Genomic DNA, 72,089 nt, shown 5'->3' on the forward strand with positions numbered 1-72,089 from the left:
GGACGTCGATTTTTTCGTCCCGAGTCAGTGTACACCTCATTTGTATGGCATGTGGCGCCGCATTCATACCATTACCGCACATCGCATTGCATTTTGACTTGTTTCCGAGATGCCGCGATGATTGATTGTGATGATCACGTTGTGATGATCGTATTGTGATGACTTTATCGTGGTGATTGGTTGACCGCATATACCTCCGTACTTATCCTATTTGGGTTTGGATGTTGTATAGGTGATGACGGATACTTGGTTGCGATTATATTGTCTCATGCTTAGTTGGTTTATTTTCTTATCTGCGTTATTTTATGAATTGTGTTAACTATGCTTAGTCGGTCTATGATGCTCACCAGCACTGTTGTTTGTACTGACCTGCACTTGCTGCATTCTTTTATGAATGGAGAGTACTAGGTTGGATCTACTTCTGTGACTCGTGGATGATCAACATTTCAGCTTCCTCTCGAGTTTCCAGGGTGAGCATGGCATCCGCTGACCTTGAAGACTCTCCTATTACTTATGTCTTACCTTCCATTCTGAGACATGATTTGATATTTCTTATGTATTATTACTCAGACTTTTAGTATTCGGATTTAGATACTCTTGTATGACTAGACCAGATACTGGGGTGGATTTCATTTACTTCCGCACTTATTTATATTGCATCATATTGTGAGACTTACATTATTTTACTTCCTTTGCTATCTTCTATTAATTGTAAATGTTGAGTTAAAGGTTCGGCTACCGAGGTGGGAAGGATAGGTGCCCGCACGGCTTAGTAAAATGGGCGTGACATAAATATACCATCATGATCCAAAAGTATAGTTAACAATATTTTCATTTGGAAAAAGAATGTGGTCGACATGGTTGTCCATAAGAGTGGGATAATCATAACAAAGATACAATGGAACATTGGTTTTTTACTTGGTCTCTTGTTAATGATTTTGTTGATTGCTTTTAGGAGAGAACCTATCTTAGATTTTGACGTAAATACGTGATATATTTGAGTAATATATACTTTTTGTAGTGCCCTACAACAGACTTATTTTCCAAGGACCCTTTCGTTTACATGTATACATTCATATGCGAGTCACATATATATACTAGAATACTATCAATATTCAAAAAAATAAAATTGACATCCGAGAGAGGCCTATGATATTTACACTATACGCCCTATGAATTAGGAGTGTCAATTAATTCAGTTTAACCGATTATTTTTGAAAATTTGCATAGTACAAATAATATAGTATTTGTTTTCTGTAAAATAAAAATGAATTTTCGCTATTCAGAAATTTGGATGATTCTCAATGTAAAATCAGGAAACTTAGCTAGTATGTGATATGAGTATTAACAACAAATAGAATGAATGAGTGGAACTAACACTTGAAGGACAACAATTCTTTAGATATTGTTGAGTTTTGATTTGATGATTAACAGACATTATTATTATATCGAGTTGATTGGTTGGTTACTAGCTGAAGGACCTAGTCCTACATGGGGTTCTTTTACTCCTGATAAATTATTCTAGTTAAATAGGAGCCACTTTCGTGTGTTATGATATTATTAGGTAATTTGTGATCTAAAAGTTGCCAAAATAAATGAGAATCTAGGAAAATATTGTTTCTTATAAGGGGTTCAATTGTGACAAGAAAGTTGAATTGTGCATTTGTGCTGAGAGCTTTAAGGTAAATTTATAAGTCGCAAAACTTTAATTTGTCATACTTCTTTTATTATCAAGGGTTACAAGGTATGATTTGATTCATGTTCATTCCCTAACCCTAACTACTAACGTTAATTTATATATTATATCATTTTTTTTTTTTTTTTTTTTTTTTTTTTTTTGCAGATTACACCTAGATTGAGAGATTTGCGAGAGCAAAAGGCAATCCTGATTGTTGAGAGATCAAACTGAAAAATCAAGTCTAAGATTAAAGTCCTTTCATTCAACTCTATAGTTGGTCTAGAATTAGTAGTAGGTGTTTTGAGTTATAACCTAATTTGCTTATTCAAGAAGCTTTTGTTAGGTAAAATGTACTCCTAGGATAGAGTTAGCTTGAAAGTGTTGCTATAGTCGAGTGATTGTAGGCATAGAAGTGAGTAGAATTAGTTACTTAGATTATAGAGTTGTAACCTGAAACTGCTCATTGCCTCAGTGACGTTTTTTATTAAATCCTACAAGAATGAATCATCGTTTTTACTCGGTTAAGCAATTAGTTTTTCTATATAAAAATCAATGTCTTATTTATCTTTTCATTTTGTTTACTAAAGAAGTTAGTTGAATCAGTACTAAGGACCAGTTCACACTTAACAATTTCTTACTCAAACCTAAACAAATTTTTAAGAAGTGGAAAATTTGCCAAGACACTATTCACACACTCGGTGTCTAAGTGGTGCACTAAAATAATAGTTGATAACATAGAAAGTTCTTCTAACACCTTGAGAAAGATCCAAAAATGAGTACATTAGTAGGAATTTGTGACAGACAATCCATCACACGTCCTCCATTGTTAATGATCATTGCTATATTGGCGGTGAAAGATTTTCTGACAGCAGAAGACTACGAGTTGTAGGATATAGTTGATGAAGACCCATTAGTTCCACCACGAAAAATAAACAACAACAAGAAGATGTTTATAAGGAAATAAATGATTTCACTACAACAGACTACAAAATTTTGGAGAAGAACACCAAGTCAAAAAAAAAATCATCATTTATAGAGTTGGTGCTAATGAATACAATAGGATATATACATGCTCCAGTGCCAAAAACTATCTAAGATGCTCTTTTAACAGCTTATGAGGGAAAGAATAAAGTGAAACCATTCAAAATTCTACCGCCTTATGAGAATCTATGGATTGTTTTCTACACAGGACCGTCCTAACCAATCCAAGACATGCAAACAAGGCTCACCATTATTATTAATGAACTAAATTTTCTTGGAAAAATCTTTTCATCTGAGGATCTGGTGAAAAAACTGCTAAGAATTCTACCACCTGTGTGGGAGAGCAAAATTAAAGCAATTTAGAAGGCTAACGAGTTGAATAAAGTTACTCTAGATGAGCCAATTAAAAATTTAATGAATTGAGCAAAATTTCTTATAGTAGTAGTGCATCCACCAAACTGTAAATAGAGAGACCTAGTTGTCTACCGCCTTCTCTCGGACAATGCAGTAGGTAAATAACACAAGATTTTACAGTGAAAAACTCCTTGCTCAAGGGATAAAAAATGGCGACCTACCACATAGGATTTTACTTTACTACACTGAGCAACTTTAGATTACAACCTCTTGCAATCTAGGAATTTAACTCCATAAATCCCTCACCCTTACAATAAACCTATTGTAAGCTACAACTCTTTACTACCCTTAGCCAAGAACACAACCACGTTTGACTAACTCTAGCCAAACCAACGAATACACTTGACTAACTCTAGCCAAGGGTACCACTCAATAGATTGAATAGGTAAACTATCTAATAACTACTGAGAATTTAAGCTACCTAAAATAGCTTCTTCAAAGAAGAGTAGGTTTAGAGTTTAAAGAATAAATGAACAAAGACTCACAACAACCTAAAGAACATAGACATAATTTTGTGTCCGGATCAAAGTTCTTCAATTTGTAAGTGACTTTGTTTTTTAGAAAGCACTTGAGAACTTCGTGGTGGCAAGGATTTGCACAAGATTGTTTAGGTTTTCACGTGATGCATAATATGTTGGAACAAACGTATATATATATATATATATATATATATATATATATATATATATATATATATATATATATATATATATATATATATATATATATATATATATATATATAACATGTGGGCGAGATCGAGACCACTCATCCCATGTTTGACATAGGCTACAAGATCCAACGTACAATTGGATAGCCTCATAGCCTTACAATAATTCTTTGATGGCCCATCGTATTTGATGAGACAGAGAGCAGATCGCCAACCAGATCTCTCTTTATTTCTCTAGCAGTTTGACAATCATAAAAAAGTAGATTGCATTTTGTCTTATCAATTTCTCCTTTTTTGATAATGACAAACTTTGAAACAATGTTCCCCTGAGAATCAAGTCCCACTTGTTCCCCTTGCAACATAGAACAGTTTTAAGCATAATATCATCTTAGCAACAGGATTCAAGCACAGACTGGAGAACCAGATCACTCATCAGTGGTAGTGCACAAACCAACCCCCTTAATTTTTCAGTCCTTCCCCCTTAATCATAGCTTCTTCCCTCTTTTGGCATCATCAAAAAGTAATTAAGGTACAGCCAGTAAGAAGTTCAACTATATTAACTCACAAAAACTGGGGAAACACATCATGAACAGAGCAGAGAAGAGTAGACTAGCAATAAAGCACAAAGACAAAGAGATTGCCTAATAAAGATTAGCAAGAACACACAAATAGTATTCAATTTAGTGTAGAAATATGATAGTTTAAACTACAATTTTGTCACAAGTCAGGGAAGACCCCAAAAAGATTTATTAACAACAAGATTTAAGAGAGGGGATGACAGGTTTGGAAGGACAAGGACTAGGAAAGATCACTCAGTCAGTTTAGTGCTTAAAGGAGCTTGTCAATTCTCTCATAGTTGGCGCTTTGATCCTTCATTATCTGATCTTTGAGCGCATCTATTGTGTCCCTCAATTGATCCCTTTCAGTTAGCATATTTTTGATTTCATCTTGTGAATCAGAGTTCCTCATTTGTTCAATCAATTGAGCTTTCAGAAGGGTGTTTTCTGCCCTGAGCTGTTGGATTTCTGCATTTGCGGCTTCTTGGGCTTCAATTAAGAGCGAGATGGTGGAAGGACTATCAAAACCTACTCCTTTAGGCACAAACTCGCAGTCTTCTAAGGTGGCCAGAGAGAACATGTGCTCCTTTGTCCCTATAGTGGCTTTTCCCGTTCTCACCTTAAAGTGCGCAAGTACCTTAGATAGAAAGAACCCATAAGGAAGACCAGACTTGCCTTGCATTGTGCTCGCCACCTTGATCATCCGCTCAAACATGATGGCTGGCAAGTTGATTAGTTCAAATGTTGTCAGAGCTTCCACAAGGACCAGGTCTGCCAGCGTCACAGTAGAGCATTCTTCAGTTCTTGGCAAGAGCACCTTGTTAACAAATTCAAAAACCAGTTGGTACTCAGGTTTGAGCTCTCTTTTGGAAAGACTTGCTTTGGTTGCAAACTTTACATTCTTAACTATCACATTCTTGAATCCGTTGGATCCCTTTCCTATTACAGCTTGTACCCCATTAGTTTTTACTCCCAAAATACTCGAAAGTGTTGACTCAGTCAATACAAAATCTTTTCCATTCACAGTTAGGGCCAGAGTACCATCATCAATCCTGTATAAGTTTTCATATAGCTCAATTACCTCAGCCTCATATACACTGGGTGCAGGTGGAGTAAAGAGATGCATCCAGTTTTAAAATTCCACCATTTTCTTCGATTTTTTTTCGTTACTGGTTCCTCAAGGAGGTTAGTATCAAAAACCCTTCCAAACAGGTCTCTTTCCTTTTTCGTACTTTCTCCCCCCCCCCCCCCCCCCCTCCCTGTATCAATGTCACTTCTTTGTCTCTTGGAGGGATCAGGTGTCTCATTGGTAGTCATCTTTCTCTTTTATTGTGGAGAAAACATTCCTCTCCTCTCATCTCTTTCTTGCTTTTATTTACAGATTTTTTACCTTGGTTGCTTTTAGTCATAGTGCTAAAATGACTTTCCCTTCCACTCTCTGTCATCTTTCTGGAGTAACTTCTCAGCAGTGGAGATTTCTCATTATCCTCAACTTCCTTATTACTCTGTCTGCCTGCAGTGGATGAATTGCTTGCTTAATCAGATTCATTTGTTTCACTTATTGATGACCCTGTTCTCACTTGTCTGGCTAGCATTTTCATTCTAGGAGGCTTCTAAACAATATGTTTTCTATCAGAGTACATTCTTCTTTCTTTTCCCTTCAATTTCTTTTTCTCATTCACCTTTTGCTCTGAGCTCCTGGAGGACTAATTTTGCATAGAGAATAGTAGGATGTCTCCGCCAAAGTCAGTATTCGAGAATAACTTTTCTTTTGAAGTACCTGGAAAGTGGGATTTTGGGTTAGATGCATTTACGTTTCGATCAGAGAAGGTTAGGTATTTTGAGAATGATAACTTGGAATCCAATTGCTCTGGTTTGAAAGAGTTTTGGTGATACTTAGCAAAATCTTGACACGAAAAGCGAATATAAAGTGGTTCAGACAAACTTGTGTAAGAAGGAGATGTAAAGAGGAAGACTAACAGTCTGAACGTATGAGAGAATAGAGAGAGAAACAAGAAGGGTGTTATAAAAGCTGATATGGCAATTTAGATTGGTACAGAAAATAAGAAGAGCTGAGTCACAGAGACCACGTCCCTGGATGGTGTTCTTAAAGCTATCAGGCAGTGACTCTGAAGTATACAGCATTGCTTATGCTTGAGTTATCTTGGTCCTGTCATGCATGTATACCTTTCTTACTATCGTAGCCATTCTTGTCAGATGCCTTTCAAGGATTTCAATTCTTCAAGCTGATGCTTTAGCAATTGAATTCATCAAGCCTAGGTGCTACCATTTCCTCCCTTTCTGTATGTTTGTCTCTCTAGTAATCTATATGAGCACATCATGCAAGGTCTAGGATTATCTCTTTGAAAAAAAAAAAAAAAAAAAAAAAGACCAGGTGTGCAGTTTCCTTTGTGGATTCTTTGGGTACTACTAGAAGACAGCTTATTAAAAAAAAAAAAAAACTCCTGTGAAGTCTTTTGAGAAGAGATTTCTTTAGCTAAGTTCATGAATCTTGAAGCTGTCACTGATCGTCAATCGCGTTGACTGCTTCCTCTCTCTCTCCCCAGCCTGTGAGTGACGTCACTGATTAGACTTGGGAACCCAAACCAGCTTGGGTCCCTTGTGGTTATGGAAAGGATGGATCAAACTCCTATTATCCCATACGGGCACCACAATTTTTTTCTTCTAAGGTCGTTTCTTTTCCGGACCCGCTCCCTCCATTCTTTTCTGAGGACCGACTCCTTCTAACCAACTCCCTGCTTGATGTAGTTCTCATTTCTGTGAAAAGCCTTACTTCTTGCCTTACAAGCCTCCTTGTAATAGCCTGCTTGTCCACAATGAGTGCACAACTAATTTTCTGTTGTGGAAACATATTTACCATGGGAGTTGTAGGGCATCTTCTCCTTCTCAAAACGAAGTCCTTCTCCACTCCTCCCTTATTCTTGTACATGAAGGTGATTGCGTCGGAGGACCAGGTCCATTTGAGAGCTTTGTCAAGATCGAACTCGACCCTTTTTAAATCTTCTTTAATTGCTCGTTCTACTCAATCTCAGTGGTGAGACACAGTTTTACTTTTTTCAGCTCATTTTCAAGCTCCAAGTGAGACTCACTTGTTTCACCTTTTCCGTTTGAGAGAAACTCCACACTTTCTTTTACTTGACTCTCTAATATGATGTTTCATTGGTTTGTCTCATAAATTTGTTCCTTTATTTCTCCAATGGACACACACAATTCATCCTTTTCTTGCTTTATCTCATCGATCACATGATTCAACTTACTTCTTTCAGCAATTAGATCATGATAGGCATCAATCAGCATACTTGATAATAATATCAGTTTATTCTGAGAGTAAGTTCTTAATTTTTTCTTAACCTCAAGAAAGTTTACCTTTTTGTCATCATCATCATTATCTGTATCTGATTCATCCATGAGTGCAAAGACTGAATCATACTTTGTTGCTTTATCTTCAATAGCCATCATTGATGTGATCCCTTGGTCCTCCTCACCTTGTGATTCACTAGGGGAATCTCCCTATGTGGCCAGTACTAGGGGAATCTCCCTATGTGGCTAGTGCTTGCTTCACCATTTCATTAGCAACTTCTTTTCTTCTTAATTTTCTATCGGGAACCTAGTTCCTCTGGCCAGTTCTGTCATAGTTTTCCTGCTTGTTTTGAAGACAATCTTTCATGAAATGACCAGGTTTCCCACACGTGTGACGATGCACAGTAGTCGTTTCCTTTGAAGTTTCTGCTAAAGCTTACTATCTTGGGAATTCCCCTATTTTTCCTAATCATCTTATGAAATCTGTGCGTGAGTTAGGCCATTTCAGATTCATCATCGCTCGAATCTCCTCTTGCAGCTTTGAGAACCAAATCCTTTTCTTTCTTCACTTCATTCTTTTCCACTTTCTTCCGAGTCATCTTCATCTCATAGGTCTTGAGATTTCCAATGAGTTTATTAATTGTCAGCTTGCTAAGATCTTTGGCTTCATAGATGGAATTTACCTCGCTGTCCTAAGAGCCTGGTAAAACACCAAGTAACTTCCTCACCAATTTGGTAGTTGTGATGACTTCTCCTAAAGAGTTGAGCTCATTGATTATGGAGGTAAACCTGGTGTGCATATCATGAATAGATTCACCTTCTTTCATTTTGAACAGCTCATACTCTGTGGTGAGCATGTCGATTTTGGAGTTCTTCACCTGCGTTGTCCCTTCGTGGGCAGTTTGGAGAGCTTCCCAGATCTCCTTAGCAGTTGTGCATGATGAGATTTGATTGTACTCATATGCTCCTATACCACATACGAGAATCGTCTTTGCTTTATAGTTCTTCTCCACAGCCTTCATGTCTGCCCCAGTGTATTCTTTCCTTATTTTTGGAGTGGTTGCCAAGACAGCTTCATCTTTGTTTAAAGGGGCATGAAGACCATCACAAATGACGTCCCACAACTGTAAGTCTTCAGCCATAATAAAGTCATGTATCCTAGCCTTCCATCACCCATAATATTTTTTGTTGAATCTGGGTGGTCTAGTGGATGATTGACCTTCTTCCAAGTTTGGTGGGGCTGCTATTTCACAGATTCTTTCTAGGTGTTAACCTTTGAGAAAGCACCCTTCTGATACCAATTGATAGTAGCAGTGCGTCCACCAAACAGTATATGGAGAGACCTGGTTGTCTACCAGTTCTCTCAGACAATGCAGTAGGTAAGTAACACAAGATTTTATCGTATAAAACTCCTTACTCAAAGGATTAAAAACCACGACCTACCACGTAGGATTTCACTTCACTACACTGAGCAAATTCATATTACAAACTCTTGCAATCTAGGAATTTAACTCACATAAATCCTTCACCCTTACAATACACCTATTGTAAGCTATAACTCTTTACTACACTTAGCCAAGCACACAATCACGTTTGACTAACTCTAGCCAAACCAACTAATACACTTGACTAACTCTAGCCAAAGGTACCACTCAATAGATTGAATAGGTAAACTATCTAATAACTACTTAGAATTTAAGCTACCTACAACAACTTTTTGAAAGAAGAGTGGGTTTACAGTTTAAAGAACAAATGAACAAAGACTCACAATAACCTAAAGAACATAGACATAATCTGTTGTCTGGATCAGGTCCTTCAGCTTGTAAGTGGCTTGGTTCTTGAGAGTACTTGAGAACTTGTGGCGGCAAGGATTTGCACAAGATTGTTTAGGTTTTCAAGTGATACGCAATATGTTGGAACAAGTTGTATATATATTGGGGAACATGTGGGTGAGATAGAGACCACTCATCCCATGTTTGACTTAAAGCATGGGTGGCAACACTGCTATACTGATTGTGCGCAAAATTTACATCAGCAGTTGTTGTTGACCGTACGACGTATTGCGAGAGAGCAGATTGCAAACCAGGTCTCTCTCTATTTCTCCAGCAGTTTGTCAATCATCAAAACGTAGAAGGCATTTTGTCTTATTAATATCTTTAGCCAAAAAGGAATCAAAGAAGGGCAAAAACTTAGTCCTGAAGGCTACTAATAATGATGACTTAGATATTGATAATTATTACATGAATCCCTTGACTAGAAAGTTCAAGAAAATTTATAAAAAGGGAAAAAAACCTTCCAAAGAAAGGCAACTTAAGCAAGCCTAAGGTGATTAACAAGTCTCAGTTTGATGAATATTTCTAATATGAAAAAATGGACATAATCAAAATACCGTCTAACGTAAAAAGCTGAATGGACAAAGCAAAGAGAAAATAAGAAGGAATAACACGGAGAATGAGTCTCAGAGCGTTCCAAGATCCAAAAACATCATATGAGAAAGCCTTGATCTGGCAATGTTAATAGCCTAAGAAGACCGTTTCAGTGAAAAATTTGAAGATTAAATCAATGAAGAGGACGACAATTAGTAAACCAAAAGTTGAAGAAGAATCTACTGAGGTAAATATTACTCCATTAAATTTAAAAAATTATTTCACGCATTTTTAAAGAAGAAACTGATCGTCTTGATGCTAATCTTGATTGATGAATTTCAAAGTTTAAATGCTCAAAAATAGAAAATGGTAATTGTTTTCGCAAGTTAGAAGTTTGACTATAAGTATTAAAATGAATAAGGTTGAACTTGAGAAAGCAAACAAAATCCGCAGAAATGAATTCTTGACTTGAAATCTGTTGAATTAACTCTAGAATTGAAAATTTAAAAACCAAAAGAAAGTTACATTCAAGGAAAAATGCATTGTTAGTGAGATTTAGATTACTCCTTAGGATGATCTAGAAAAGACAAAGGATGATCTATATAATCAATGTGAAAAGATCAAATGTCTTCAAGAGAATTTGAACAAAGAACTGGTTAGGTTTTATTTTCAATTGTTAGGTTCCAAATTGGATAGGAGAGATGATGTGAATATAGAACTGGTTAGACAGGGAGATGTGGTGCAGGATGTGTAGAGAAATGAACTTGAAATGCCAGTTACTGCAGAGGAGATCAAACAAGCACTGTGGGCAATCTGTGGGGACAAAGCACCTGGTCTTGATGGGTATAGTAGTCGATTTTGCTGGGATAGCTGGGAAGCGGTGGGTGCAGATGTGGCTGGTGCAGTGCAGGACTTCTTCAAGGCAGAGAGAATGATAAAAGCCTTGAACACAACTCTTATTACTGTGATACCTAAGGGGAAACATATGATAGGGGTGGGAGACTATAGACCTATTGCTTGTTGCAATACAGTCTATAACGTTATTTCTAAGGTCCTGTGCAATAGGTTGAGGAGGTCACAAAGCATCTATCATATCTGACAATCAAAGTGCATTCATAGAAGGAAGGACCATAGTTCAAAAAATTATTATTTTTTAGGACCTAGTGAGGTTATATAAGAGGAAGAACACTACTAAGAGCTTCCTACTTGAGATTGATCTTAAGAAGGCTTATAACTCCATAAAATGGGAGTTTGTTCAGGAAATGTTAGAAACCTTGAACTTCCTAAATAAATTTGTTTACTGGGTAATGCAATGTGTGAGTATTACTCACTATAGCATTGCAATGAATGGTGGAGTTGTAGGTTGTATTTAAGGCAAGAGAGGACTAAGACAAGGGGACTCCATTTCCCCCTTGCTCTTTGTTATTTGCATGGAGTATCTGTCTAGAATACTTAAGAGGGTGGGTGAGATGCCTAACTTTGGATATCATACCAAATGTAGGAGCATGAAGTTGAACCATATGTGTTTTGCAGATAGCATGTTACTATTTTGTAAAGGTGACTATCAATCTGTGATGCTACTGCCAAGGGTCTTAAGACATTTTCCAATGCTTCTAGGCTACAAGCTAATGCTGAAAAATCAAACATATTTAGTGCTAATATGGACCAAAGGGTGCTGGAGGACATATGCAATGTGACAGGGTATCAAAAAGGGACGTTGCCATTTCGATACTTGGGTGTACCAGTATCTGCTAACAAGATCAATGCTATAGACTGTGAAGTGCTTATTGTTAAGATGGGGGCAAGAATCAGAACTTGGAGCTCTAGACATTTATCTTACATAGGCAGAGTTCAACTAATAAACTCTGTATTGCAGCAGTTACATGTATAATGGGCCTCTATATTCATTTTACCAAAAAAAAAAAAGTCATGAAGAAACTGGTGGCAATGTGTAGAAATTTTCTTTGGGATGGCAAGAAAGTCAGTAATAAAGTTCCTCTAGTAGCATGAGATTTAGTATGTAGACCTAGAAGGATGGGAGGACTAGGGTACTGGATAGTATGGTATGGTATGAGGCTGCAATACCCAAATATGTATGGAATGTGGCACAAAAGGCAGATAACCTTTGGGTGAAGTGGATTGATCATGTGTACCTGAAGGGACAAAACTAGTGGGACTATAATCCTCCTAAGGATTGTTGTTGGTATTAGAGGAAGATATGCAGCATAAAGAGCAAATAGCAAATATCAATAGGGATACGTAGGAAATTATTGGTTAAAGCCTGGGGGGAAGTATTCCATTAAAAGTGGATACACTTGGAGAAAGGGCAACATGACAATGTGGAAAGGGAGCAGATGGGTTTGGAGTAGAGTCAATGTCCCTAAGCACTGTTTTATTAGTTGGTTAGTAGCACATGGTAGGCTACTAACAAGGGATAGATTGTGATAATAGGGGTTGATCAATGAGGACAAATGTGTGCTATGTGATAATGCAAGTGAGAACTTACAGCATCTCTACTTTGAATGTGTCTTCTCTAGACAGTGTGTAGACCAAATGATGGAGTGGCTTGGTTTAAGAATCACAAACTAGCCAGTGTAGGGGCTATGAAGAATCTTTGAACAGAGCAAGGAAAGGGAGTAACAATAGGGAGCTCATCACTGCCACAATAGTGCGACTGATTTACAATATCTGGAGAGCAAGAAATGATGTTGTGCGGAATTGCAAGGTTCCTATACCATGAGTGCTTTGTGAAAGATTGAAGACTAGGTAGGAAATGGATAGATAGTTTGTTTGGTATTTCATAGTGTTAGGTAAATAGCTATAGTATACTGAGAAGGAGTGAGAAGGAGGGATGCCTCTGTTCTCTTAATTTTTGCATTGATGGAAGTATACTACATTGTAAATGTTGTTCTGGTGATTAATAATACTCTTTCCTTTCACCAAAAAAAAGATGTGAACAAAGCTAATTTTGGACTTTCTAGAATGTTCAAATGAAATAGGTCCTATGAGGCACTAAACTTGTGGTATGAACATCATAATAGAAATAAAAATAGATTTGGATATGCGAACCCTTGTCTAAATGAGATTTCAAGAGTAAAGATGTAGATATGGCTAAGAATAAGTGTGCACACGTTGTGGTAACACTAGAAAGTATAAAATGAATGCATAGACATAGCTAAGACATTTGAGAAAATAGGAAGTATGTGATGCTACGCTATACTAAACGACATATATTTTATCTTTTTACTCAACGAAAGGGATCAAATCTGGTATGAGTTTCTAAGTCTAACCTCTAATTTTTTTGCAGGCTAAAGTGAGAGAAAGCAACCAACTCCGGTATCTAAATAGTGGTTACTCAAGATATATGACTGGAAACAAGAAATTTTTTCTCTCATTGACAGCTTTCTAGGGAGGGAGCGTGACTTTCGGTAATAACATAAAAGGTGAAATTATTGGCATAGGCAAGATCAGTAACTCTCTTTCTCGTGTTATATATCATGTTTATTTGATGATGGTCTTAAACACAATTTGTCGAGTGATAAGTTGGTAAATTACCGACTTATTCATACCTTTTTTTTTTTTATTCACACTTTCTTAAGGGTGATTTAATATCCTAAACAAACTTATTTTGTTGGAGTTCAGGTAAAACAAAGTGAAGACCTGATTATATGATAAAAAGGAGAAAATTGAGGTAGATCGGAGTTGATATTGAAGATTGAAATTTGAATGAAGACAAGAGAAGAAACCGTAAGAGTTAGTGGACGCGAACTGTGTTTGTGGCCGCAAACGGCGCAAACTTGAAAAGAAAATTGTTGAGAATTCATGGCCACAAACTTGAATAAGACAAAATGGCTGAGATGAGTTGCTGCCTCACTCCATGGTTTTTTTAGTGGGCACAAATTGCTCCACGATTACAATAATCGAACCATACATTCGTGGACATGAACTATGTTCGTCGACACGAAATACCAAGGCGAGACATTTTTATTCAAAATTATGACGGAATATATATTGAAGTTTAGGCTTTTTTTTTCTCATTCTTTCGGCGTTTGTCCAAGTGTAGAAGGCTCTGTTTTAATATTTTGGAAAGAAACAAGTGGAAGATAGTAAGAGTTTGCAAGTTTTTTTATTTAATATAATTATATTTATTCCCTTTTTAATTTCTCGTTCTTTTTCTATTATTATGAGTAGCTAACTTAGATTCTAGGGTTTCAAACTAGCCCTAGTGTGTGATTCCTGGGTAACTAATTAAATGCTTGATTATGATTGAAATAATAGGTATTTAGCTAATTACATGCTTAATCTGTGAGTCAGTGGTTACAATTATAGATCATGCCCTAATTGCCTAAGTTTCTTGCTTGAGAAAGAAGAACTAAGGATCAAGAGATTGATGTTTCTTAATTAACGGTTTGGGCTAGAGATAGCAATTACCCAACTTTGGTCACCAATCAGTTGGCCTAATTTCGATTCATTCAACTTGAGGACGTGAAATAGAGTTAGATCACACAGTATTTAGAAATATTGAGTGGGTGTTTATGATATTCATGACCATAATTATACCAATTCCATATATCAAGCCTAATTTAGGTTATCCAATTGAAATTACACATAGGTAAGTGAATTAATCCTAGAACTTAATTCATATCCTTCAGCTAATCACCCTGTTTTCTACTTGCTTAGTTAATTGTTGCTTTCAATTCTTAGTTTAAATATACAAAACAACTTTCAATTCGAGTAATAGTTAAGTTAGTCGATTAATCATACACGATTACATCTTTCTTACGACTTCCAAAATTTTCTACATGATTTGACCCTTACCTCGTTACGTTCTATATTTGACCACGATAATGTGAACCATTATTAAGGTGTAGTTTGGGGGTTATCATTGAGTACCGGTGGAGTTTGTGGATGAGAGTTTGTTGTAGTGTTGACTTTCGAGAGGTGAGCTACCAATCTTGTTCGCAGTGATTAGGATATTTAGGAACCGTTTGGACATGATTTCATCTCATGATATGAAATCATGTTTAGGCATCTGATTTTGATTCTTAAGTTAGGTTTTTTTATAAACATAAAGCACAAGTTGTGAAAATCGTATAAAAAATTTCATTAGCTTATACAATCATACCAAGAATGAGTAAATGCAGTTAATAATAAAATTAATGCATTCTTATGCCTTTCTAAAAATCAACATCAATTGATCAAACTTTAGTTGATAAAGCGGAAAATTTAACATGAATAGTAATGTAACTTCTTTAATATAATCTCTCACGTAAGTGCAAACGATATATCTACCAACTTATGGTTGGTAAACATGATTGATAAATATATACCAATTTATGATCTTTTTTTCAAAAAATATAAATATATGGTCAAATTTTATATTTATATTTTTGAAATCATGATTTAATCTCAAATTATGCCTTTTTTGATGATTTGAGATTTCATAAGATGAAATCGCATATCCAAACACCTACTTACTTTTGTTACTTTTTATTTTCAAACTGACGTTGTACAACGTTTGATACAATTGTACTTATTTTCATTCTTAATTGTTCATCACTAGTATCACCCGGAGGAGTTATTCGATATGTTTCCATACTGCACTATTTTTGAAAAAGGAAAAAACCTTTCTGTAAAACTTTTTTCTTTAACTTCTCACTACATGCTTTCAATAGATTTATTTTGGACTACCAGAGGTCCTACAATCTCCATCTCCAGACCCACCAAATTCACAACACAGTTAGTCAATGAGCAACCGACAACTAACCTACCAAATATAACGAGTACCACCTCCCCCACTATCCTCTGCCAATAAACTCACATACTTAGACCATATCAAAGCAACACTCCACTCCCCTTCATCAAAACTCGTTTGTCCTCGTCATGCAACTGGAAATGTGAACTATCATGGGGAGGTTCACACCTATAGCTAAGTTAATAACCTAAAAGGATTGGTCTTTAAAAAAAAAAAATCAAAATGATCATCTTCAAGTTCAGAAATACCAATCGTTAGCCCCATCAAAGAAAAATCTTTCCTTATCATCTCCATTTAAAAACTCATCTAATTTTGACCTTCCTTCACGCATTAACAGAGTTTCTAACGGCATGCGAAGCTCTCAGCCTATGTGTCATGCCTCAAATTTACATGACTGGCCTCCAAAGCTCTACGTGGTCTGAGAGAATCCGTTCATACAAGAAAATTCATCTATATGCTTAATGAATACACGCAGAAGTCTTTTCAAAACAAAATGTCATCGTTTGAATAATTTTAAACCAAAGTATGAATACAATTTTTAAATCAACTACTTTATTTTTCAAAAAAGCACAAGGTAAAGAGTTTCATTCATGCATGTCATATGTCTAGTCATAGAAATACAATCCAAAAATAATAACTACGTACAATGTCTATGAAATCTCTATGACAGAATAAAATAATCAACCGAGACATGTCCCGATGACTCAAAAGAATAGCAATAATAATACTGCACGAATCCAAAGCCTCACCAAAAATATCAAAAGTAGACGTGGAGCATTTATATCAATTAACAATTTAGACGGTGAAATAGTACAATGATGTAAAACATATTTCAAAGTTTTTCCATGGTCTGAAGACGAGTTCTTGAATTATTTTTTGTTAACTAATTAAATTTTTTTTTATACACTTCCACTAGAAAGAAGACATAACAATATTGAGGGATGACTGACTTGGCTGTGAATACGTAACTTTAATATTTATCAATGTAAAGTACGAATAGAACTTCTTGTAGCATAATCTATTTTCTGAGAGATCTTGCTACTTCCATCAGTGCAAACACCGAATAATTATACGAATTTAATAATTTATACAGTTGAAACTTGTTTATATGAGTTTAATCTTAATCCAGCATGTATATTTGTATTTGAGCATGCTCCTAATTGTATAATAAGTTTCTCTTAGAAAATACGATACATAACTATAAAATAAGAAACATAATTATAGTTAGAACTGTATTAATCGATAGGTTTCAAGAAAACCCTTAAACCCCCGATCATTTTATGTGTGCTTTTGAAGCGTATATGATTAGGCCGCAGACAAAAAAATGAAATTAAAGCATTTTCTTAAACTCAATCATATGGTCTGCCCCTGAATCCCCACATAACTTTAATCTTAATGCAATTCCAATGACGACGTGATTTATTATTTGGATAAAATATGCACATAATGGGATTGGGCTCCTCTCCATTTCCCTTCTCTCCATTTTCCCCAAGTTCTATCTTGGATTAGAGACACATGGCATGGGTTAGAATTAATGGCTAAGATTTAATTGACTAAAATAAGGCCCTAACCATGATTACATAATTAATAACTTTTCCATAATTATATTAGAATAATTTTTTCTCTCTTCCTATTTTAATATTCCATCTTTTTTTATAATCATGACAAATCTTTAATGGTGGTATTTTAGGAATATAGGCATTTCTTTCGAAAATATCGATTGCAAATTGAATAATGGGGTGGGTCTATATTATGTAAATTAGTAAGCATCATAATTGAAAAAATGGAAAATATCACCAATTGAATATTGGGTCTATTAGGGGAAAAAATTAAGTGTCAAAAAATAATCGGATAAATCAGAAAAGATATTTTATTGGGTAGGAAAATTAAATAGAAAGAGAGAGAAAATTATTCTAATATAATTATGGATAAGTTATTAATTATGTAATCATGGTTAGGGCCTTGTTTTAGTCAATTAAATCTTAATTAATTTTATCTTAGTGTGTCTGTCAGAGATAGAACTTGGGGAAAATGGAGAGAAGGGAAATGGAGAGGAGCCCAATCCCACATAATGAGTGTTAGTTTAATGTCCCCATACTCCCAATACTTTTAGATTTCACTTAGTGGGGACTATGACTGGTCCTCATCAGGCTGTGATGGGATGGGATCGTTGATTTGTCACTCTCAAATTGAGTTAGACATTAAAGGGCCAAAAGCCTAGTGGCCAATTCCTATTAATACAATTCTATCTAAACTATTTAGTATGATGTGAGAATATAGTACAAGTTGCCGCTAGTGTATTTCAACATCTCACACCCACCCACTCCCTACTAAAGAGGACTGAGGGCATCAAAATCAGATATTAAGTTACGTTTGTAAAGATCCAACAAATTCTTCTACGGACATACAATTTGATAGACGTTCTCGCGAAGAGAATAAGAAGCTAGCTGTTCATTCTTTCCCTTTCTTTTCTCCGCTTTGTTAGTCTTTAACCCTAATGCTGGTCAGACGACGACGGGCACCTTCTCGTTGGATGACTAAAGAAAAAATGAGAATCAAAAGAGAAGGAGAAAACAAAAAGAAGAAATTCAGGTTTGACATGTATCTTGTGAGGTTACTTCCCTTTCCAGAACTGCTTTTTGTATGGTATAAAGCAAAGTCCAATGTACATAAAAGCCATACATCCAAAATTTGTGCCCATTAAGAGTTGGCCCGCTCCAGCCTCCAATAATTTCACAACATAGTACATCGTCCACACACACAGAAAATTAAATACTTAAAAAATATCTACACATTCCTTCAATTATAAATTTGTTTTTATTTTTTATTATTTTTAAATTAGATCTTTATTTTTATACATAAAAAATCTGAAAATAACATACAATTTTTTTTTATAGGATCGTTTTCTTCTGTTCAAATTAAAGGTCCAATTAATCCATTTGCATGAATGGAGAACCAGTTGACATTTATGTGAGGGTACCCCAAGTGGCTCTACTCCAAATGCTTTGACCTTTAATTGGCCAAAAGTAATGGCATGCCTAGAGCTTGTAAGAAATCTATTCTTTTTGCTTGCATTTTAATTGTTATTTGCATATCCAATATGTATGACACTCCTTTTTATTTTCGTTATACAACGTAACTTTCACTAGTTTTTAAGAATTCTAAATACTTACTAACTTTAAGTTTTGATACATATTTTCTGTTTATTCTGATCTTTCAGCTATAAGTACGTAGTATCTTTCCTTAACTACTTATGCAATATACACATTAAAGTTATGTCATAAATTAAGTTTGTGACTAATGAGGCGGTGTCACATGAAATGGACGAAGACAGTACAAAAATCACTCTCCTAACCTCTTTCCCTACCCCAACAGACCTCCTCGGCCACCTCATATATTTGAAGGCAAAGGTAATTTGATATTGTTAATTAATTGAAACGTTTCATAATTTAAACAGAAGTAAGGAAAAGTCAGATATGTGAATTTGTCCTTACCTGAAAACTTAAGGAAGAAAAGTAATTCACTTTATTAGAGCTCTTATCCTTTAAAAACCCATGTACTAAAGAGCAACACTTGGAGTGATCCTGAGGATAAGATTGACATGATATTGATAGCTCTGCTCTGATTGTTAATAAAACAAAAATATTCGTCTCACTTAGAAACTGAAAACTTTTGATAGGGAAAGAGCCTTTTCCCAACTTAGTGAACCTAGCTAATTACTCGAAGCGAATTTAAGTTAATCGGGCCAGTAAATTGGCATGCTAAATTGAGTTCTTATTAGTATTATTGTTATTACTCTTCTATTATCTCATTCTTCGATTCTCTCATTTTATGTTGTTTTCTTTGCTTTGGTTATCTTATTATTTGTGGTTGTTACTGTTTTCTTCTCCATTATTCTCAGCGTGGCTTTTTCATTTCCATACTTGATTTGTCTATGTTTTTTCTGAGTCGAGGGTCTATCGATAACAATCCCTCTGTCGTCACAAGGCAGCGGTTAGGTTGTGTACACATCACCCTTCCCATACCGTACTTTTAGAATTAAAATGGGTATGTTGTTGGGCCCATAAATTTAGGATGGTGAATGAAAAAAAGGAAAAAGAAAGGAGATCAAGAATTTATTAATAGCAAGGTATCAAGAAGAGACTTTAGGTTGGTCCAAGGGTATGGGTATATATATAGCTCCATAAGCTTTAGGGTAATGTCATAATCACCTTTAAGAGAGAGGACATATACCCTATCCTTTGATGAATTGCTGGCATAATTTCCCTTTGAGTCTAGTGGACTACATTGGCCAATCATATTCATAAATAGAATAAAGCACCAATACTCAGTTGAAAGCAACTAATAATAATAAGAGAATTGTACCAGCACTCCCCATCAAATAATTACACACACTGCATAAGTATTTGGATTAGCTTGTTAGAGTCTTTCTTTTTTCTATTTCTTTTTGTTTTCTGGTGCCGTTAGACCAATCTATAGAAAACTCAGTGGATTCCATTCCAATGAAAATACGGATCTTTTTTGCCCTTTTTATCTTCTTTGCTTCTTGAAGAGGACAGCTGAAAATACTTGCCCAAACATTACTCAGTTTGTTTTCCACATTTGACACGCCGTAGCCTAAAAATAAAAACATTATTCTTTGTTCTTTTTAACACAACTGGCCAGGTAACAACCGAGGTAGTGTAACTTTTGACTGAAGTCAGTCATTATTTAAACCAATTCATCAAAATAATATGTTTTTTTTTTTAAATTTACAGAACTAGAATAAACGTATTTCGCAGTAACGTATTAGACATTATTTTATTCAAAAAACCTAACGGTAAAAAAAGTTAGTGGTTGACGGTGTTAAAGGATAATACGTACTTGTGAGTAATGTTGTACCCTTAATACATAACTGAGAGTAACGAAGACAACTTTTTTACGAAATCTGACAATGATTGATTATAAAGTTATAGCAGGAGTTGACTTTTTAAACGTATTACTTGATAACGTTTACGGATGATCCGTGGTGAGTTTAATATTTTGGTTTCAGAAGAATGAGATAGATCACTTTCATCCATTAAACTTATGACAGTGCGGGCTAAAAGTTATAAAAAAGATAAATACGTAATATTTCATTTTATCTGTATTAATTTAATTAGATACGAATTTTTTTTAAAAAAAAAACTTGTAAATTTTGTGGTTTTAATAAATATATTATAATATTTCTTACATAACTTTAAACCTGCTATGTTATATGTCGGAATAAAAAAATAGTTTTAAATATAAAAACGAATTTTAAAAGCGATTTTTTAATAAAATACGTAAATTGAATTGGAGTGAATCTCTTAAGACCAATTTTTAATGTTCCTAAGTACATATTAGATGTGTTTCATTGCTTATACATGACATATCAATTGTCATCATTATTTTAAAGTGAATTACAATTCAATGATAAAATATGCATTGCTAATGTACATGTTTTCTGTGACGCATATAAGTGAGATATCACACTTACAAAACCAATAAAGATTGTCATGCAAAAATTGAGTTTTTTGTCTACATCTATAATCGATTGGATAAATATTATATTCTTAAATATCTATAGTTAAGAATAAATTAATAGTAAATTTTTTTCTCAAGTGTATAAACTTTCCAAATAAAGGAACACTCTCGAACACCATATACATAATATGTTCTAAACATAGGCGGAGCCATGATTTAAAAGTTAAGCATTATGAACTCATCATCAAATGCACAGCTCGTTTTACTAATTGGTTTGCAAGTAAAATCATTATAATAAAAGTGATGTATCTGATTCTTTCGAAACCAAATGATGAAACTCACTCACTAGATAAGCGGCAGAAACGTTCTTATCGATTCTTACATCTGGCAAGTAAATGGCTGTGGGTTTGAACTTTAAAATCAATCAATGTCAGATTTGCTACAAAATTTGTTCGTGCCTGAATTCTTAGAGTTACTACCGATTCGTATTAAGGATAAAACGTTACTCACAAGTACGTATTATCCTTTATCACCGTCAAGTACTAAATTTTTTTTGCCGTTACATTTTTTGAATAAAATAATGCCTAATACGTTACTGCGGAATACGCTTATTCTAGTTCTGTAATTTTTTAAAAAAAATATATTATTTTGATAAATTCATTTAAATAAGAGATTACTTCGGCCAAAAATTCTGATATTTGTATACTTATATTATATAGTCAAACCAAGTTTTATTGAATTGCATGCATAGTTTATTTTCACTGTTGTTGCGACATTTTGTATTACCTCATACATTTTGCTGCCTAAACTAGTTAAATATCATTGATAATTAATTGCAACTTCTGACAATTACTTTTTATATATATATATATATATATATATATATATATATATATATATATATATATTTACATACACGAATTCAACAATCTAACCATATAGAGATGAAATACTTACTACACATGCTACTTCTTTGTGATAGTATAGGACCATGTATAGGTGGGCTCGCCTGCAGAACCCACTAACGAAAGCTTAACGTACCCAAGTCTTAAGTGGCATTTTACTATCCCTTTGTCCCATTTTATGTGAAGGAAATAATTTTGGAAAAAAGGATTTTATTCGCCAGTGCATAAAAAAATAAAATATTCCATCTTTTCATTTCTTTCATCAACTTGAAACCAGCACGAAAACACAATTTATTATGGACCTTCCATAAGTGGAGACAGGGAGTTTATTTAAATATCCTATCGTAACCCAACTGAAAAAAAAAATAAAAAATATTGTCGAGAAAGTATATATGTGGTCGACATTGGTGTCCATAAGAGGGGTTCATCATAACAAAAATACAATGGAACATTGGTTGTGTTCACTTGGTTTCTTGCTAATAATTTTGTTGTATGCTTTAAGAGAAGCCATAAATGATTTTGTTCCTCATTCTGAAACTTACTGCCATACAGTAGGCTTATTTTCTTTCAATTCTTTCATTTACTTATATACACTCATATGACGATCACATATTTATATGCTAAAACGCTATATTTTGAATGTTGCACACACTTAGGTGTGTTCGGTACGGACCTCATTTGGTAAAAAAAAAATTGAATTTTTTTCTTTAGGAAAACAAGTTCCTAAAGATTTTCTTAATAAAAGTAGGGAAAACAAGTCCCACAAGTAGCATTTCACCAACCACCTCCAACCCACTCCCCAACCACACCTGCCCCACCAACCCCACACAAGAAAAGACTATTATTTTATTTATTTTATTGACTCAATTACTCTAATTGACCTTTCATACCATGTCATGCCATATAAATTTTAGTAAAATACTTTATATCTTTCCGTCCGTTTCAATTTATGTGAATCCATTTGACTGGGCACGACATTTAAGAAAGAGTGAAGATTTTTGAAACTTGTGATTCAAAATAAGTCTTGAATATTTATGTGGCTGTAAATCATTTAATAAAGTGAATTTGTTTCCAAATTAGGAAAGAGATTCATTTTGACACGGATTAAAAAGGAAATAGATTCACATAAATTGAAACAGAGGGAGTACTTCTTACTTTTCCTACTACTAATATTTATAATTTTAAGAAAAAAGAAGAAGAAAAAAGGTGAGTCCAGCTTCTTTTCTTTAATTTTCATCTTTTCTTCTTCTTCCCTTTATTCCTGTCTGCTTTATAGACAAAGGAAACTTCAAAGAGATGGAAAATCAGACCCACAAAAATGGAATTCTTCTTTTTCTTTGTTCTCTTTTCCTAACGGGAAACTATCAAATCTCATAATTAGGAACACAAAAAGGGTCCAACATACAGTGCTGTACAATTTAATAAACTTCAAGCACAAGCACATACTAGTGGAGTTTGAATTTGAAATCCAAGTGTAATATCCTACATTCCCCCTCTAGGGGCATTTTAGTGATAAGTTCTATAGGAACTGGACTATCCTATTTGGTCAAACACCTAGCGACAAACTCCTATGTTCCTTTCATTACGATATTACTAACAAGCCTACAGAGCACACTTGAACAATGCTCCATTTGAAATCCTTCTCATTATTTGATTGAACAGGCCCAGAGATGTCAATTTATGTTATCTTGGAGGCTGGTGCTAGAATTTTATTGCATTCTTTATGTAGCATTAGTTGATAAATAATGAACTTTGCACTTCTACGTAGAGTAAAAACTCGAAACTGATAGAGCACACACTCGATTCAATTACATTTGACTTGAATTTTCACCTAAAATTCCAATAAGTATATAAAGTCCAAACAAGGAGGATTGAGACTGACAACTGCAAGAGAGGAGAGAAAGTAAGCAAATTGGACGAACAGTAAAACAGCACGAACTTCATATATCCCTTTCTAATAAATCCAGAAACAAATATAGAACATTATTCAGGTTTGTCTATTTTTTGAGAAACAATTCCTCAAGCATCTAGCCAACAAGTTGAGGTAATCTCTATGACAAAGTATCTGTATTTTGTCAAAGTTAATACAAGGAGCTCCCACCACTAAATCATGGACCAAAGGATTAAACTACACTATGATTTGGCTAGTAGAATAGACATACCCTGTTGCTGTTCGACTGATACTTTCAGGTTCTGTATGTTCTTGAGAACAAATTTCCAAATAGAAATAGAAGACAACTACCACAATTTAACCCATGCAACCTTGAAAATTAGAACTGATCATTACTGTTGCAGCATTTTTTGGAGATTGCATAAGGCAGAAATATTCATGAACTGAAGCAACGTAATAGAGAGGGTAGACAACTCTGGTGAAATAAGTTGAAGTTTACAGTAATATGCTTCTTAGACAGGTGCTGAAAACAGGCTGATATATAGTTAAAATGACAATTAGAACTAGCACACCAAACAGACAAAATTAGTTTAAATACTAACACAAAGTATGATCAACCGACAGAGTGAGCATCTGAGAATCCGAAGCTCTTTTTCAGTGATTCTACTTACTAATGATGAGATTGCACACCTTGCCAAGCCCAAACAATTTCCTCAAGAGCTGGTTTGATAGCTTGTGTTAACATGTTTTGGTACTCAATCGCATCACCACATGACCTTCTCAGCTCAACCAAGTAATAAGATTCAGTAATTTCAAATATTTGCACATCAATGCACAGAGTTCCATATCTGCTCCCATTTAATCCCTCTAATCTCAAAAATCCACCTTCTTTCTTCGCTATTTCTAGGTTCAGATTCCTGCCAACTTCCTCAAGCTTCGATATGATGACTGGGGCAGGCTTCACTGATGTGAATTGCAGTTCCTCCTTTTGATCATTTCTTATGAATAAACCAGACAAGTCAAACCCGCTTGAAAGAGAGATGATATCAAATGCATTAATGTTTGCAGGTTTTGCCAACTCTAGCTTGCTGTCGGATCCAGAGGAGGAGGTACTATTGTCCAAATTTGAACTGGAAACAGCATCGCCATCTCCAATAACATTTTGGTTCACTACTTGTTTGGTTCTCACATGTCTGGAATCAGATCCTTTCTTAAACCAGGAGCTTTCCTTGATTTTAGTTATCGAAATCCTTGTATGAGGGTTTGGGTCGAGGATCCTAGAGAGAAGTTTACGCACTTCCAGTGGGAACCAATTAGGGCATTTGTACTCCGCCCTGCTTATCTTCCTATACATATTCATAAGATTTGAGTCTTGGAATGGAAGATAACCAGCCAAAAGGACAAACAAGATCACCCCACAAGACCAGATGTCAGCTTTGGCACCATCATATCCTTTTCTACCAATCACCTCAGGAGCAACATATGCTGGTGTACCGCACGTTGTGTGGAGTAACCCATCTTGCCGCTTAGACTCAGCCAATGCACTCAATCCAAAGTCTGACACCTTTAGGTTTCCATTCTCATCCAGCAGGAGATTTTCTGGTTTAAGATCACGGTGATAAACATCTCGGCTGTGGCAAAATTCAACGGCACTGATCAGTTGCTGAAAGAACTTTCTAGCAACATCTTCCTTGAGCCTCCCCTTTGCCAGTTTTTTGAAAAGCTCGCCGCCTTTGGCATGTTCGATCACAAAGTAAATCTTAGTCTTAGTTGCCATGACCTCGTATAGCTGCACAACATGTGGATGTTTGACCAGTGCCATAACAGATATCTCTCGCTTGGTCTGTTCTATCAGTCCAGCCTTCTGAACCTTCTCTTTATCAATTACCTTGATGGCTACACTCTGTGCGCTTTTCAGATTCCTTCCATAATAAACCTTACCAAAGTTTCCTTGACCTAATAATCTCCCCAATTCATATTTTTGCATCAATATATTTCCTTTCTTCTCCATTTTCAACCAACAACCCTACTTTATACTATAAACAACTCTCCTGCTAATACGATAATTCTCTTTTTATGGGCAGGAGGCCTTGTTTCAGTGTTCAACCGTCTGCAACAAGGCCATGCTTCAGCACGACAGGATTCTTAAGCACTGTTTCTTCATTGTGCATCTGGCACGAGAACTTAAATGTTCTATGAGATGCAAATTTGAAATCATCATATAGAAAACAGAATAACCCCAATGCAGATGGAAAATCAGAGGCGTGTAAGAGCCAAGAGCTGTTGCACAACCACATCTTTCTGCATCCCAAATATATTGCTTTCAGTGATATGTCGCAGAGCTCTGAAAATCACGAGGTAAGAAAAAGAGCCTCAGAACTCAGAACACATCAAACAAAAACAACAACATACCCAGTGTAATCCTAAAAAGTGGGGTTTGGGGAAGGTAGAGCGTACGCAGACCTTACCCCTACCTTGGAGGTAGAGAGGTTGTTTCTGATAGACCCTCAGCCTCGAGGAAAACAGTTCAAAGCAGTTCGGAAAAGGAAATAATGGGAATGAAGAGCCATGGCAAAATACGATAGAAAGCGTGACAAAGAATTCTGAACAGTAACTACAACAAAATAGCACGATAATGAAGTATAAGAAGCAATAGATAGGAACAAAAATTGAAAGACAAGAAACTAAGGGGTAATGCTACGACTACTAGCATGTAGAAAACATCAATACGAGGTTAATAATTATTAACTTAAACGCTAAAGGGAAAAGTGGAGATAGATAAGAAAATGATGTTCAAATTACAAGTAGCTGTACATTATAAAGTTAGTAAAATCATGAGGAAGAGCCAGTAGCAAAAGAAAACGATATCCATTACAGAAAGAAAAAGAAAAAAAAGATGATACCAAGATCTCAAGATCACATTTCAACTATGGCAACAACCATTATACCACCAATGCATCTTAAACAGTCATTACAGATAAATGTTACTTCCATGTAAATGACAACAAATTTCAAACCAAAGAGGTATCATGTTCTATTACAAGTCCACAATACAACTCACCAAGATGAATTATTTATCTGGTTTTATCATCTGTTTCTCAATCAAAAACTAGATTCTTTTTAAATCTTGAAAGGAAAGAATAAAAAGAAAAACCAATTCAATCCCCCTTCTTTACCAGAAAGGGGTTTTTCTTTAAACAAAATATGAAAGAAAAACAAATATGCAGAAACATGATATATTAAATAAGCTGATGCGGATATAACAAAAGGCTTCTCAGATCAAATCAAGAATTGACATAAGCACATTCAAACAAACATGAACAAATGATAACGCTAAATACTTGTAAATTTACCTAACTTACCTAAGACACAACATTTATTATAAATGTACAAAACCCATTGAACTCTATACCAATCATCAGAAAATGCAATGAATAATTAACAGGGAAATAAACTTTTTGGATCCAAATTACCTACAAATAAAAGAAAGAAAAAGAACCTTAAAATGAATTAAAGGAAGATCCGAGGTTGAGAGAAAAATACAAGCTTTGTTCATAAATGTGTAACTTCGTGAATTTGTATTTGTAGGAAATGAACAAGTCTGTGACTTAATTATAATTTGTACTAATGTTTATTTGTTATGTTAATAGTAAATTAATAATTGTCTGCAAAGTGAAAAGTAGGTAAGCTCCTGCAATCGGCCAAAATATAGCAATTGTAGTTTGACACGTTATGGAAAGAGACAAAATTTTCTAAATATTATAAGCCATCCTTTGGTTACATGAATTATGTATACAATAAATAATAATATAAAAGTTGTCGTGTGATTAATAATAATGTAGGATTGTTATATGGAATAAGAATACATGGATTTATGTAGAAAATACCTAATATAAGGATATCTTAATCTTTAATTACTCTTAATCACATTGTGACAAACCTTATATTCATATTTAATATCATATCTCATATAGAATAAATGTTCCTGAAAATTCTTGCTCTCATTGGAGCATTTGTATCTATATGCATCAAGATCCCGAATCATGGAAATCACAAATTGCCGTGTAATTTTGTGATACAGTGTTTGGTTTTCAATATTAAATTTCACATAACTTATACGAATTTTAATACGAAAAGAAGAAGTTATATTACTTACAGAGGATTATATTATAATTATGTACCATGTATATCAAAACTAAATACATTACCCAAGCAATACAAAATTATACGAAAATTAAAGTTTTTTATATATTAAACACCAAACCCTTAGATCGGAGGCATCTATTTAAGTTTATTGCTTAGGCGCTTAGGAGGGAAAAGAATATTGCATACAAATAAATGTACTTTTTGTGCAAAAGTACATTGAACAGCTTATTTGGGAAGATGAGAGAGCTTTAAAATGATTATTTTGAGTCATGCTTTTCTTTTTATCTGAAAGCTTCAAAATGATTATTCTAACCGGGTATGTTGTTGTTGTTGTACTCTTTCCTTTTCTTTTTTTTTTTTAAACTTCATATCGCATCAACAACAATATATCCAGTATAGTTTCACAAATGGGATCTGGGGAAGATATGATGTACGCAGATCTTATCTCTACACCTTTGTGGGCAGAGAGACTGTTTCTAAAAGACCCTCGGCTCAAAAGGAAAGAAAATTAAAAGAAAATAAAAGAAAAGGAAAATAAAGAAAAAGGAATTCGACGCAAATACAAAGAAATATGAAAGCAAAATAAGCGCAATAGATAGTGATGCACATTGAAAAGAGTCCGGAACAAAAATGCCTTCAAAAAAATTGTTTGAACCAAAATACCCCAACAAAAAAAATGTTACAAAAGTACCTTTAGCGCAGTAAAATACTGCGCTAAAGCACTTAACCGTAACGGTACCGTTAAGTGCTTTAGCGCAGTATTTTACTGCGCTATAGTAGTTGTCTTCTCTCACCTATAACGCAGTATTTTACTGCGCTATAGATTGTTGCGTCTTATCTATAGCGCATTATTTTACTGCGCTATAGTAGTCCGCCATTTTCAACTTACATTTTCACTCCTTTTTACGTAGTTTAGCCGTATATTAATCATGCTTTGAGACTTCAGAACTTCAATAGTTTATATAGAACCCTACTTATATTTGTACAATTAATAAGATAGGCTCAATACATAAAGAATACGCAATACTTTGGATTGTCGTTTTTAGTGGTTGAAAAGTGCTCGAAGTCCTTTTTGTTTGAAGACTTGTAGTCATTAGCTTTACGTTATTTATCTTTTAGGGTTTCGTCTTATTTTTAAATTAATGCTTGACTTTATTTCGAACGTGTCACTTTTTTTTTTTTTTTTTTTTATCAATTGAGGATGTGAAACTATAAACAATAATAAAAACTAAGATAATATGTATAAATATGCAAAAAATATATAATATTTACGATAAATTGTATAACACTAATGTATATACACTATCGAGGATGGGTCCCACATGTAGTATGCCGGAGACTATCCCTAGGCCTAAGGCTCATGCCATCCCCACCGCCCTCGCCATCGTCTCCATTGTCCTTCTTCCTCTTAATAACCGGGCGCTCCAAGTCATGATCATCTCCTCTTCCCCGGCCCGTGCGCCCTTGACTAGAACGTGCTTCTTCTTGGGATGCGTTCCCGCCGGCACGCTCGAACCTCGGGGCCGAGCTTGGTCCGGAAACTCGACCTCTTCCTCGTCGGGAGTCGCCACCTCGGTGCGCCAAAGGATGAACCCGAAAAGTATATAATAATTAGTACCATTTCTTATTTATATTGAATACATTAACGTTATTTATTTAATCAAACCTGTGTGTCAACGGGCGCCTGAGTAGGCTCCTGAGATGGGTCTGTAGGCTCCTCAGATGGGTGTGGTGGTGAATATGAGGTAGTCTCCTGGACGAGATGTTGTTCGAAGTCCAAGTAAAGGTTATAAAAATTAAATAAATATTTACCTTATATTGAATAAAAGTAGTTTTAAGTAAAAAACTTACATGCGCCTCAGTAGTCTCGAGAAGACACCTCTGCGCTCGGCAGTCGACGAGAATGCTCGAATGGGTCGCTCCCTGTGGACCCACTGGCGCCGAATCTTAAAATATCAAAATAACGAAATAATAAGTAACATACATATTTAAAATAAGTACTTTAAATAATCAAATATATATATATATATATTAAATATTGACCTTATGTTGAATAAAAGAAATTTTAATAAAAAGCTTGTCTGTGGCTCAGTGGTCATATGGGAAGACACCGCTGGCTCGACAGACCCATGAGAAAACGCCGAGTGGGTGGCTCGGTGGACCATTTGCGCCGAATCCTAAAAAATATAAAATATTACTAAATAATGAGTAACATATAGATATTTAAATAAATATTTAAATGAACAAATAAGCATTTTAAATACTAACCGGGATCAAAAACTCATCGAAGTCAAGAATCGGGTCCCTCTAAATTCCTCACGGGCCGCTCATCAGCTAATGAAGCGCGTAACGCCGCCCAATCAACGTTATCACGCTCCTCCATGTATGCATTCTGGCTCGGCTGTGATGACGACCCGGGTATCTCAGCAAGCAAGAGCGCCGCGTAAACGTAGGTGAGTCCCCGGTGTGAGTGCCACCGCCCGGAACGGGCGCGGATGGACTAGACCGTGAACGCCCTCTCGGAATGGGATCGGCCTCATCCGCCTCATCTACCGATGGTGTCCTCCACCACCGGTGTCCTCCGGCAGCAAAGACCGCGGCCTCTACGCGCATGGCGTCCCCCGGCAGCACGGCGTCCTCTGCCAGTACGGCCGCCTCCTCTGGGAGCACCCGATCCTCCTCCTGGCGCTGCCTAATAGTCAGCCTCCGGAACAGGCTCCTCCCTGCGCCTAATCTCGCCTGCCTGCCGGATACCATCCTCCGATATCCGTACCATCTCCGTCGCAAGCCCCGCAAGCCCAGGGTAAGGCATATGCTCTAACCTCAACATGCGTAAACGCTGTACGGCCACCAGCTGCATTTGTGTTCAACAGAAAAAAAAATTATTTTTTAAAACGTAACATTCAATGCGATTAAATAAATCAAAATACGATAAACTTACCAATGCCTCGTACTACCCGGCGAGTGCTGAGTATCCTACATCCCTAGGAGGACGCAAAGCTGGGTTGCCGATCAATCGGCGTGTGATCTGATGATACCGCGCATGTAATGCTCGTTCAACGGGAGTCAAATGGCCGACCACGCCTAAAGTGCCCAACCTGTTCTCCCAACCCGGAGCCGAACATCCATGAAAGCCGAAAATCATCATCAACGGCAGCCGATCATCCCGCCGGTAGTGTCGGAGCTCATGACGGACATCGGGGGTATACTCGTGTATGCCCAAACCGTCGTAAGACACGCTCGGGCATGTGCTCATCTACGATGTCTGTGTGTATCAATGGACACCGCGACCTCCAAACCCCCGACACTCGCCCTACGGAAGGCCGGCAAACCATCTAATATAGCAGCGTACGGCGTCCTATATATAAATAGCCGCATAACATATACATACACATCGTTGATCACCAAGTCGAAAAGACGTTTAATTAAATTATTAATGTAAATTTAAATTGTTTTACCGCATCGTCCGTCATGTGATCAAGTCGGTCCGGAATGGTAGAATCGTGGCGCGTATCCACATCCCGATCAAAACCCGCCGTCCACCTCCTCGCATAAGGCATGTCAATGTCGAGGTGATGCCTAGGTACGGCCGAAAAGGCAAGCATCCTCTCCCATGCCCATAATCGTACAAATATATTAGAAAATGCGATTTTTAAGTCGTCATTTCAAGAGTTTTGTCTACATTAAAGGAAGGCACACTTAAAATATTACCTGGAGAACAGCAAAAAATCCACACACATCTGTGACAACACCAATAGACGCTCGGCACAGGCATCTGTAAAGATATGCCAAAATAGCCCCCCCCCAGCTGTAGTCTCCCAGGCGGTCCAGATGCTCCAAGAAAATCAAATAACGCAAGCTGACAAAGGCACCCGATGAATTCGGGAACAAGATGCCCCCGAATATAATAAGCAGGTACAAACGGGCATGACGATCAACAGCGTCCTGCGGGGTGCCGTCATCAACCGGATCAAGACCCTCCAAATAAGTGCAGAGTGCACTAATCCGAACCCGACTCTGTCCTGAAATCTGGCCCTGGGCAACAGGCACGAAGTGGGTGAGCCTAGTCAACTCTGTCGCCCACGTCTGACCAGGAGGAGGCTCGTACCGAGTGTATAATGGCTCTCCATCTACCCGCAATCCAAAGAGGACCTCCACATCCTGAAGTGTAATCGTGGCCTCACCAGTGCGAAGATGGAAGGTATGTGTCTCTGGCCTCCACCGCTCAACCATGGCCGTGATGAGCGCCCAATCATGCTGTACCCGACCAACGGACACGCAACGGTAGATGCCGCCCCGAAACAATATCTCCAAGACGCGAGGGTGTGGGGGGTGCTCGCGTAAAAGAGTCCAAGCTCTCTGCAGCCTACGGGGGCGGAGCCTAGTAGATATCCCTATAGTACCGACCCATAATAAGTCTGACCTATGATTGTCTTGTAAAGACAATACTGATCTATCAGAGGGTCCCGGGGTGAACAGAGGGCCCCGCGTGAGCATCGGGCCCCGGGGAGCATCGGCCCGGGGGAACATTCGGATCCATGAAAGAGTCAGTCGTACAAAACTAAATTAGTCATTATTCTTGAAATGAAAGATAAATTATATTAACTAATTAATAATTTGTAGGGAATATGTGAATTATGTAGTATTATATCTTGTGAATAATTAACATGGGATATGCGTAAATTTAATATGTGATAGTAAGGACACATATGTGATGGCAAAGACTTTTAAGTTAATTACTTTTGAATTATGTGATGGCAAAGACTTGTTAAGTTAATTAGTTTGAGAATCGAAATTCAAAGAGTAAGTAATATTTGTTTAGAACTCTATTTTGAATATGTGATATATTTTTAGTTGACCAAATAGCCAACACGGCTACGATAAAATTAGACTAAAAGAGTATATTCGTTAAAAACCACATATTTTTCTACAAACTTTACATTTTTATCGTTAACTTATGTATTTATGAAAAGAAGAACTTTAACTATTTTTTTTTAGATAATATTTTTTTATTTAACATATATGTATTCACGCTTTTAAAATTATATAGATAACAATTCATAATCATTTACAACTTACCTGGATGGTTGTTACCTATTGTATTATATTATGTTGTTAATTTAAATACAATGTTTGTTTTGATTGTTACTTTAATATTATTTTTATGTAACGACGAAAGGTCCTATTTTATGTAACCACTGATTTGGTCTTATACAATATGACACAATACGAAAAATGTCAAAACAATACATAACAATCATCCAATCAAAGTGTTAACAACATAATAATTCATTACTAATCAATTTCTTTTAATTCATAAACAATATTTAACAACTAATAAATTCATAATCAATATTTAACAAAATAATAATTCATTAACAATTCATAAATAATTAACAAATTAATAACTCATAAACATATAACAAATTAACAATTCATAAACATTTAACAAATTAACAATTCATAAACATTTAACAAATATTGAATTAAAAAAAAAAAAAAAAAAAACGGAACAGTGGCAAAAGCCACTGCCCAGTCCGAAAAAGAACAAAAAAAAATGATTTTTTTTTTGAAACATAGCAACGATTAAATGTTAAGCATGCTTAGAATATAATGTATATAACAAAATAATAACAAAAGTTCATAGTAGAAAACCTTAATCGAAGATTTTTTGTAGAGTTATTTTGATCGAGTTCTACGCCGCTTTTCCCCAAAATTTGAACTTAGAATCTTGCTCCTCGACTTGAATATACCGAGAATCTAAACTTTCCGGACGAAATTTAATAGAAAATGACGTTTTTGGATGTGGGACCACCTCATTTTTTTTCGTCAATGGCGGTTTCTATTTTTTTGTTAAACCCACTGGAGGGACCAGTGGTGGAACCCGATGGGTTTATGTTGAAGGATATAGCGCAGTATTTTACTGCGCTATAGGTGAGAGAATAATTGTTATAGCGCAGTAAAATACTGCGTTATAGGTGAGACAAGACAACTACTATAGGGCAGTAAAATACTGTGCTAAAGCACTTAACGGTACCGTTACGGTTAAGTGCTTTAGCGCAGTATTTTACTGCGCTAAAGGTACTTTTGTAACGTTGTTTTTTGTTGGGGTATTTTGGTTCAAAAAAATTTTTTTGAAGGCATTTTTGTTCCGGACCCCATTGAAAAATAGACAATGATGCGATTACAAAATAATACTACTACTAAGAATACATGTAGAGGGATCTAGCCCCTACCTTTCCTACCTCCAGTGTGATATCACTCGACTACCTACTACTGATCGACCCTAATCCCTGACCTACACACTTTACTATTTAGGGTCATGTCTCAGTAACGTAAACTCCATATCACATTGGAGTAGTAATTCTTTTTCGCCATGGTACTGGCCGTACTGCACCAAAGGCGACAAAAAAGAAAAGGGAAAAGGGTCAGATATACCACTCTACTTTAGTTTAATAGTTAAATATACCCCTTCCGTTAGTCAAAGTAGATAAATATACCCCTTCCGTTAGTCAAAGTAGATAAATGTACCCCTTCCGTTTAGAAAGTACACAAATATACCCCTCAGTTGATAGAATCCCCAATTCCACCATTAATTACCCGATTTAACTTTAAAAAACCCATGCCGACCCGCCCCGACCCTTCAAATTAAATTCTTTCCACCCAAATATACCCACCACCACTACAACCGACCCAACACAACCACCACCACCACTTCCACCACCACCGCCACCCATGTACATAGATCATTCAACCACGCATGCCTTTCCAACATCAGGAAATATTTATTAAAAATATAGTATTATCATGAACAATAAAACACAACATGGACAAAGACATTATCAAAAAAATGATCAACAGAAGGGATGAAACTGTGGGCGAAAATTGGAATTTACATGGACAATTGAGGATAGTACAAAATTGCCAGCCCTTGCATTAATTTTTTAATCAGATATTATGGAATTTTTTTTATTCAGAGATGAATTCATAAACATGGTAATGGAAAATTTCCAGAACAAGGAACAAAAGGACGAATTCATGTCTAACAGGAAAAGAAGTTCATGCACTTATCACTTATCAGCAAAATGACGAATTTTATCACAGACAAATCTAGCAAATTGAATCTTTCCACTATGCATCTGAAAGATAACATGACAAGTCTAAGAGGATTATAAATACTACACTAGATTGAAGAGCAACATAAGCTGCCATTTAGTACATCAGGGATCCAAAGGAAGAAAAAGGACGAAATATGATCAACAAAATGGGGGAGTACTAAACAGTGGTGGCGATGGTGGTGGTGGTTGTGTTGGGTCGGTTGTAGTGGCGGTGGGTATATTTGGATGAAAAGAATTTAATTTGCGGGTCGGGACAAGTCGGGCATGAGTTTTTTAAAGTTAAATCGGGTAATTAATGGTGGAAGTGGGAATTCTATCAACTGAGGGGTATATTTGTGTACTTTCTTAACTGAAGGGGTATATTTATCTATTTTGATTAACGGAGGGTATATTTAACTATTATACTAAACTAGAGGGGTATATTTGACCCTTTTCCCAAAAGAAAATGAAGAACATTTGTATAAAGACAAGTCCAACTGATAGTTGAATCAAAATTAAGATGTTAGTGATTGAAAAAATAATTTTTCCTAATGCGATACAATATAAGCCATGATTTTGAAATTCTTTTAGTATAATAACCTAGAATTTGTTTGATGGAAGCTGCATTATATACCACACATAATGGTGAAATTCTATAGAACCATCAGCTATCTTTTCCTTGTCCTAAATTCAAATAGTTACCTCTAAGGTTTTCCATTATCATTGAGGCAATGTCTTCACAAGTAGATGAAAAATTTAGGCTTATTATTTTTCAGAAACTATATTTTTACGTTTAAACCAGTGAGTCTTGAACTACTTCATCCATCTATATGCTGCTTAGGAAATTCTCGAGGCAAGTACGAATTGGGCATCAATTAATTTAGTAGTCACCACGTATATTACTTACAGACATTTAATATAAGTAAACCAGTGGGTCTTGAATTTTAGATGCAACGGATTTTTTTTTTTTTTTTTCATAGTCTACCTTGCAGCACTTACATGTAGTCTAGTAGAATTATAATCCAGAGTTGTTCTTTTTTTTTTTTTTTTTTGGGTGGAAAAATTGTGATTCAGAGTTTCAGTTCCTACAATTTTTCAAAAAAGAGAAAGCAACGAAAGTATCTTGGTTAGTTTATGTAATCTTATGGCCAATTTACCTGCTCAAATAAAAATGAATGAATAAATAATACAAAAACAACAACCACTAAGGTTAATATCTTATACGGCATCCTTAGAAATGAGTGCGTTGTAATAATAATAAACAAGAAAGGAGCCACTAAATGAAAGTTGTTAAACATGAGTAACGAAATAAGTACAAATAATTTGCTTTGCTCCACTGTATTATCTTAGGAAATTTGGTAAGAGGGGCCATTTTGTGTTCACCATTTGGCCCCAAATGAATGAATATTTCAAAAAAAGAAATAAAAACAATTACAAAAGAGGTAGCAGACTTAAATAAAAGGTTGGGTCTGGTATTGGTCACAACTCGTTGACAGATTGTTCATCTTCACACTTTGTCTTTCCATTATTTGATTAAATGAACTTATGGTCACCAAAACTAGCAAAATATTTTATCTACCAAGAAGCTTAAACACCTCACGGCTCCATTATTTAAATAAGAAGAATATTCTAATAACCATTGGCCAATACTTGGCTTACTCGTTTAATAAAAGACAACACAACAGCCACTTATGATATTTAACTTTTCATCCCATCCTTAAGATATTAGAGCTGGAAAGCAAATCAGTGAATAGCAGAAAAGAAAGGTTAAAAAAGCAGCAACAATTAAAAGATAAAGAAATCAGATTTCCCCATTGTAAAGCATAAGTGTTAGGTTGCACGACCTACTTTCTATTCTAAGTAATACCAGATTTTCGATTTTGAGATAGATGACGTTACTCTACCTGTTCCAACCTAGCGTTTGCGGAATATTAAAGAATAGTTAAGTAAGGACACAACAATTTTACATCGAAACCACCCGGCTTACAAGGGTGAAAAAACCTACACCTCTGTAGGATTTTTCCTAAACTCCGCTACAATTGTGAGCCTGTACAAATTCAAGTTACAAACTCTGTAACCTAGGAACTAACCTCTAATTCCTATCTCACTAATCTCCCTATACTAGTAAGCACCCTTCAAGTTATCCCAACTTGAAGTTGAATTTGACTAACTGTTTATACGTTTGATTTATGCTTCTATGAAAGCGGATAAAGGTACAACTTGATAAACAACCTAACACACAAATCTAGACTCAAGAACTATAAAACATAAACTTTGCAGAACAACGTCTTCAATCTTCTTCGTAGTATCAGGTGACACTTCTAGAATCAGAACACTCAATATTGCATTGGTGGTATTCACTCAATATCTTGATTTCTTTATTTATGAATGTGAAAATCTTCTTCTTGGTTAGACTTGGATATATATAGCATTGAGTAAGCAGCAAGTCGGCAAAACCCAAACCCTTCGTGAATAGGCCCATTAGTTGTAATGGGGTTTGAGTTGACTTAGGATTCTTGCCTTTCCATGCAGCTTCATTGTCCTTGTAGGTTTCTGAAGCGTATAGATAATTAACGCAAGAAATCCCGTAACTTGTCTGACAAGTCCTTACCTCAGAATCTTTAATTTCAGAAATCCAACTCACAATAGGATTCTGAGTTGGAACATGTTCATAGACCAAGTTCAAGCCCCTGGTTCATTCACTTCGTCTCACATCTGCTCCAACCCCGATCTCTAGCAATGATAGGTGCTTTATATGGGCATGAGTATGTCTTCAATTTGTGTTGAAATTGGTCTTTAATGTCTATCCAAATTAGACACAAATCAACTTCAAGAAATAAGGAAATCTTCCTTAAAAAACTCTTCCGAGTCAAACTTGGCTTCCTTGATTCATGCGGCTTCCTTTCCAAGCATATAACTTCAATTAATCCTTTCCTTGTACGAACTAGAAACTTCAACTACCAAATAATTAATTCTTAATATAATATCACGAATTGATTAATCGCAATAATTTTGCACCGCTTCCAAAGTTCATACTCGAACCCTTCCTCTACCATTAATACCCACATGAACCAAGTTCTTCAAACCTGTTTGTCAATCATCAAAACACATATTTATCGTAACTCAACAATAAGGTAGGTGAAGTTTAAGGATCACTACTTTCAATTGTTGAACCAACCAACTTCTTTCAATGTTTAAACTCAGTTGCTAAACAATAAATGCGTAAACTTAACTTCAGTCTCAAGTAGCGTAAGTAGACTTCATTTCAACAAAAATGCTTTTGAAGTATCTTCTTTCTCTGTTAAGATAAGGTTTAATACATAAAGACAAATGAAATATGAGCAGAAAAAAATAGATATGCTCGTGTTAATTGGGAACAAGTTAAGATTGGTAACCATTTAATGGGATTCTAATACCTAAGTCCTTTAGCAATCTCAAAGAAACGACCAACATTTTCTTCAGGTGCGCCTACTTTGATGCCATGTCTGAGGTTCAAAATATGTTTCCCTTTACAAGCTTTCTTGACAGTATCATTTATTTGATTGGTAATAAATCCCTTTGAGCCAAAAAGGACAACAGGATCCACATTACCTTGTACAGCCACATTAGGACCGAGTCGTTTCCTTCCATCAGCCATATCAACTAACCAATCCAAGCTTACTACATCTACACCTGTCAAGGGTAGTCTCTCAAGCAAGCCACCAGATCCACTTGCGTAAAGAATCAATGGGAGATCAGGATGAGTTAGTTTCACTGAATCCACTATCTCTTTTGAATAAGGCAGACTCCTCAAATTCGACTGGACTTAGCTCACGTGGCCCATGAATCAAAGATCTGAACTGCTTGAGCTTCATTTTCAGCTTGGTAGCAGATATATTTAGCCATTGAGGTTGCAAACTTTTGAAGAAGTGCATGAAGGACCTAAAGTAGCAATAACAAATAAAACATTGTCACATCAATCGATAGATAATAAGCTACTGCAAAAGTGCTCTGTCTTTAACAATAATACATGATTCGCCTCAACTAAACAATTTTGGTCCTATAAATAGATGTTCACTGGTCATGTTTTCAGTGATACTTTCCTATGAGGATAATATGTCATCGGAGAAATTTAGGTTTTAACATATATCATCAGTAAAAAGAGGAATGTACTATTTTCACCTTAATACCACTTTCAAATAGCTGAGCTTAAATTATGAAACGTGAAGAACAAGGCTGGTCAGTGTTGCAACAGCCTCTCTATCTTTGAGTTCTTCGAGGGGATGAGGGCAGATTGACTTAAGAGTTCTATGAACATGCTAAATGTTAGCAGTCCTTGGTCTCCCAATAGTTTACAGCAGTAGTTATTTACAACAGTAGTTATTTGCAGTAATTATTTCTTTGTAGTAGTTATCTGCAATTTCTTTTGTAGTAGTTATTTGCAGTTTATTATTCTAGTAAATGTTAGGAAAACATGTCCTAGTTTTTAGAGGTAGTTGTCTTATCAGTATTGTGTTTAAACTCTATGTTTGTTCCATGAAAATTAAGCAGAAATTATTACAGTTTTTGGGTACTTTAACTCAAGACATTGCAGGTTCTCTATTAACGAACCAGCACCATAGGTTGGAAAAAGAAAACCTCTTCTCTAATTCTCTCTACATCAACTCTAATTTTGCCTTGCACCATCCCATAACTAGATCGGTATCAGGGGACCGTAACAACTTGGTATCAGAGACGGGAGTTATGGAGATCAAATTCAACATCAACTGTCACAATTGGTGAACATGTTCCTAGAAGAATGTGCAACCAATTTAGCCATGAAGCCGTAAATGCTCATTTGGATGCACTCATAAAGGATTTAGAAAATTCGAAGGCCGATTCTGAATCAACTAAAAATACTAGTCAGAATTGAGGATGGAAGGGTAAAGCAGTGGCTGCAGGTTCGGATCAGAAACTAGTGGAAGTTCCTTCATTCCTAAATATACAAAGTTGGATTTTCCATGATTTTGTGGCCACGAGGACAGTTTGGGAGGGCTGAACAGCTACGAGCATTTCTTTCGATATCAGCAAACACCAGAATAAGAAAAAATTGGACTTGCTTCTTTTCATTTGGAAGGAATTGCACAACTCTGGTTTCTTGAACTAGAGATATGCCTCAATGCTCTTGGGATAGTTTAAACGTCAATGCAACCTTCGTTTCGGACCACTAATTAGAAGTCAAAAGTTGGGAGAATTGGCTAAGTTACGCCAAATTGGATCTGTGGCAGATTACTAAGAAAAGTTTGAGCAATTGGTTTCGCGGGCTGGTACCCTTACACAAGCGCATAAAACTAAACTTTACATTAGTGGTCTTGCTGATTACATATCAATTGAGGTAGAGTTGCATAATCCTCGTATTTGGCTATGACGATGAGTATTTCCCGGCTTTATGACGCAAGGAACAACCCCTTTGTTTGCAATTGTTAGATGCATGTAGATCAAAGACAACGGATTTCTCACCTCAATAACCTGCCAGATTTGTGAAGAAATTGGCTAGATCTGAGATGAAAGACAGCTTAAGGGACTCGGTTTCAACTGTGATGAAATATTCACTGAGGGCCATCAGTGCAAGAAATTATCTTTGGATTGATTTCATTGACAATGAGGAAGAATTTGCTAAAAAAGAGGGAAATACTAGTACTTTCTACACTTAACGCTTGAGGACAAGCGCGATTTGAAGGGGGGGGGGGGGGAGTAATGTTAGCAGTCGTTGGTCTCCCAATAGTTTCCAGTAGTAGTTATTTGCAGTATTTATTTCTTTGTAGTAGTTATCTGCAGTTTCTTTTGCAGTAGTTATTTGCAGTTTCTTATTCCAGTTAATGTTAGGAATACATGTCCTAATTTCTAGGGGTAGTTATCTTATCAGTATTGTATTTAAACTCTATGTTTATTCCATGAAAGTTAAGCAGAAAATTATTCCAATTTTTGAATACTTTTACTCAAGAGATTGCAGGCTCTCTCGTAACGAACCAGTACCATAGGTCAAAAAAAAGAAAACCTCTTCTCATAATTCTCTCTACACTCCCATAACTAGATCCATATCAGGGGACAGTAACACTAAACCAATTTTCAAGAGCAAAACTCCAAATTAACCCTAAGCTGATTGGCATTTAGAAATATGCATTCCGGCCCTCAGATTCGGAAAGATGGGCAGCGCTTTAATGGTAATGATCTAGATGTTTAGTTCTCATTAGTTCCAAATGGGGGAAAAAAAAAAAAAAAAAAGACGAGGCGAATGGCAATCATGAAACTTCTTTTCACCTTCTTAAACTTATTCTGCGAGAGGTGATAGGTAAAGTAAAGGGACATGATCTCAGCTTATCCTTAAACCTGCTCTTATCCCACATGAATCAGCCTTCCTTTAATTCCATTTCTCTCTCAGTTTCCCTCTTTCTTTTGTCCCTCGCTTTACATTCTCTGTGAACATCAAATAACCAACCCTTTGTTTTCTGATAACATCAAATAGGAACCTGAAGTACTTCACATTTGCCCCAACATTTCACGGGTTAGACCTTTTCTTTTTTTTTTGTTTTTCCCTTTGGGTGTCCAAAATTCTCACATTTAGGAATCAAATACAAATTCTATAGAAAATGCCTTTATCTATATATATAATAGCTAGGTTCAAGTCTAGAATAGTAAGATTTAAAACACTAACAAGTTCAACAAGATTACAATCGACTCGGGTCCTCGTAAAAGAAGAGAAAAAGAGTATGAACGACACTGATAATCAGAACTGAGGAGAACGAATGTCAGCTTTCTAAGCCATAATTAGATGAGGTTAAAATTACATAAAGGAAAAAAGCACAAGCAATTTAGCTCTGATATTAGAAACAAATAAACGCAAAACTAGATTCTGGTGTTAATTGACAAACAACAAAACTCCCGCTCACCAGAAAACACAATCCAAAGAAAGCATGGAAGGAGATCAAAAAATCAAGTAGCATGCGGCATGCCTACTAATGAAAAAATACTGGCATTTTTGGTACTTGAAAAGAATTCTAAATTTTTATAGTTTTGTCCATAGAAAATACCGTGGGCTTTAAAATATCAGATCCTTAAGATCTATACGCACATTAATAGTTTTGCCCCAGTCAATATAGATGAGATGCTTTTTCTAATTAGTATGCACTTTACGGTTTAGGATACAGTTTACACAAGAAATTGTTTAGAAAATCAAATTACTCAAGCGGCCTCCAAATATCTACTGCCTCCTTTTCCTTTACAACAACTGATCAGCATCGACAAATCAAGGACTCAAAAATCCCTAATTAAAGTTGCTCTAGCAGCAATTGACAAAAGGAAAGTTAAGTTTAAATCTCTCAATAATCTGAATGGATGGGGAAGTTCGATACGATTTTAGGATACAAACATAGTATGATCCAATAACAAGCTATAGTTACAAGTCTTTGTGGAGTGCAGGCTTCAAAAATTAAGAACTACGTGTTCACAATGCAGACACATTGATTTAGTGAAAATTAGTAATAGCAGTAGTGAATTACCTTGGGCTATGAAAAAGCTTATCTCTTGATCTTTGTGAAGTTCTTAGAAGAACCACCTTCAACCACATATGACGCTAGGGTAAACGGTGCCCTAACGAAACCAAGAACTGTGCTTGATTATTGACCTAGCAAAGCAAAACCAAATGCCAATTACATCAACATAATAGGACAATAGTGACAGCGAAAGTAAGAGGAAGCATTTAAAAAGTGTAACTGAATTTAAGCGAAGTCCTAGAGTTTTTTTAGTAGTATGTATTTACAAACCTTTGGCTAGTTATATTACGTCCTAGGGTCTCATAGGATACAAATGCAAAGAGATGAATTTAAGCAAAGCCCTAGAGTTGTTTTACTATATATTTACAAACCTTTGACTGGTGATATTAGGCCCTAGGCTCGCACAGGATAGAAATGCAGAGAGATGCTCATAAATACTCAATCATCCAGTCTAAATTGATCATGTATTACATCGTAATACATATGAGTTCTCCATACAGTTACATAAAACAGAAAATAGCATAAAACAATGTATGCTAATGTATTCCATTCTTTAGTTCAAAGATAACGTGCTAGAAAGATCACCAGTATCTTAGAAGGAAAAATAGGCTATTCTCCTTGGAGGACAACAAAATAACTACATGTCATAGAAAAATCTGCCGTAGCTATCCATGGAAAAGCTTTTAACATGAAAGATCAGAAAAATCATTCCCAGATAATCTGAAAGAACGAAAGAAATGTGGTGAAGTACCTTTTGCCGCAAAATTATTAATCCTTGTCCAACATATGGAACTGATTCTTCAGGAATGAGTTCTCTAACTTTTTCAACATCAGCAGCTGTCTTTAGGGGATCAAATATGACAGGACCCTTCCCCTGTATAATGTCGAAAGGGATATTCATCCCAGAAAGAGGAGTAAGAATGTCTGAAAATAAAATGACCTGCCACAATAAAACATGATAGAAACAATTAATACCAAACAAATAAGCATAATAAAACTGAAAAAACTAATGAGGAACAAAAACGTCTAAAGATGGTGACTTTGCTAATTGAAGAAAGAGAAGACTGCAACGCCTAACGATGTTTACGTATATTTTACTGAAGTGCGGAAGTAAGATATCATTAAAGAATCTTACCCCATCAGGCCTGAATACTTTCCAGGGTTGTAAAGAAATTTCTAGCACAAGATCAACGTTCTCTGATCTCTCACGGAAGGACGGATACTTCTCGCAAATGAGTTGATAGCTCTATAATTCTTTTTTAAATAAACCAGAATTAGTAGATGGGGCAAAATCAAAAGAAAACAAGAGATCTTAGAAGTCAGAATCACGATGGAAACACAAATACATATAAGAAGTCCTGCAGAACAAGCCTTAGAACTTTAGGTAGTACTCAAATGTTGAAGGAAGCAAAACTAGGAATTTGAAAATTGTCGAGATTTATGGTCCACAAAAATCCATGTATGTGCTTACTAATATTACCCACTTCTCCTAAACAAGATCAATAAAGCATCAAAGAAATGATCCACTAAGTCCCAATTTTTTCTTTTACGCTCTAACAGAAGGGGAAAGTGGCGCACACACGGAGGATAAAATGAGAGAATATTGCCTGAGATGTTCTTATCATATCATATGAGACCTCTATATGCATAAGCCTGTAAGTGTTACAATAATGATTGAAGGTGGTAAGTAACAAGGTAGACAGGAAATCACTTAGCGACAAGCTATGGCAGAAGACCTAGAATCTCTTAGGATCAATGTGAACTTGACTAAGAACTTAATACAATGAAAGCATAGGATCCATCCAGGTAATATTGACTAGCAGATATTAGGAGTCTTTCCATTCTGGTTAAAAAAATTGTATTTTCATATAGAGCTAAGAGTGAAAGGAAGTTGTTCTTATTGTTGATGTTGTTGTTCATCTAGAGCTAAGTGTGAGGCGAAATAGTTATTGTTGTTCATGTAGAACTAAGTGTGAGGCATGGTGGTTTTTGTTGTTGTTCATGTAGAGCTAAGTGTGAGGTGTAGTAGTTGTTGTTTCTAGTCATATAAACATAAGTGTGAGATTCAAAGAACCTCTACTTTTAGAGAATCCCTAGTTTTTCTTACATTATGTAGTATTCAAATGAAATGTGTGTAAATAGAGCAGAAGGAATACAAATGATTCGTATAGCTAACCCCAACTAATTCTGGATTGAGGCCTAAATGATTCAATAGAATTAAAATTCTCCACTAGAGCTCTCTTTTCTCTTATTCCCAAAGAAAGCATGAAGATTCAGCTATACCTTTCCTATGCAAGCAGCTGACTACAAGGGACCCATAACATGAATCTATTGACACTCCAATGGGTGTAGTGATATGCTATGAAATTATGGCACATTTGATGCTTTTTAACTCTAAGTTTTACTTGTTTTCAAGTGAGTTTTTGTTAGTTTGATGTGTTTTGTGTATGTAACAGGTATTTAGAAGTTAGAATGCAAAAGCAAGTGAAAATAAGGAAATTGAAGACTCAGCACTATTTATGTACATGTACGGAACCGTCGTTATTCGACGGACCGTCAATTGAGCCGTCAAATTGCTTAATCAGAGAAGTTCAAAGACTGTGCAACCTTGATGCAAAAGGACGAGAAGATCGACGGACCGCCAACATGCTCGACGGTCCATCTAAGTGCACCGTCATTTGACAAACTGAGGATTGATTCTGTCATCAGCCGTCAAAGTGTACCGCCGTTATTCGACGGTCCATCGAGTTGCAAACCGACTAGGGCAGTTTAGTCTTTATTAATTCTGAGTTTTTGACTTGTATATATATACTTGATAGGGTTTTACTTTTTTTAGACATCTTGAGTTTAATACTTGTATTGAGCACTTTGAGTTCTTAGTACTTTTCATGGGTTTCAAGACTATTCTATTTCGTTTATCTTCAATTCTCTTTGTAAGTTCAAACAACAATTACAATTACAATGTCTTGCGTTTTTATCAATTCCATGAGTAGTTAAATTCCCTACTAAGGTTGTGGACCCAAGGATGGGTGTTTTGCGCATGGGTGTCTAATTGTGATATATGCATAATAGGTTGTTAGGGTTTGTTAGTTCTTCATTATTCATTGTTAGTTTTGTTAGTTCTTCATTATTCATCATTAGTTGATGGTTGCAAACATTAGCTTATGCCATAAACCTTGATTTATTTGGGAAAATAATTAGGGTTTGGTAAGAACTAATAACAAGAACTCAAGACTTTAAACCTTATTTAATAAATTTACTTAGGACTAAGAGGAATTTACTTGGCATAATTAATCGTATTTACTTGGCATAATTAATCGTTCTTCATATAAACTCTTTTGTATTTGGGAAAATCATAAAGAGATATTGTTCTTAATTATTGGGAAATAATAGGAACTCCATTAAAGATTAAGTGAACTCATACAACGATCCATTAGAAGTATATCATATTAGCACCCAAAGCATTACATTCATCTGGCGGGGACACAACCTTGGCCTCTTTTACCATACATTACAATCCAAAGCAATTAGTCATAAACAACTAACTTTCTACAAATTCATCGGAGTAAGACATTAGACCTAAATAAAGCATTCTACGATTTTAGTAACCTTTTCACACCATATTCCCTGTGGGATTCGACCCTAACCTTGTTGGGTTAATATATTTGACATCGTCTGCTTTACGCTAATAAAAGGTGTAATTTTAGTATCAAATTTTGGCGCCGTTGCCGGGGAATACAGTTTTGAAATTACTGAAGTGTTTGCTTTGATTGAAGTCTTTTTCTTATTCCATCATACCTTCTTTGCTATTCCTGATGAACTAGGTGATCATGGTTATGCGAAATCAACGTGCAGCACCTGGTAACTAAAGTGGTCAACATCATGACCCCCCGAACGATGCAGAGGAGGAGAATGTATTTGCTGATCTTAGTTGACTTCCCAATCCTAATGATCGAAAAAAGCTCTCGTCTCTCTCCATGCAAACCCTAAAAGAGAGTAAACCCTAATCCTAGCATGGCCGCCGGCGGCCAGCCACTCTTTGTGGTTGCTTCCTTACCTTCCATTACTCAATACCCACCTTTATCTTCCAATCCTTCTACCAGTACTGCCATTACCATTGATGATTCAGATGTGAAAACGCTAAGATATGCCAACGTTCTTAACCCTAACCATGCAACCATGCAGACGCCAATATGTGATGTAGAACCTATACAAATGAAACATATGGAGAATGTTGATGGGATTCATGTGATTAAATGGACAGAGCAAGAGGTCCTACGCATGAACAAGATAGAAAAAATTCTCATATGTAGTGATAGGAAAATTTTCTTATAATCTGCTTGAATTGGAGGATCTGAGAATCCAAATTCCTAAACAATGTGGCATCAAGGGAGATTGTAAGATTGGTTTTTTTTTAGGCATAGACATGTTCTTATGAGATTGGAGAACCTAGAAGATTTCCTTACAATGACTTCAAAGGCTGCTCACTATATTAAGTGTAAGGATGGTTATTCTTACCAAATACGTACGTTAATTTATGATCCCATGTTCAAAATTGACGAGGAGACAACTAGGGATATAGCTTGTATTTCCTTTTCGTATTTATTGCCTACTTATTATTTAAAGGAGGCTCTTTTCTCTTTAGCTTCAACATTAGGTCAACCAATGCAGTTGGACATATGCTATGTCACACCCTAACTTTTGATAGGGCATGATGGGCACCCGACCCTTACTTAGGGCCGAGCGAACCCGCTGATTCTCGTGATACTCATAATCTTACTGGACTCTTAAATCATGAAATGAGTGCATAATGTAAGCTTTTCAAAAAAAACATGCTTTTCGTCTTTCTCAAATCAAGTAAAATCTGTAATCATATGAAATTTGTAACATAATGCATAATGATACATCGGCTTACAGAGCCGCTTACAAGACTGACATGTTATATACGTGACTCATTTCGCAAAGTCTCTAACATAAATCAAGATACTATAACATAGATACTCGACTCGGCAACACTCCGAAGGAAATGGAGCTCGCTAATCCAATTTCGGAACATCTTCTACTAATATCCTCTACTCATCCGTATACACCGCGTGGCATGAAACGCGGCGTCCATAGAAGGGACGTCGTACGAATAATGTACTGAGTATGTAAGGCATGGATAACAACATAATATAGATATGGAAGGTAACATGGAATAAGAGAGATAACCTGTACATCTGGATGCCTCATAAGGCGGATGTCATGCATGCTTGGCCTTTAAAAAAAATATTTCTATACATATACATAGCACCATGCCCGGCCATTAAGGCTCGGTGTCATATATATAGTATCATGCCCGGCCATTAAGGCTCGGTGTTATCATCATTAGCCGGCGTCCGGGCCTCCCGCGTCCAGGATAATATCATAACATGCCCACTGCAGTGGTGTGCACATCTACGTGCCATGCCCGGCCGACTATAGCGCGGCGCGGTGTGAGAAAATACATATATATATATAAAGCATGCATGAGAGCCCAATCAAAAGCCACAATTATATCGGAGTGACGTAAGGTCGGTAGCCTCCGATTATATTATGGAATAATCATCATCGCTCTATCTTACCTTGAAGGAACAATTATTATAAGGCGAGATCAACAACAATGAATAAAATCGAGAAAATCATGAAATAATCTCAATAATATCATAATAGTATTAACATCATAAGCTTTGGAATTTCTAGAATTTAAAATCATCATCATCATAGAAACATTCTCATCTTTAACATCGTCATTCATATTGTAAAAACATGTCCGTTGTTGTTGTCATAAAAGCTTATAGAATCATAAATCTTTGACTCGGAAATTTTGAAAAATATATTTATGGATTATCAAAAAAGAAGTCATGCCTTTGAATCATGAACTCTATGAATCATGAATTTCTAGCTTTTGAGAATAAAAATATTCTTGGAAAACATTTATGGATTCACATAAAGGGATCATGGGACATTTGGAAAACACCTATTGGATTCATAAGAAAGGAATCATGCCTTTAGAAGAAAGGGACTAGCCTTAACATACCTTTGGAGCTTATTCTCCGACTTTCCAACTTGCTTCCGTCGCGCGATTTATTTAGGATCGTTCGTCATTTCATAATCTATATAGGCAACCATTCGTATTATCATTAGGCTCATTGTCACCCTCTTATCTTAAGTCTCTAAATAAATTCCTTTTTTAGTCTGCTCGAAATCGGACAACATCTCCCCTATTTATATGCCTAGCCCGAATTCTCAATACCAACAATCAACAACCAATAACAACAACGAAACAACAACAACCTCATTACTACCAAAATATTCCATCAAATACTCCACATGATATTTTCTCCAACTCCTCCACAAACGAATTCGCTACATAATTATTCCATAAATTTATCTCCGTAAATAAGCCTTAAATGATACCAAAAGAGAAAGATTCACACCTTACTTCCGCTAATACCGCGATATCTCCAATACTTGCCTTACTCCCAAGCCACAAATTCACCGCAACACAATATTATAATCGTAACTATACGCCGGCGGAACCCGAATCCGGAGATTTTTACTTAACTCGCGTTGAAATTTAATGGAGGGAAGGTTGGAGAATTCTCTAGAATTTTTGGGAAATATTTTTGGGCTGATTCTTTGCTGAAAATGAGGGGTTAAACCCCTTATATAGTTGCCCGAAGTCACTATATAAAGATCGTTCACCGACTTACCGTATTCATCGTTCATCGCGCGGAAATTATTTCGAGACCTAAAACTTTTATACATCGATCTCTTTATTTGCATACTTGGATATGTCCAAAACTCCATACAGTCTGTATAACTTATTCAACATCCCAAACTTAGCAAAACTTTTTTTTTTCCGATTCGTTTAACCTCCAACCTTCGCGGCACTTACTTATCACTTGTTGAACATAACATAAACACTTATAACTTCAAACATAATCCTGTCCTTTGAGCTTATGTGACTAACCTATGATGCAACTCAACGCAAGAGAATACGGGATGTAACATCCTTCCCCCCTTTTTGAACATTCGTCCTCGAATGTTAAAATAAGACGAAACTCACGTCATAATCACTATCAACTCTTCCATTCTTATTCAAAACCTTCTTTGTCTCGCGATATCATCACTTTGTTCTATATATCTCGTATGTTTACTATGTCCTTCTTATTATCTCTCTTGACTTATCTTGTCGTACTCTTACTCTCTTCCTTATCTGTTTCTTGGTTATCATATCTTACCATAGACAATTCTATAACCTTTATCACCTGTCGCTTTTCTTCTTCTTCTCTCGTAAAAACCGTAATGCCATGAGGACACAATTCCACCGCTAATACCTTTTTTTTTTTTTTTTTTTTCTAGTACCCATTCTTTTGAACTCGTAGCATCGTCATCCCTTGCGTTCCCTTCTATAGCGACTGGGTCGATCATTGCGGTATTTTATTTTCCAGTTGGTATAACACCGAAATTTCCTTTCACCCTACGCTTTACTCGATTCTCTCTTTTCTTTTTCTTTTAATAAGGGTCCTTATACTAAGTCTGGCTATCGGTAATTCGTATACTTACACCTGGAATATCTTGAATCCCTCCTTCAATGATCTTCTTCCTTTAATGCTATCATAATCGATGCACCATTGTATCTATTTTCTACGACCTAATCATTCAATTGTCCAGCTTGCGCTGTTTTGTAGTCTCCTTTTACTGGGTGATCATACCATAGTAAGCATCGTAGTTATTCCAATATCTTGTCAATCTTTGTCCCCTTTACTGGAATATTGTTCAATTTCTTTTCTTCCTCACGAATTATTTTCAGTCCAATCTCAAAAGATACCCTTCAATCACTCTATTCCTTTGCTGACTAACCCTTAGATCTTATTAAACTCGCTTCTACAAAAATTCTCACTTCAAACTATATTTGTTTTTCATATCTGATTGCATTTAGAATCTTTGCACTCTATTCACTCGCTCCCTCCTCATGAGTCTTACCTTACGGTGCCTTCAAGACAAATCCACACTTCGATCCTCAATCCTTACTTTCAATCTCAAGCCTAATACGTTCCTTTCATCGATTCACTTAATGTCCATGCTGAAATGTATAACGATAACACTATACCATTTCCGTATAACTCTCACTTTTTGTTTTAGGGTCTATACTTGTCACATCTTAGGATTCATCATTTTAATCTCTACACTTATATTTTCCTTACTCACTTCCCCCTTTAGGGGTCTCACTTGTACTATTCTCAAATCCATTACCTCACTTCCAGCCTTAAATTCACGTATCCCTTTCCTCAATTCCCTTATTGTACTGCATAATATTCATGCCATTTCCTACAATTTATAGCAGCAGTAATTCATGTGTGAAGTCTTAACATACTCATCTTGCAGTTACTTAAACCAGTAATTCGGCCGACATAGCACCCCAAGCAAGGATGTACTTTGCTTAGCTCAACCGTTAATTATGAGTCGATGCCTACATCCGCTCCAATTAATAGCTCTTTCCTATGGGGATACTCAAAATAATAGTATGTCTAACCGTCTGTACCATCCATGTAGTGTCACTTATCCTATTCTTCAATAGTCAGCATTCACTGGTAGAGTCATCTTCCCCTTTTCTTTCTATCTCAAGTTATTTCTCTCTTTCCCGTAATCGACTTATAGCAACCGTAAATGCATTTCCTTTAAACCGCCATCTGTCTTATCAAGGATCTAAGTCTGATGCGCAACTAATGCCCCTTGTACCTCATACTCTTCTATTCTTGTGTTGTACTCAGCATTGATTTCGAAGCCAATCATAATCATATCTTTACTTGTCATTGGTGATAGCCTTACTTTATAGCTTTATCGTCATGTGGTGAACTCATAACTCATAGCCACATTTTTCTTTCCAGCTTATTCCTTTATGTACTTTACTTGTTCTGTCTTAGTATAGGGTATCCGTAGGAGATGCATCTTCCTTTTCTCATAATACGACTACTTCTTAAGCTTATGTACTTCGCATGTTTCCTTTCCTTTCTAAACCCATACTTACTCTGTTTTATAATTAATCCTTTATTCCTCGCACAAGGAACCCTATTCTTAACTCAGTACCGCTTTGTCCTTCAAAATATATTACTTCTATACAATCCATTCTTCGCTTCCAACACTTATTCTACTCATTCCCTCTCATCCTTATTATGCTGATCCTCTTCCTAACAATTGTTCTATTTAGTCATTCATCTTTCCATAGTTTTGGTCTTTTACATCTAGCCAAAATATCATTCGTGATCTCAATTCTCCGCCACCACTTTGCTATGTCACCTTTCTCTGATTTTTTTTTTTTCGAGTTGACTTCCTCTTCCCTCATGCTTGCTATCATTCCTGTCATTGCGAAACCTCTATGCTGAACTTTCCCTAACAAGGTCTTATAAGCTTTCTTATCCACTGCTTCATGGCTCGCTTATTGGTTTCACACCTGCATTCACTCTCTATTCACATAGAACATGTCACCTCTTTAGTCGTTTCCTCGCTATACTTTACTTACTTTGTATTACAGTTCTTGCTACGTTCTCATTATATCCCAATCATAATCAATTCTATAGAGTGCCACTTCTTGCTCTCATTCGTAAAACTGCTTATAAACCTCGTGGAGTAAGCATACTTAACCTATAACTCTTTCTGATTGACCCTATTACACTTACCACATAAGTTGTCTTACCAAGTAATTCACATTCGTTATAAACCTTCGTATTCTATGCCCCTGTCTCATCGTTGTCGTTACTTCATTTTACTAATAGACTCGTCGTATTTCACTTGTGCTTATCCATACCAATCGATACTTCGCATCACACTCTATTGGAGTTAACCTTTCTCTTTTTAAATCATATTTTAGTACTACCAATCTTCCCAATTTTTTGGTATTTCTCTTTATCATAAATACACTTCCGTGTAATCATCCTTAGCTTCCTCTTTCCTTCCACTTCTGGTTATCTTTTAATGCTTCCTTTTCTTTTGCACTCTAGTTCTGTCCTTGGTCTTCTTTGGATCTCAACTTCGATATGTTCTATTTAGCTTAGCTTAACGATACTTTCATAGCTTGCCTTATGTCCTTTCACTCTTATCATTCCTTAACATTCTAACTTGAGTTGCCTTGCACTTTCCCTCAATTTATCTGTAATATCATAGGCGTATGTCCTTCGCTTATCATACTACCTTTGGCCTAAACTCTTCACGTAGTCCCTTCATATTGTATCGCCTTATTAACGCAACCCTACTATTCCCCTCAATCCAACTTGTATACAACTATCTCCATAGCTTCGACATCTATAATATGTCAAGATTAGGCCGTATCTATATGCGGTAATACTCTTTAACTTGGCTTAAATGTATAACTAATCCCATAATCCTTTCGATACTTTAATACCTTTGAATTTGTCATAATAACCTTCTCTTCGTATAACTCACCTTCCTCATGAGTATCATTCTTCAAAGCCATGCCAAATCCGTAACTCTTGTAAAGCAACACATCCCACTTATTGTCTATTTATGATATTTCCTTTTTCACGTTTCTTCCTGTTAGATGTACCTAACTAAATGACCTGATTTTGAAAAAAATTCGCAGTCTCCTTTATAATTCTTACTATCCAAAACCGCATACGCAAAAATACCAAACAATGCCTCGGGGCATATATATATATATATATATATATATATATATATATATATACGACATATCCCAGCCACCCAGGGCTCCCAATTTCAGGTAAAAGAACAAAGATATCAAAACTTACCTCCTATATCACACCTCGAGATGTACCGATCCTTTAGCGTTCTGCCCTGTTATGCCTTCTTGTTTACCTTCCCTTTTCATTCTTCAGCTTTACATCTCAATCATATAGGCAATATTTTACCTTACCCGACATACATCCTTCGTACCATTGCTTACCTTTGTCCGATTCATTCAATTGTCAGTTCACAAACTTATGATCGAACTTATCATCAAGCGATACATTTAATCAATTCCTCTACTTGTACTTACACCGACTTACCTCTATGTCAACCGATCCTATCATATATATATATATATATATATATATATATATATATATATATATATATATATATATATATATATATATATATATATAACGTAGCCTCAACGAAGTGACTTACCTCTCGTGACTTCCCATATCATCACTCACTTTCTCCCGTCGAAACCGTGGTTCGCTGAAATCAAAGGTTAGTATAAGGAATCTCATTTCCTATGACTTGGCTCTATGGCACGATCTCAGATGTGAAAGAAGAGTAACCACCCTAGATGCCCCGTAGCCTCCTGTTTATAAATGTGGCGCGCTTCACACCATAAACAGGACTCTACCGGACACGACTTTGCAGACAACCCCTAGGACGAACTGCTCTGATACCAATTTGTCACACCCCAACTTTTGATAGGGCATGATGGGCACCCGACCCTTACTTAGGGCCGAACGAACCCGCTGATTCTCGTGATACTCATAATCTTACTGGACTCTTAAATCATGAAATGAGTGCATAATGTAAGCTTTTAAAAAAAAACATGCTTTTCGTCTTTCTCAAATCAAGTAAAATCTGTAATCATATGAAATTTGTAACATAATGCATAATGATACATCGGCTTACAGAGACGCTTACAAGACTGACATGTTATATACGTGACTCTGTCTGCAAAGTCTCTAACATAAATCAAGATACCATAACATAGATACTCTGACTCGGCAACACTCCGGAAGGAAATGGAGCTCGCCAATCCAGCTGGAACATCTTCTACTAATATCCTCTACTCATCTGTATACACCTGCGTGGCATGAAACGCAGCGTCCACAAGAAGGGACGTCAGTACGAATAATGTACTGAGTATGTAAGGCATGGATAACAACATAATATAGATATGGAAGGTAACATGGAATAAGAGAGATAACCTGTACATCTGGATGCCTCATAAGGCGGATGTCATGCATGCTTAGCCTTTAAAAAAAAATATTTCTATACATATACATAGTATCATGCCCGGCCATTAAGGCTCGGTGTCATATATATAGTATCATGCCCGGCCATTAAGGCTCGGTGTTATCATCATTAGCCGGCGTCCGGGGCAATATCATAACATGCCCACTGCAGTGGTGTGCACATCTACTTGCCATGCCCGGCCGACTATAGCGCGGCGCGGTGTGAGAAAATACATACATATATATAAAGCATGCATGAGAGCCCAATCAAAAGCCACAATTATATCGGAGTGACGTAAGGTCGGTAGCCTCCGATTATATTATTGAATAATCATCATCGCTCTATCTCACCTTGAAGGAACAATTATTATAAGGCGAGATCAACAATAATGAATAAAATCGAGAAAATCATGAAATAATCTCAATAATCTCATAATATTATTAACATCATAAGCTTTGGAATTTCTAGAATTTAAAATCATCATCATCATAGAAACATTCTCATCTTTAACATCGTCATTCATATTGTAAAAACATGTCCGTTGTTGTTGTCATAAAATCTTATAGAATCATAAATCTTTGACTCGAAAATTTTGAAAAATATATTTATGGGTTATCAAAAAAGAAGTCAAGCCTTTGAATCATGAACTCTATGAATCATGAATTTCTAGCTTTTGATAATAAAAATATTCTTGGAAAACATTTTTGGATTCACGTAAAGGGATCATGGGACATTTGGAAAACACCTATTGGATTCATAAGAAAGGAATCATGCCTTTAGAAGAAAGGGACTAGCCTTAACATACCTTTGGAGCTTATTCTCCGACTTTCCAACTTGCTTCCTGTCGTGCGATTTATTTAGGATCGTTCGTCATTTCATAATCTACATAGGCAACCATTCGTATTATCATTAGGCTCATTGTCACCCTCTTATCTTAAGTCTCTAAATAAATTCCTTTTAAGGTCTGCCGAAATTCGGACAACATCTCCCCTATTTATATGCCTAGCCCGAATTCTCAGTACCAACAATCAACAACCAATAACAACAACAGAAACAACAACAACCTCATTACTACCAAAATATTCCATCAAATACTCCACATGATATTTTCTCCAACTCCTCCACAAACGAATTCGCTACATAATTATTCCATAAATTTATCTCCGTAAATAAGCCTTAAATGATACTAAAAGAGAAAGATTCACACCTTACTTCCGCTAATACCGTGATATCTCCAATACTTGCCTTACTCCCAAGCCACAAATTCACCGCAACACAATATTATAAGCGTAACTATACGCCGGCGGAACCCGAATCCGAAGATTTTTACTTAACTCGCTTTGAAATTTAATGGAGGGAAGGTTGGAGAATTCTCTAGAATTTTTGGGAAATATTTTTGGGCTGATTCTTTGCTGAAAATGAGGGGTTAAACCCCTTTATATAGTTGCCCCGAAGTCATTGTAGCATGCATCTTTTGTTCACCGACTTACCGTAGTGTGCCATCGTTCATCGCGCGGAAATTATTTCGAGACCTAAAACTTTTATACATCGATCTCTTTATTTACATACTTGGATATGTCCAAAACTCCATACAGTCTGTATAACTTATTCAACATCCCAAACTTAGCAAAACTTATTTTTTTTTCCGTTTCGTTTAACCTCCAACCTTCGCAGCACTTACTTATCACTTGTTGAACATAATATAAACACTTATAACTTCAAACATAATCCTGTCCTTTGAGCTTATGTGACTAACCTATGATGCAACTCAATGCAAGAGAATACGGGATGTAACATGCTACCATTAACAAAACTAGACCTAGTTGTGCTAGGGTTAAAGTATTAGTTAATCTTGTTTCTAATCTACCAGAGTTTGTAAGGATGAAAATCATGGATGAGAAAGCTGGGCAAGTTAGACAGGTGGATGTTAAGATATAGTATGATGTATTGCCAAAGTATTGTAAGAATTGCAAACTTCAAGGCCATGATGAGATTGGTTGTAGAATTTTACATCCAAAACTGAGATCAGATGCTGCTGAGACTTCTAAAAATGAGGTTGTGAATGATGCTACTATGAAGAGGGAGGAGGGGGTGAAGAAGGTTGTTCCACAGGTGGTGAAACAACATTCTACAGGTTGGAACTATAGGAAATTCCTTACTAAAACTCTTGCTAGTGGACTGGTGGTAGGAAATCCTGGTATTTTTAATGTGGTTGCAGATAGAAGGAATATAGATATGGGAAACAAGTCTAGCAACAATGAGATTCCTATGGAAAATAAATTTGCTGCACTTCAGGCTGAAATTGAGAGTGATCAGGATAATGGGAAGGGAGAGCACTTAATATCTGATGATGCTATTTATAGTGCAGATAATAATGTTGTTGAGATTGATGATAGGACAATCAGGGAGAATAAGGATCCTAAAGGTGAGGTTGATAATAGGGTCATGGAAACAGATACTACTGCTTCGCAGGAAAATTTGGAAACTGTGGAAACAAGTGATGAAATTACTAATGTGATCTTTAATGAAGATTCTTCTATAGGAATATTGGAAATAGTAGAACCTATTGCTACTGTTCCTAAACTTACAGCTGAGAATCATGTGGTGGACAATGTGGTGGATAATGTGGAAAAACTAAATGAGTAGGAGCAGTTGGCTACTCTAGAGACTCCTACTTCCTTTTCAGAACCAGGTGTGAGTCATGGGGTGGATAATGAGGAAAAAAGTTTTGAGGTGGAACATAAGGTGAAGGAGACTTCTTTATCTCCTTCCAAATGGGGTGATAGAGTAGAAGTTGATGATTCTTATGGAGGACTGGAAGTGGACTTTATGAACTTATAATCATTGCCTTTGATTGAGAAGGGGATGGTTAACTCAATGGATATAGTAACCAGTTCTATGACAATTCAACCTCTGCAAATATTGAGTAAGGAGTCTCCTATGAGGAGGTTACATGACATTATTTCTCACAAAGTAGGAGGTTCAGAGAGCAGTACTTCAGATGGAAAGGATAATGTGATCAGTAATACTGAAGATAAAGAGGAATCTCTGGAGGTTAACTTAGATCATATAAGTAGACAGGCTGTTTTATCACCAAAATCAGCGTTGAAGAGTGGCAAAAAAGGGAAAGAAAGCAAGCCATATTGAAGTTTAACATCTAACCAGGGATGTGCCAAAGAGAGCTGCAGCTTTGAAAGTCTCTTTTAAATGATATTAAAAGCTTTGATATGGAACATCAGATCAGTAAGGACACAACAAGATTTTCATAGGCTACAAATGTTACACAGACATAATAAATTTGTATTGATAGATTTGATGGAACCTTTTCAACAAGCTAGACATATACAGAATTATCAAAGAAGTTTAGAAATGCATAGTACAGGTGCAAACTGTAATGGGAAGATTTGGTTCTTTGTTAATGAAATTGTGGAAGTGCAGGTTGTATCAGGTACAGAACAGGAGATTACTTTGAAGTTATTTCTGCAGGAGCACAACAGACATATAATTACTACTCTAGTCTATGCTAAATGTGATGATCCGGAGAGGTTACAATTATGGGATAGTATATATCATTTGTTTGCTAACATTGATATGCCTTGAATGGTAGGGGGAGACTTTAATGTGGTGTTAAATGAGGAAGAGAATATTGGTGGTACTCCTACTGTCCCTCAAGATTATGAAGACTTTGCTTTTTGTATAAACTCTTATGAGCTGGAGGAAACCTCTTTTAAAGGTAGTCCATTTACATGGTGGAATGGAAAAGCTGGAAATGACTGTATATTTGAGAGATTGGATAGGATTGTAGTCAAGTCACATATGCAGAATTGGTTTGGAAACATTGAGGTGGAACACCTGTCTAGGATAGGTTCTGACCATGCTCTATTATTTATTTCTTTGGGTACTGATGTTCCAAACTTTATAAAGCCTTTCAGGTTTCTTAGTTTTTGGATTGATCATGAAGATTTTCAGGATATTGTGAAAGTCAATTGGCTTGGGGACAGTGAAGAAGATCCTTTTCTAAATTTCAAGAAGAAGATTAAACAAGTTGAAGGGGCTTTATCAGCTTGGAGTAAGGTGGCTTTTGGTGACATTTTCAAACAACTCATCATAAGGGAGTGTTACACCTCGGAATTTGGGGTTGTTGAGCGGTGAATAGACTATCGTAAGTTAAGGTGTATATGATGTCCCTAGAAGTAAGAAGGGATACTTAATGATTCTAATTAAGATTCCAAAGGCATTTGAGGCAAGAGAAGAAAGCTCGTGGGAGAAAGTTAAGGTAGAGAATATCTTACCCCGAATACAAACGTACCAGCAGGTATTCCTGGTGATTTACGGGGTTAGAAGTTGAACGAATCGAATCGACGCAATCTGAACGGATTCAGGAAATTCTACAGACACCAGTCAATGCCGACGGGCCGCCAACATGTCGACGGACTGCCACTGTGCACCGTCAGCACGTTCCTGCAAACTGAAATCTGTAGGCGCAAGTCGACGGACCAAGTTGACGGACTGTTGACATGTCGATGGGACCGTCGACCGTTAACCCTCCTCGCTGGAATTTTCTAGTTCCAGCTATAAATAAACGACCCTTGTCCATAATTTTCAGATTTCACCGTCTCTCCAAGTCTTGAAAGCTCTAGAATATTCTCCACATCATATTTCACAAATCCAAGAGGAATCAAAGATTAAACACCAAGAATTAATAGAATTAAGTGCAAGGATGCTCTCTAGGGCTTGTGGAAGTCAAGAATCGCTTTGGAATTGAAGTTGGGGTTTTCTCCAAGTGAAGTATTTTCATCTAAAGTCCATTCCTACATTATCAAAGGTGAGTTTCATGTTCATTACACGTTATTAAGAGTATTGAGGGCTTGAATGACTTGGATTAAGAAAGAAAATAGAATATGAAGCTTAAATGTGGAAATAGTGGTATTCTTGAATAGAACTTGATATGAATCATAGTTCTTTATATGCTATGAGTATAATCTTGTTATGAATGATATTAAGAATGTTGAATAAGTATTATATATGAATGAATAAATGAATGAATTTGACGTTGTGTTGTAGCAATGGTTGTGGAAGACCTTGAAAGGGGATTTTGAGAATTGGATAATGCTTAACTTGGTGAAGATTATTGATTATGGTAATATGGGTGTTGTCATTGATGCTTGGGAATTGTTTATTGTATGGGGAAAGTTGTAGAAACAAAGGAGATGTTATCCAATTTTCATTAGCTCCTAGTCATTAGTTTAGACCTAAGTATGCTTCTAATAACCTAATGTAGTACGAATTTCCTTAAATGTAGAATCGCGAGCTTGGAAGGAAAGCATTAGTTGATAGAGTTAAGGAGACATAAAGGTATGTAAGGATATCCCCTTTCTTTCTTAAAGGCATGATTCTTATATTCCACCTTCCATGCATTCCATGACCTCCTTACATTCCAAGAGTCGAAAGTTCAAGATTGTTACGAGTTCCTTATGAGATGAAGATGAGACGTGTTTTATGATAGTGATGATGATTCTACTTCTAAAGGCTCCATGGTTCATAAATTGATGCTTTTATAAGATTTATGATCTTATTCTACGTTCTCCTTGATGACTATTCATTGTTGTTAGTCTCACCTTACGTCATTAGTCCCTTCAAGGTGAGACATGACGATTATGATTATTTCATAATATAATCGGAGGTTACCGACCTTACATCACTCCGATAGAGTTATAACTTTTAATTGAGCTCTCATGCATACTATTTATATTATATGATGTACATGGATAAATGTATATGAATACATGGGATATGGGAAGAAGGGCCAAGCACTATATACGTAGTACCACCTGATCAGCTGGCGTATTCTGATATTGTCCCGGACGCAGGATGCCCGGACGAGGGATATATGGATAAATGGATCAGGCCGTTTGTTCTGCGGCAATATTTATATATAGATATGTGATGAATGTAGGGATAAATGGATCGTGCTGCACGTTCCGCAACAACATATGATATGATGTTGTTTATTATATAAGTTAGCATGCATGACTCCTCCTTGAGAGGCAATCAGTATAGGTCATATGTCTATCTTATGCTCTCGTATTTCTTTATCATGTTATTGTAGATGCCTTATATACTCAGTACATTATTCGTATTGACGTCTTTTCTTTTATGGATGCTGTGTTTATGCCCACAGGTAGACGAGGAGACGGCCCAGATTCTTAGGAGCTGGTTCAGCTTGTACAAGAGCACTTCCCTACTCCGGAGGTGTAGTTTTTGATATATTCTTTTGTGTACATATTCGGGCATGACGGGGTCCTGTCCCGTCCTTATGTTCAGTACTCCAGTTAGAGGCTCGTAGATACATATGTGTGGGTAATAGATGTTATGTGACCTCTCAGTGTACACTTTATATATCATTTTTGGTAGCCGTGAGGGCTTATGTATATATGCATGTTTTGGGTGTTAATTTACGATCAGTTTATAGTAAATATTACCTTGGAGATTATGTGTGCACAGGTTGAGTATGATGGTTAGCATGATGAGCGGTGCTCGGTAGTCAGCTCCGGGTACCCGTCATGGCCCCCTAGTCGGGTCGTGACAGGAAGGATATTGTGAGGGTGAAAGAACAGTTTTTTGAGGATGAACCATAAGTGGAGAATAGATGTATTCTGCAACTAGCACAAGCAGAAATGAAGAAATACTTACATTTTGAGAAAGAATTTTGGAAACAAAAATTTGGTTATACCTGGTTTGCTGAGGGTCATAGAAACACAAAGTTTTTCCATAGTATTGTCAATGGTGGAAGAAAAAGGTTACAAACGAAGAGAATCCAGGATGCTGATGGAGAATGGATTGAGAATGAGGAAGGGATTGCTCAAGGTGTAGTGCAGTTTTTTCAAGACCAGTTTACTCAAGAAGCTTGTAACTCAGACTTCACAATGATAAATATTGTGCCCCAGATTAGTTACTGATGAATATAATGAAATGTTGTGTGCCCTTCCCACAGAAGATGAAGTTAAAAAGGCAGCTTTTGAGTTAAAAGGTGAAAGTGCTTGTGGTCCAGATAGATTATCCGGTAGTTTTTATCAATCTTGCTGGAATATAGTTGGGATGGATGTTTATAAAGTAGTGAAGGAATTCTATGAAAGTCATAGCCTTCCAAAGTTTGTTACACACACAAATCTGGTGCTACTTCCTACGAAGGATGTGGTTCAGCAGTTCAAGATTTGAGGCCTATAAGTTTGAGTAACTTTATCAATAAAGTTATTTCTAGAGTTGTATATGGGAGGTTAGGCAGGATCTTGCATGAGTTGATTTCTCCCAACCAGTCTGGTTTTGTGAAGAATAGAAGTATCATAGAGAATATTCTACTCACCCAAGAAATTGTCACAGATGTCAGAAAAAGAGGCAAGCCTGCTAATGTGATTATAAAGTTAGACATGGCTAAGGCCTATGGTAGAGTGTCATGGCAGATTTTAACCAAAGTTCTGGAGAAGATGGGATTTGATGGAGCATTTGTGGATCATATATGGAGGTTACTAGCTAACAATTGGTACTCAGTGTTGTTAAATGGCCAGTCTCATGGTTTTTTTCACTCAACTAGAGGAGTCAAGCAAGGTGATCTTTTATCACCTGCATTGTTTGTTCTAACTGCAGAGGTGCTATCAAGAGCTCTTAATTCTTTATTTGATCATGAACAATACAAGGGGTATGTTATGTCTAAATAGAGTGCCAATTTGAACCATCTTGCATATGCAGGTGACACAATTATCTTTGCTTCAGCAAATTAGGTGTCATTAGAAATGATCATGATAGTCTTGAGGAAGTATGAAGATGTTTCAGGACAAAAGATTCATAGAAATAAAAGTTTTTTTTACATGCACTAGAAAGTTTCAGTTGCTTTGTGCCAAGAGGTGGAGCAGACTACAGGTTTCACCAGAGGTGTCTTTCTATTTATGTACTTAGGCTGTCCAATATTCCATACTAGAAAGAAGAAGGTGTACTTCAATGAGTTGATCAAGAAGGTTAAGAACAAGCAACAGAACTGGAAGGGCAGGCTCCTTTCTTTTGGTGGTAAGGCAGTGTTAATCACTAGTGTACTTCAAAGTATGCCTCTATATTTGCTGTTAACCATGGCACCTAATAAATACACTTTGAATGAGCTACACAAAATCTTTGCAAGATTTTTCTGGAGTAATAAAGAGGAAGGGAAGAGTAGACATTGGTCAGCTTGGTTAAAAGTGTGTTCCAAAAAATGGAGGAGCCTTGGGCTTTAGATCTTTATTTGATATCTTTAATGCTTTATTTGCTAAACTATGGTGGAGGTTTAGAACCACATGCATATTTTGGTCTACATATATGTGGAATAAGTATTGTAAAAGACAGATCCGAACTCTAGTGCAGTAGAGAGGAGGCTCATAGTTATGGAAAAAAATGTTAGAAGCTAGAGATTTGATTGAAAAGGATATAAGGTGGGAGACAAGAAATGGTTCAGCTAACTTTTCGTATGATAATTGGACAAAGCTAGGTCCTATAGCTGAGTTAATGCCTAAAAATTTTCCTATTGATGAAAGCATTCATGATGTGGAAGATGTGATGATAAATGGATAATGGAATCTCCCAAAGCTTCAACAAACTATTCCAGAGGATTTAGTAGAGCACATCACACATAACTTCAATAGGGATGCAGTTGATCACTCTATAGACAAGGCCTGGTAGATGCTTAATGCAAATGGTAAATTCACAGTGTCAAGTGCCTGGGAAAAGACCAGGCGTAAAAATGGAAGTAAGTTGGTTCTATCAACAGATATGAACTAAAGGTTTACAGTTCAAGATTGCATTTCTTTTGTGGGGGGTATGGAAACAGAAGTTGCCAGTGGATGATGTGCTTGCAAGAATGGGGATATCCATAGTTTCTATCTGTTGGTGTTGCTCACAACCATAACAAGAAACTTTGGAACACATTTTTCTAACAGGAGACTATGCAATAGCGGTGTGGAAAACCTTTATAGATACAGCTGGTATTCAACGACCTTTGGGTAGGTGAAACAAGCAGTTAAGAAATGGTGGGATGCCAATTGTTTAGCTAAGTTGAAACCTTTGTATCAGGCAACACCAACTATCATATTATGGCAACTTTGGAAGAGAAGGAATACAGTAGTGCATGGGGGGACAATGTCTAAGGCTAAGGTAATATATGATATCAACATGAATCTTGTACAACTGGCAAAGCTCAAATATCCTTGGATAAAAGATGTTCTAGCTTCTTGGCTTCATCTGGTTTGGTACTTAAAGAGTTACAAGCCTCAGATCAGCTATATATTGGTGCACTGGTCTAGTCCCCCACAGGGTTGGTATAAATGTAATATTGATGGTGCATCTAAAGGGAATCCTGGTCCTAGCTCAACAACCTTTTGTGTTAGAGACAGTCTTGGAGATTTTATATATTCCAGAACAAGGAGAGTGGGAGATACAAGCTATCTAGTTGCAGAAGCGAAGGCAATGTATGATGATTTGGTTTATTGTGTAACTAACCAGCTGCTGCCTCTTTATGTTGAGTCTGATTCCCTAAGTTTAGTGAAGATGGTTGGAGGTGAATGGGATGTACCATGGTCTATAAGTTTGGAAATTTATAACATTATGGAATCAAGAAGGAAAGGAGTAGTCTAGCTTAGGCATGTAATGAGGGAAGGGAACCCGCTAGCTGACTTTTTAACTAACCACATTTTTAGTCTTGTAGGTACATTTTGCTTTGATAGTTTCATGGAGTTACCAGCCGTAACAAAAGGCTTGTAAACATTGACAAAATGCATTTGCCAACTTTCATATTCAAGATAGTGTTTGCTAGAGAGCCTGACTGAGATTCCTGGAGGGTTATTCACACAGCAGAAACATAGATGAAGCTGCAACTAAAGGACAAAGTACTGCATTCATATGCAGGTCTATAATTACAGAAGTAGAAGGAATGAAGAGATGTGATGCAAAGTAGACAAGATTCACTTACTACACAGTAGCAGAAATGAGATGCTAAGGTTACATACATAGGAATAAATCTTTGTTCCCTATATCAGAATGAGCAGCTGAGTAAACTCAAGTCACAACATGCATAAGTTCAAGTTTGAAGGACTTTTCCGTTGGTTATGATATACTAGTACCTGGTGAGAGCTTTGAGGTTGCTTTGAGTGAAATCAAACCAGAAACTTGGACAGTTTTGCAATTAGACTAACTTTTATACATTGACTGTTTGTTTCCTCTCATAGGCGCTTTTGGCCTTGTTGTGTTTTGTTTATCTATACAGACTCTTTTTATTAATAAATTCACAACTAGTATCATGCTAGTTGCTTTGATTAAATTTTTTTTTTTTTTACTGATCTTATTGTTGAGGAGGACTATGCATCTGCTATTACTTATCCTCGGGTTGGAGCTACTACTGTCAAAATTGACTCCTCTCTACCAGTTGTTGAAGCTTGAGGGCTACTTTCAGAACTCTACCGATAATGATCCTCAACGACATTTGTAGAACTTTGTGGATGTATGTGCTCATCACATCCAAAACAATGTGTCACAAGATGCTATTCGGCTGAGGCTTTTCAAATATTCCTTAGCTGGAGAAGCAAGAACGTGGTTCGAGAAGCTGCCCCAGAATTCTATTACTACGTGGGCAGAGATGGTAGCAGTCTTTCTTAAGAAATGGTATCCTCCTAGAAAGAAGGCTAAGATCTGTGACAAAATCTATGAATTCAAGCAGCGACCGGGGGAACAATTATATGAAGCTTGGCAGAGATTTAAAGAATATTTGCAGAAGTTTCCGAGTTATGGTTTTTTGGAGAACATATTAATGGAGAAGTTCTACCTCCGGCTGGACCCTATAACGCAGTCAATTGCGAACAACGCAACTGATGGTTATTTGATGGATAAATCTTACACTCGAGTTACCAACATACTTAACAGGTTGACTACGCACAATCAGGCTTGGCACTCGAACAATACTGATAGTGTACCCTATGGGAATGCCATGGTTGAGAATATAGTGAAGGAGAATCAGGATACTTAGCAGGCATTGGCTCAGCTTGCAACGAATATTTCTTTGCTGACCAAGAGGATTGATGAGAAGGAGACTAAGAAGGTAAATGTTTGCGAAGACACTTCAGGTATGACAAATGGTATGTACCAAGTCCAAGAGGGTCCATAACACGAGGGACCCCCTATGAAAGTTGAGGATGTTAACTATGCTAATTATCTTTGTCAAAGTGGGACATCCGAGGGGGTTATCAGAATCATAATTGAAATCAATGGAGGCCTCAGCAGGGACAAGGTGCATACAACAACAACCAAGGGAACTATAACAACAATTATGGTGATTCAAACTAAGGGAACTACAACAACAACAACTTTAGAAATAGAAGTTCTAATCCATACATTCCACCAAAAGGGAAGTCAAATGATCAAGGTAGTGTGAGGTTGGAGGCAATGCTTGAGAAGGTTCAGGAAAATAATACCAAGTCTAAAAAGATGTTATCTGGGCTAACGGAAATAGTGGGATCTCATACAGCGGCTATTCAAAAGCTCGAGTTGCAGATGCGTGATATTTCTAGAGAGCAGCACCCTCCTAAAAAGGGAGAACTTCCTAGTGACACTATTCTGAATCTGAAGAATAGGGGAGGCAGTGTAGACCGTGTGTTTGCTATAAGTACTCGGAGTGGTAAAATTGTAACACCTCATACCTTTAAACTAGGTTACGTTCATGATTTGAGACTTGGAATACCAGATGAGAAGGGTGGGAAATAAATTTGTCTCAATTCAGCAAAGTCCCATTTATACGACCAGTTATATAGACCGTATGTTATTATATAGCCCGTACAACCAGTCTGTGTTACGCAGGAGGAAAAATTCTAGTTTCTGCCAAAGTTTTAAAATGCTTTATACGGACCGTATTTTTAGTTCGTGAAGCTCATTTGTAACAATTCCAGTTTCTGGAATTTTTATCATTGTCAAATACGGCTAATTTATACGGACCGTATAACTTTATATGGATTGTATAAGTTGACCGTATAAATTCTTGACACAGTTAAGTATAAATACATTAGGTTCAGTTCTTTTTTCACTTTTCACATTCTCCAAGCCCTAGAACGAAGGTTTTCTCCTCCCAACAATCCAAAAAGCCAAGGTAAGCCTATTCCAATCATTCCAAGTCAATTCTAGCATATATTCATGTAATCTATTAAGGAAATCATTGTTCATAACCCAAGGATTTCAAGAAAACCCATCTCAAGGCTCAAGGTTTTAATCTTTTGGATTTCTATTACAAGCTTTTGAGCATTACCAGGTATGTAGGGCTTTTATCCATGTGTGGGGATATCTTTGTTCTTCCCCACGCCACGTTCCTCCATGATTATACAAAAGTTCACCAAAACTAAGGTTTTAGCCATGTTTATGATAACCCTAAGTTCATGTATCATGATATACCATGTTTGTATTACTACTTCGTTATTGTATTCTTAATATTCCATTTTGGTTATTGAGAATCTGTCCGTAATCTATGAAAAACCCATCCCTTGCAATTCATGGTTTCTTACATGCAAGTTACTAATTACTATGTTATTTTCATGAAAAACTCTACATATTTACACGTTTTTATGTAAGTATATTAAGTAACTACATCCATGTATCATGCAAGTCACATTTTATGAAAAATCATGGGCTCAGATGACACCTATATTATGTTCATATTTTTGGGAGTTGCACAGATTACTGAGAAGGATTTAATAGCCTGAAACTACGTTAGCCACCGTAGGATAAGGATAGCTCCGCCCATGTTTAAGACGATTCCTTCATGCTTTATTGATTGGATCCTTTCATTCCATGTTATATATTAACCCCCAGCAAGGTATGAGAGCTCTGCTGGTCGGGTCAGATACCAGACTCCACATACCTGCGTGGTGATTCATGTTGTCGGTTATACTTAAGTGCTCTCCACTTAAATATTTTTACTCCTGTTATATATATATATATATATATGTATATGTATTCATGTTCATGACCAGGTTTTAGTTTCAGTTTCAGCTTTCATCATGTTACTTCATGTGCCATATGTATTCATTCAGTTGCTTTACCTACTAGTACATTCAATGTGCTGACGTCCCCTTTCTATTGCCCGGGGGCCTACATTTCACGATGCAAGTACGAATTTACAGGACGAAGCATCTAGTCAGTTGTATCATTCACGTATCAGCTTTTGGTGAGCCCCATCTTCTTCAGGGTTTAGTCGTTTATCTATGTCCTATTAGTTATGCATTAAAGGTATGCTGGGGCCTTGTCCCAGTAGTTATGTTTAATAGACTCATGTTCATGTTAGAGGTTTCATAGACTAGTCAGTTATGTTATGTTAGATATTCGGAGTCGTCTAGCCATTTTGGCCCGTTACTATTATGTTTATTTAGACTATTCCGCATTGTGATATTATGATATTTTTGGACTTATGATTTATGGTCCCACGCTTTACTTAAATTATGCATGTTCATCGGTTATTCCGCATCAGTTCATGCCTATGTTGAGTCAGCACGCCATGTGGTTCACTCCGTCACATACAGTCAGGCATCGAGTGTCGTGTTACGTCCAGGCCATGGTTCGAGGCGTGACAAAGCTTGGTATTAGAGCACTAGGTTCAAGTGTCGTAGGGAGTCTATGAAATCATGTCCAGTGGGGTCACTTTTGTATGGGTGAGGGCCTCACACATATAAACAGCTGGCCACCAAGACATTTAGGATTGTCTCACTTCTTTCATGCTCTAGATCGTGCAGTTAGAGCAGTACTTTCAGGAATTCTTCTAACTTGTGTGAATTGCATCCGAAAAGAAAGTACAATAAGCGGAATACAGCTACTAGCCAGAGGGCTACAGTTGATGCAGCTCAGGAAGAAGCCGTTCGTACTCGGATAGCCTACTACGGCCCGCAGCCCCAAGCCGGACCGCACCTCCCGATGCTTCGACACGGATGTTAAGGGGAGCTATTCGGTTCACCGCATTGTGGCTAATCAGGCTCAACGTCAGGAAACGTCTCCTAGTGTCAGTGTTAGTGAAGGATCTATTAGTTCCAGGACTCAGGTATTCATACGGATGAAACCTCCAGTATTCACAGGGACTAAGGTAGAGGAGGATCCGCAAAACTTTATAGATGGGCTGCAGAAGGTGTTCTGCATTATGCATGCTACTGAGACAGAAGCAGCTGAGTTTGGTGCTTTTCAGTTACAGGATGTGGCCCATATCTGGTATGAATCATGGGAACCATCCCAATAGGAGGATGTACTTCCTACTACTTGGGATGAGTTTGCAGATGCTTTTCTTGACCACTTCATTCCAATTGAGGTCGGGGAAGCAAAGGTTATTGAATTCAAGAGACTAAGGTAGAATAACATGACAGTCCAAGAATATTATCATAAGTTTGTTTCATTAGCCAAGCATGCTCCCCATATGGTTCTCGATATGAGGGCCGTAGTTAGGAGATTTATGCTTGGACTCAAATCTGACTTGCACAGTGATGCAAAACAGCTGCTCAGAACAACAACATGACCATTGCCAAGATGGTTGCTTTTGTGCAAAGTAATGAAGACTGAATGAAAGAAGAAGAAGCTCTTCAGAAAAAGAAAGAGAGGGAATTTAGTAAACGAGCTAAGTCTGCAGGTAACTTCAGTCATGGGAGAAGTGGAGGCAAACAATTCTTTAAGAATAGTGTAACGACTCGTTTGGTCGTTATAGTCTTTTCGGCACTTTCGCCCTTTTTCGAGCTTGGTTAGATCACTTTTGATCCGCGAGGACCGTTGATACGCTTCTTGAGGTGTCTAAATTTGATTCGGGTGACTTTTTGTGAAATTTGGGCTTTAAGCGAAAAAGAGTTGACTCAAAGTTGACTTTTGAGTAAACAGACCTTTTTAAAAAATTCATTAATTTTAAGAGGTCCTGATGGTTGTTTAGAACTTGTGTGTATATCTAGCTCAGTTCCCAATGCTCCCGGATGCATTTTGAGACTTGGGTTAGGAAGTTGGAATTGAGGTATAGGGGGTTGACTCGGCCGAGACCTCTATTAGAAATTCTAAGGCCACGAGCTCGTTCATAGCGTGTTTTTATGTGTGTCTGTGTATGTGGGTTTGCGAGCATATGGCCTCGGGAATTAGTTGGAAATTCGAGTAGAAGTGTGAAACTTGGGGGAGTTTCTGGTGTCTGGGGCCCGCTTTGGCGATCACCCTGCCGCTGGTGTAGTCCTTCCTAATTGGGCATGACCGTTGTAGCGGTCATGGTACCATTGGAGCGGCACCGCTGGAGAGGTATTAGTGTCGCGGAAGCGGGTGACGGACAGTTAGTTCATTAAATGAGGTATTAAAAGCCCTTAGTCTATCATTTAATACCATTCCAAAATTTGAGCTCTTGGGAACTATTCTTGGGGATTATTGGTGAAGATTCTTGGTGATAAGTTCTCTTAAACTTCTGGCTAATTCATTATTCCTAATCATCTTAGAACCTCTTTTTCTTGTTAGTTCATTAGTAATGGAAGATTAAAAGTGGGTTTTGATGGATTTTTCTACCTAGGCTTTCCAGGGTGAGCACGAGACGTTCGCTGCCTTGAAGACTCCTCTTATTATGCCTTACTTTTCCATTCTGAGACATAGATAGATTTGATATATTATTATATTCCAGACTTGTGTATTTTCATTTAGATGCTTTTGTATGGATTAGACCAGACCCTGGGTGTATTTCTTCTTTCCGCACTTTCTTCTATATTATTATCGTAAGACTTACGTGAATGACTCTCTTCCACTAAATTGATTTATTTATTATGCCTTTACTATCGTTGGGTTTAGGGTTCACTTATCGAGGTGGGAAAGGTAAGTGTACACACAACTTAGCCAAAATGGGTCGTTACAAGTTAGTATCGGAGCCCTAGGTTACCCGGTCTATAATACAAGAGCGTGTCTAGTAGAGTCTCGTGGATCAGTACGATGAGCTTCGTACTTATCTACGAGAGGCTATAGGACATTTAGGAAATCTCACTTTCTTTCATTCTTTTGTGCTACTTTTATTCTAATTTGTATCTGGAAAAATCAAATTAGTATCTGACTCTTATCTCTTCTCTCACAGATGATGAGGACTCGAGCTACTACGGCCGAGGTCCCGTGCCGTAGCTCGCGCCTATGGTCGGCACCGAGGGCAAGCGACGGCCCCAAGGACGCGACGCGTGCAGCTAGAGGTCGCGGGGTCGCCCAGCCGAGAGCGGTGGCTCCCACAGGGTGAAGACGAGAGATCTCCCATCTCCAGAGCTTGAATATCAACAGGATCGAGACCAGGCCGTAGAGGATGGTGTGGCCCTAGCACGGACACTGCCTAAAGTTACTTCTGATCAGGCTATGTAGGATACTATGGCCAGAGTCTTACTTCATCTAAATGCCCAGCAGGTTGCCGCTGGTGTTACTACTCCTGGCGGAGGTTCACAGACCAGAGTTGAGGCGCAGACCCCAGAGCAGAGACCTACTCGAGTAGCACACCCCGCTGCAGCTATGGCTCCCTGTATTGATGCGGTACCAGCCCCGGGTGATGATCTTAGGCCCATGGAGGGCTCTGTTATGATCACGTTTGATCAGGATCTTGTTGGGAGATTTAGGAAGTTGGAGCCGCCGAGGTTATCGGGTACTTCTTCTGAGGACGCTTATGAGTTCTTCCTGGATATACATGAGTTGCTGTATAGGATGGGGATCGTGGAGACCCATGGAGTTGACTATGTGTCCTACCAGTTGTGCGGCACCGCGAAGACTTAGTGGAGGTATTTTGTTGCTTGCGTGTACTTAAGGGTTCCCCTTCCCTGATTTGGCCTCACTTCTGCCTGGCCTTCCTTGAGAAGTATACGCCCCGATCTTTAAGAGAGACGCGTAGGTAGGAGTTTGTACATCCTCAGTAGAGGGGTATGTCGGTGGAGGCCTATGTGACCCGCTATCTGTATCTGGCCCGTTATTCCACTCCTTTGATCCCTACTGAGGCAGACAGGATCAGGCATTTTTTTGGTGGGCTAATTAGTTCTCTTCAGATTCCTTGCCTTCAGGTGGAGGCCATGGGGGCTTCCTTCCATTCCATCGTCGAGCATGCTTGTTTGGTTGAGGGCGCTAAGGCCCGTGTATTTGGTGGTGGTGGTGGTGATAAGAGACCGCGTCAGACTGGGAGTTATGGTAGTTCTAGTTTGAGGGGCGTCGGTCAGTCGTCTAGGCCGTATCAACCATATTTCGACCTCCTCATGCATTTAGCTTTGTAGGCTTCCCCTAGTGAGCCACCCAGCGCAGAGCTACCGAGAGTTCATT

At 36.8% G+C, this 72,089-nt stretch overlaps 1 protein-coding gene, 1 long non-coding RNA gene and 1 pseudogene across 4 annotated transcripts; 1 reads left to right on the forward strand and 2 right to left on the reverse strand.

Annotated features, from left to right (window-relative positions):
• The first annotated feature begins 9,691 nt into the window (after positions 1 to 9,691).
• Positions 9,692 to 14,141, forward strand: LOC132053479 (uncharacterized). The gene is made up of 3 exons (XR_009414126.1): positions 9,692 to 10,234; positions 13,295 to 13,430; positions 13,630 to 14,141. It is a non-coding gene; the product is annotated as an uncharacterized LOC132053479 (long non-coding RNA).
• Positions 14,142 to 24,457: 10,316 nt separating this feature from the next.
• LOC132053483 (CBL-interacting protein kinase 18-like) lies at positions 24,458 to 27,686 on the reverse strand. 3 transcript variants are annotated; one of them, XM_059445536.1, is made up of 2 exons: positions 27,522 to 27,686; positions 24,458 to 26,366 (listed from the first exon to the last, which is right to left on the reverse strand). In XM_059445536.1, the coding sequence occupies exon 2, from the start codon at positions 26,031 to 26,033 to the stop codon at positions 24,693 to 24,695; it is 1,341 nt and encodes a 446-aa protein (XP_059301519.1). In that variant the 5' UTR covers positions 26,034 to 26,366; positions 27,522 to 27,686; the 3' UTR covers positions 24,458 to 24,692. The 3 variants fall into 3 exon arrangements, with proteins under 3 accessions (XP_059301519.1, XP_059301535.1, XP_059301527.1); XM_059445552.1 differs by having other exon boundaries at positions 27,500 to 27,686; XM_059445544.1 differs by having other exon boundaries at positions 27,496 to 27,686.
• A 9,539-nt stretch (positions 27,687 to 37,225) lies between these two features.
• On the reverse strand, positions 37,226 to 44,618 carry LOC132063708 (uroporphyrinogen decarboxylase, chloroplastic-like; annotated as a pseudogene).
• Between the last annotated feature and the right edge of the window lie 27,471 nt (positions 44,619 to 72,089).

Source organism: Lycium ferocissimum, chromosome 1 (genome assembly GCF_029784015.1).
Source record: "Lycium ferocissimum isolate CSIRO_LF1 chromosome 1, AGI_CSIRO_Lferr_CH_V1, whole genome shotgun sequence".
Taxonomy (NCBI): Eukaryota; Viridiplantae; Streptophyta; class Magnoliopsida; order Solanales; family Solanaceae; genus Lycium; species Lycium ferocissimum.

Bases quoted from the DNA above. Each gene is read 5' to 3' on its own strand.
- LOC132053483 (XM_059445536.1), bottom strand. From the start codon at position 26,033: ATGGAGAAGAAAGGAAATATATTGATGCAAAAATATGAATTGGGGAGA.